Source organism: Papio anubis, chromosome 6, assembly GCF_008728515.1.
Source record: "Papio anubis isolate 15944 chromosome 6, Panubis1.0, whole genome shotgun sequence".
Classification (NCBI taxonomy): Eukaryota; Metazoa; Chordata; class Mammalia; order Primates; family Cercopithecidae; genus Papio; species Papio anubis.
In genome coordinates, this window is record NC_044981.1 from 102,342,685 (window position 1) to 102,399,117 (window position 56,433).

General features: G+C 46.1%; 1 protein-coding gene across 1 annotated transcript; it reads left to right on the forward strand.

Annotated features, from left to right (window-relative positions):
* The first annotated feature begins 27,731 nt into the window (after nucleotides 1-27,731).
* Nucleotides 27,732-48,635, forward strand: MTRES1 (mitochondrial transcription rescue factor 1). The gene is made up of 4 exons (XM_017958174.3): nucleotides 27,732-27,830; nucleotides 39,195-39,676; nucleotides 43,707-43,779; nucleotides 48,109-48,635. Exons 2-4 carry the CDS (start codon nucleotides 39,207-39,209, stop codon nucleotides 48,286-48,288), a joined length of 723 nt encoding a protein of 240 aa, XP_017813663.3. The 5' UTR covers nucleotides 27,732-27,830; nucleotides 39,195-39,206; the 3' UTR covers nucleotides 48,289-48,635.
* The last annotated feature ends 7,798 nt before the right edge of the window (nucleotides 48,636-56,433 follow it).

The window sequence follows — 56,433 nt, forward strand, 5'->3', positions numbered from 1 at the left end:
TCATCCTCAGCTCAACATTCTCTAACAGCAAGTGTCCCCTTTCCTTTCATAAACATGCTGCTTCTCCTATTTTAGTTGTTCAAGCATTGAATGTTGCAGTGTCTTCATCCTCATGCATCTTTGCTTCCATTTGCGGTCTTTTTTTTTTTTTTTTTTTTTTTGAGGCAAAATCTCGCTCTGTCACCCAGGCTGGAGTGCGGTGGCGCAATCTTGGCTCACTGCAACCTCCACCTCCTGGGTTCAACCGATTCTCCTATCTCAGCCTCCCAAGTAGCTGGGATTACAGGTGAGCACCACCAGGTCCGGCTAATTTTTGTATTTTTAGTAGAGACATGGTTTCACCATGTTGGCCAGGCTGATCTCAAACTCTTGACCTCAGGTGATCTGCCCACCTTGGCCTCCCAAAGTGCTAGGATTACAGGTGTGAGCCACCACACCCAGCCCTGCAATCATTTTTTTTTTTTTTAGATGGAGTCTCGCTCTGTCGCCCAGGTTGGAGTGCAGTGGCGCAATCTCTGCTCATTGCAAACTCCACCTCCCAGGTTCACGCCATTCTCCTGCCTCAGCCTCCCAAGTAGCTGGGACTACAGGCGCCCGCCACCACGCCCAGCTAATTTTTTTGTATTTTTAGTAGAGACGGGGTTTCACCGTGTTAGTCAGGATGGTCTCGATCTCCTGACTTCATGATCCACCCACCTCAGCCTCCCAAAGTGTTGGGATTACAGACGTGAGCTACCGCACCTCGCTGCAATCATTTTTTAAATAGTTCTTTTCTGTTGTCTTAGGCTTCAATTATTATTCTATCATATTTTAATTTTTTTTTTTTTTTTTGAGACAGGGTCTTGCGCTGTCACAAAGGCTAGAGTGCAGTGGCGTGATCACAGCTCATTGCAGCCTCAACTCCCCAGGCACAAGCAATCCTCCCATCTGAGCCTCCCAAGTAGCTGGGACCACAGGCATGTGCCACTATGCCTGGTTAATTTTTTTTTTTTTTTTTTCTGCAGAGATAGGGTCTCCTATGTTGCCCAGGCTGGTCTTAAACTCCTGGACTCAAGTATTCCTCCCATCTCAGCTTCCCGAAATGCTGAGATTATAGGCATGAGCCAGCTCAGCCAGGCTTATTTGAATACTTTTGCAGTTGCTTCCTAACATGTCTCTCAACCTCTCATTCCTCCTCTTAAAAACATATGTTCTGGCCAGGCATGGTGGCTCCCGCCTGTAATTCTACCACTTTGGGAGGTCAAGGCAGGAAGATCGCTTGAATCCATTAGTTCGAGACCAGCCTGGGCAACATAACGAGACCTCGACCAGACATGGTGGCTCATGCCTGTAGTCCCAGCTACTTTGGAGGCTGAAATGCGAGGACTGCTTGAGCTCAGGAGATCAAGGCTGCAGCGAGCTCTGATTGTGCCACTGCACTTCAGCCCAGGGGGCAGAACACCCTGTCTCAATAACAATAAAACAAAGCAAAACAAACAAACGTAAAAACCATATATTCCGAATGAACAAGACTACCTTGTCTCTTTTTTTTTTTTTTTTTTTTTTTTGAGACGGAGTCTTGTTCTGTCGCCCAGGCTGGAGTGCAATGGCGCTATCTCAGCTTACTGCAAGCTCTGCCTCCCGGGTTCATGCCATTCTCCTGCCTCAGCCTCCCGAGTAGCTGGGACTACAGGCGCCTGCCACCTCGCCCAGCTAGTTTTTTGTATTTTTTAGTGGAGACGGGGTTTCACCATGTTAGCTGGATGGTCTCGATCTCCTGACCTCGTGATCCGCCCGTCTCAGCCTCCCAAAATGCTGCGATTACAGGCTTGAGCCACCGCGCCTGGCCAATTTTGTATTTTTATTTATTTTTTATTTTTTATTTTTTATTTTTTCTTTGAGACGGAGTCTCGCTGTGTCTCCCAGGCTGGAGTGCAGTGGCCTGATCTCGGCTCACTGCAAGCTCCGCCTCCCGGGTTCACGCCATTCTCCCGCCTCAGCCTCCCAAGTAGCTGAGACTACAGGCGCCCGCCACCACGCCCGGCTAGTTTTTTGTATTTTTAGTAGAGACGGGGTTTCACCATGTTAGCCAGGATAGTCTCGATCTCCTGACCTCGTGATCCACCCGCCTCGGCCTCCCAAAGTGCTGGGATTACAGGCTTGAGCCACCGCGCCCGGCCATCAATTTTGTATTTTTAATAGAGACGGGGTTGATGGGGTTTCTCCATGTTGATCAGGCTGGTCTCAAACTCCCGATCTCAGGTGATCTTCCCCTCTCAGCATCCCAAAGTGCTGGGATTACAGGCGTGAGCCACCGCATCCGGCCTAAACTCTATGTCTTATGCACTGTCTCCAGGTCTTTTCTTCAGTCTCTTGGTGACTGTGCCTTCCCAGTTTGCCCATTTGGGGGCCCAGCACAACACAAGGAAGAACATAAGCCAAGATCTTTCTTTGCTTGGATGACTCCTATGTATTTCTCAGGACCCAGATTAGTGTCATACCCCTGGAAAGTCATCCCTTACCCTTCAGCCTTGGTTAGGGCCATTCTGAAGTGTCCACCCCTGCATCCCCCAAGTCCCCAAGCTTTCCTCTGTCATTGTACATGTAACAGGGATTGCAGCTTTTTCCTCACTAGCTGAGCTCCTTAAAGAAGGGAACCACATCATGTTCATCTTCCTTTCCCCAGTGCCTAGTAAAGTGCCTAGTTGATAATAAGTACTCAGCAAATGAATTTCTACACAGGAACCACCAGAATTCAAGCACAATGAGAGGAAGGCCTCCTTTTACTTTAACTCTGCCTATTCACTTTACCTTGAATTTAACATCCTAGGCTAAGAGCCATTTTACATCTCAACAGAAACAGCAATCTTAGAAAATATCTTCAAGTAACTCTTAAATTAGGATACTATTAAGCCTCCTGGCTAATCTTAGAGCCCTTGGATGGTGGTTTTTTTTATTTATATAACCAGTTTCTAAAACACATCTTCACTCACTAATAAACTGAAATGTATGTGGGTCATTTTTCTGAAATTTGTGTTTGATTCTAACTGTATATGAAGACTTTGATTTGGTTGTACATGGGAATTTAATCTTTCCACTACGGTGGTAATTTTTTATTTGTCTTAGAGCCTCAGATGTGGGCACCCTGGGTACAACGGGGCATATCATTTCTGTCTCTCCTATAACCCACAGGACCAAGCAAACCTGAGCTCAGATTTCAGCTCAACCACTTCCACCACAGACTTGCCTTTCTGAGCCTCCTGTAAAATGAAAATGATCATATTTATGCTGGAGTCTGTAATAGGATGTGAACATGGACGTCCTTTCTGTCTCCATTCAATCGAAGCTCAAAGACCTTCAACAAAACAAGTTCTCCGGTTCCAAAGTGAGGTGCCAAGCGCCCCCTGCAGGAACTGCAGAGCGAAGGCGCTATCTCCTCACCCCAGTCCAGTGAGAGGTGCTTTTAGGGGAACACCGGGAGAGACAAACACTTATCTCTTAGAGCTTAGTGGAAGAAGAAAAGAGAATGAGAAATTTAAAGGTCAAGGCTGTGGCAGAGCAGGAAAGGGACTGCATCATGGGCAGCCTGCCCATCCTCCAGCGTCAGCCAGAGACGCTCAGCTCTACGTTCCAGACATGGGCTCCCAGGAGAGCTGTCTGGGGTTGCATTTTGAAAGGCCCCCAACCTGAGGTGACATTCTGCCATGGGCAAGTCAGCATTAGCAGGGGCTGGAGGCGTTCCACAGAGCAGAAAGGGGGAGTCGGGGGGGTGGGGGGGGGGCGTCAAAAGCAAGGCAGCAGCATTGTGCCAGTCAGGGCTGTTGCCACACTGAGGGCAGAGGGAAATCTTCCTCTCTGAAGGTTTGCAGAACATAAACTGACGAAACGCAGAAAAACAGGAGAAAAAGGCCATACGAAATTTACTTAACGTGCATAGAAGAAAATCACAGGACTGTGATTACCCAGTAACCCAATGAGGCCCACCTGCTTATAGTCTTCTCCGTGGGAAAAGAGACAAGGGTTGCAGGAGTAAATGATTTCCAGAGGAAATGAATGAGCCAAAGAACAATGGCTGGGAACAAAGTTCCTTTGAGGACTGGGGAAGGCGGCAGGAAGGTGAGGGGTGGACTATCACTGTGAACAAGCGTTGTCTTTTTTTTTTTTTTTTTTTTTTTGAGACATTCTCACTGCGTCATCCAGGTTGGAGTGCAGTGGCATGATCTCGGCTCACTGCAACCTCCACCTCCCGGGTTCACGCCATTCTCCTGCCTCAGCCTCCCCAGTAGCACCTCCCCAGGTGCGCGCCACAATGCCTGGCTAATGTTTGTATTTCTAGTAGAGACAGGGTTTCACCATGTTGGCCAGGCTGGTCTCGAACTCCTGACCTCAGGTGATCCACCTGCCTCAGCCTCCCAAAGTGCTGGGATTACGCACGCACGTGAACCACCACATGGGCTGTCAATGTTGTCTTATTAGGCAGATAAAGTCTCCCAGGTAATCTCTCAGGGCTGCTGTCAGAAGAATAGTTAAAAGCTCCACCTTGTTCGGTGGCTCACCCCTGCAATCCCAGCACTTTCGGAGGCCGAGGCCGGTGGATCACAAGGTCAGGAGTTTGAGACCAGCCTGGCCAAGATGGTGAAACCCCGTCTCTACTAAAAATACAAAAATGAGCCAGGCACGTGTAATCCCAGCTACTCGGGAGGCTGAGGCAGGAGAATCGCTTCAACCCAGGAGGCAGAGGTTGCAGTGAGCTGAGATTGCGCCACTGCACACTCTAACCTGGGCAACAGAGCAAGTCTCCATCTCAAAAAAAAAAAAGTAATAATTTAAAATTTACATAATAAAAATAGATGAAAAGTCTATCTGGGTGACTCCCAGTCTCTTCTCTTCTCTGGTGGTTGATCGTTCCTGGTTATCTGATGAGATTCCTAGGGAGAGGGGTCTTAGGACAACTACATTTATTTTGGAAAGAAGCTTTGTTAGTCAGATAAGGAAATTCCAGAGAGAGTTCCTGGGAAAGAAAGAGGATCAAAGAGACAGAAAGACTGGGAAAAGTCAGAGAGGGACCTTGATTCTGAGGCTTATCTCTGAGGCCTTTCAATTTCAAGAAGTAAACCCCACGAGTTTGAAAGAGTTGGCTTAATCTTCTCAGTGTACATAATCAAATATGTACATAATTATATATGTACATAATCATATAAATTCAGTGTACATAAGCATATACATTTATGAAAGTTGTTGTCCCCTACTGTTTCCCAGAAAATCCCTGACTCGGATATGGGAAGAACTTGCATTCATTGTGCCTCAGTGCAGCCCTTAGACAACTGTCTGTCCCATCACACACCAAGGCCTGCATGGACATTTCTGGCCCTGCTGAAATGGAATAAAGAAACTCCTGGCCAGGCGCAGTGCCTCACGCCTGTAATCCCAGCACTTTGGACGCCTGTAATCCCAGCACTTTGGGAGGCTGAGGCAGGCAGATTATAAAGTCAAGAAATCGAGACCATTCTAGCCAACATGGTGAAATCCCGTCTCTACTAAAAATACAAAAATTAGCTGGGTGTGGTGGTGCACACCTGTAGTCCCATCTACCCAGGAGGCTGAGGCAGGGGAATCACTTGAACCGGGAGGTGGAGGTTGCAATGAGCCGAGATCTTGCCACTGCACTCCAGCCTGGTGACAGAGCGAGACTCCATCTCAAAAATAGAAACCCATTGCCTAAATCTTAATCAGTGAACAATGGTCAGATGAAATATAAGATTGACAAAATATTCTTTGAAACTTGGCTGAGTGTGGTGGCTCACAATCTTAATCCCAACAGTTTGGGAGGCCAAGGCAGGAGGATTGTTGGGGCCTAGAAGTTGGAGACCAGCCTGGGCAACATGGCAAGACTGTCTCTAAAATAAACAAACAAACAAACAATAAATAAATAAATAAGCAAAATAATGTTATTTGAACCAGGGTGAAGAAATGATAGTGCCTAATTTGATTCTATATGATAACAAGGTAATGGGAAGGATGGTGTAGTTACAAAAATGTCTTTGCTCATAATAAAAATATCATTAAATGGCCGGGTGTGGTGGCTCACACCTGTAATCCCAGCACTTTGGGAGGCCAAAGCAGGCAGATCACCTGAGGTCAGGAGTTCAAGACCAGTCTGCCCAGCATGGTGAAATCACATCTCTACAAAAATACAAAAAATAGCCAGATGTGGTGGCACGCACCTGTAATCCCAGCTACTCAGGAGGCTGTGGCAGGAGAATCGCTTCAACCCGGGAGCGGAGGTTGCAGTGAACCAAGACTATGCCATTGCACTTCAGCCTGGGTGACAGAGCGAGGCTCCATTTCAAAAAATAAAAATAAAAATAAATTTAAAAAAATTAAAATGTCATTAAATTCTTGCAGCAGAAAGAGGCACATGATCTTTAAAATTGTGTAATACAAAGAGTATCATGATGGCATGACACCATCACTCTGCCCCCACTGAGTACTCACCTTTTACCAAACAATTCTAAGAAACTAATATTTTATTTATCACCTGGAACTTGGGCAATACGTTTATGATAAACCAAATTCCAGACCCATAGTATAGGCAAATCCACGCTGCTTTAGACCCACCCAAGTAGGGCGTTTCTCTGAGCTTTCACACCTGTGCCACTAGAGAGCCAATGCACCTGTCAGAGGCATTTAAACCAGAGCAACTCCATTTTGAAATAGAGCTGGGTAAAATAAGGCTACGACCTACTTGGCTGCATTCACAAAGGGTTAGGCATTCTAACTTACAGGATGAGAGAGGAGGTCAGCACAAAATACAGGTCAGCACAAAACACTGGCCAGGCGCAGTGGCTCATGCCTGTAATCCCAGCACTTTTGGAGGCCAAGGCGGGCGGATCATTCGAGGTCAGGGGTTCAAGACCAGTCTGGCCAACATGGTGAAACCACATCTCTACTAAAAATACAAAAAAATGAGCTGGGCGTTGGTGGCACATTCCTGTAATCCCAGCTACTCGGAAGGCTGAGGCAGGAGACTTGCTTGAACCTGGGAGGTGGGGGTTGCAGTGAGCCGAGATCGCGCCACTGCACTCCAGCCTGGGCAACAGGGCGAGACTCTGTCTCAAAATAATAATAATAATAATAATAATAATAATAAGCAAGGACGCTTGACCAACCTTGGGTTAGAGGCCCGATTTAGGAAAGTCAGAATCCCTTCTAAGATTTAGGGAGTTAAAAGTCCCTCTCAGCAAAGCACCTCTCGGTAAAGTCCCTTTCGGCTAAGAACGGGTTTGGCACTATGGGATGTTAACTGCCCTTCTCTTTGAATTAATTTGTCTTGCCCTTTTTGGTGATGGCTGTGGGTGACAGGATTAGGCATATACAGGATCGTGGGACATGGGGAGCTTTTTCCTTCCTAAAAGGAGAAACTTGAGAGCCGATGGGACTGCTGGAAAAGATCCCTTCACAGCCAACAAGTGGCCGCCTGAACTTTTCATTGTCGCTGCAAGGGGTAGGTCTTTCTCTGGCCTCACTGAGCGTCTGGCCTTCCCCATTCGACCTCAGGCAATGCTTTCCTCTTTCTGTCTCTGTGCAAACTGATTGAATAATGATACAAAAATCACTGTTTATCTCCTGTAAAGTTGGTTTTTTAGGGTTTTTTTTGGGGGGGGGGTGGTTTAGACGAAGTTTCACTCTTGTTGCCCAGACTGGAGTGCAATGGCGCGATCTTGGCTCACCACAACCTCCTCCTCCCAGGTCCAAGCAACTCTCCTGCCTCAGCCTCCAGAGTATCTGGGATTACAGGCACCCACCACCACGCCTGAATAATTTTTTGTATTTTTAATAGAGATGGGGTTTTGCCATGTTGGCCAGGCTGGTCTCGAACACCTGACCTCAGATGATCCACCTGCCTTGGCCTCCCAAAGTGCTGGGATTACAGGTGTGAGCCACCGCACCCAGTCTGTAAAGTTTTTTGTTTGTAGGTCGGATGTGGTGGCTCACACCTGTAATCCCAGCACTTTGGGAGGCCGAGGTGGGCCGATCACCTGAGGTCAGGAGTTTGAGACCAGCCTGGCCAACATGGCAAAACTCCATCTGTACTAAAAACACAAAAATTAGCCGGGCCCAGTGGTGCGCACTGTAATCCAGCTACCTGGGAGGCTGAGGCAGGAGAATCGCTTGAAACCAGGAGGCAAAGATTGCGGTGAGCGGAGATCGTACTGCTGCACTCCAGCCTGGGCGACAGAGGGAGACTCTGTCAAAAAAAAAAAAAAAAAAAAAAGTTTTTTGTTTGCTTTTTTATTTTGAGACAGAGTCTCGCTCTGTCGCCCAGGCTGGAGTGCAGTGGTGCAATCTTGGTAAGCAACCTCCGCTTCCTGGGTTCAAGCCGTTCTCCTGTCTCAGCCTCCAGAGTAGGTGTGATTACAGGCACGTGCCTCCACTCCAGGCTAATTTTTTGTATTTTTAGTAGAAACAGGCTTTCACCATGTTGGCCAGGCTGGTCTTGAAGCCCTGACCTCAGGTGATCTGCCCACCTTGGCCTCCCAAAGTGCTGGGATTATAGGCGTGAGCCACCGCACCCGGCCTGTCTCCTGTAAAGTTTTAATTAATCAGAAAAAAAATTTGTGAAGCTAGTCGTAAGCTGTAGTGAATCTAGTGTGCTTCGTGTGTCTTTCTGTATTGTTCTGTCATAACGAGGGGTACCTTAGGATAGAACACAGGCTTTTAGGATACCTGTAAGCCTACTTTTCAAGATGGCCTAGCAAACTGGCCAGTTACAAAGGTTGCTGCAGGTCCCCCCAAAATATGGATGAGGTTTCCTTCTTGTCTTGTATGTCCTTGGGAGCTTGACCCTCTAGCCATGTGGCTACACTTTCTCTTTTCACAATGGCGGCCTGGGTTCAGGGTTCAATTCCCAGCTTAGGGGATGAGTCATTTATCGTCTGTCTGTGTATTTATATGTATTATGTGTGTGATGTTTATATATGAAAGAACTTAACTAATTGATTTTAAAATAATAAGAGCTTAAATCAAATATTTTGTAAGTAAAAAGTGTAATGTCTTTTAGTTCATGTGACTTAAATAATCTTTGGGAAATAAAGAGAGTTTTAAAGTTTATTGATAAAATAAAAATATCAGCTGGGCACAGTAGGTCACACCTATAATTTTGGCACTTTGGGAGGGCGAGGCGGGTGAATCAGCTGAGGTCAGGAGTTCAAGACCAGCCTGGCCAACATGGTGATACCCCGTCTCTACTAAAAATACAAAAATTAGCTGGGCATGGTGGCAGGCACCTATAATCCAACCTATTCAGGAGGCTGAGGCAGGAGACTTGCTTGAACCTGGAAGGCAGAGGTTGCAGTGAGCCGAGATCGCGCCACTGTACTCCAGCCTGGGCGACAAAGCAAGACTCCATCTCAAAAAAAAAAAAAAAAAAGTAAGCATTTGGTCTAAATTACGCAAGTCAGATATTAAGTTTACTAAATGCTTTAAGGTCATAAAGTGCTTCTTTGTCTTTTGAAAATTGTTCAATTTACCTACTTTGGAGTATTAGATTCTAGATAAAGACTGGGATATGTGGAATTAGCCATGTCCCCTAGCTATGCAAAGAAGGTTATAAAGAAAAGAGATTTTAAGGCCAGGTGTGGTGGCTCACACTCATAATCCCAGCACTTGAGGAAGCCAAGGAGGGTGGATTACTTGAGGTCAGGAGTTTTAGATTAGCTGGCCAACATGACAAAACCCCATCTCTACTAAAAATGCAAAAATGAGCCAGGAGTGGTGTTGGGCACCTGTAATCTCAGCTTCTCAGGAGGCTGAGGCAGGAGAATCGCTTGAACCTGGGAGGTGGAGGTTGTAGTGAGCCAAGATCGGGCCACTGCACTCCAGCCTGGGCGATAGAGTGAGACTCTGTCTCAAAAAAAAAAAAAGAAAAAGAAAAAGAAAAAAAAGAAGAGATTTTATATAAGAAAGGAGGTTGTATGGTAAATACTTGTCCTAAAGTAAAATGACCGGTTGCTTTAAAAAAAAAAAAAAGGGAATTTATGCAAGAAATGTATAATTTAAATGTTCCTGGGTCTCCTAAATGCTTCATAAAATGCTATTAGGACTCTTAACTGTACAACTTTCCTGCTTTATAGCCAGATAAAGCCTGGGACACATGAAGTTAGACAATGAAAAAAGTCAGACCTTATCTGCACTTCTGTCTGCTGTCATAGGTTCCATACCTAGCACATAATTAAAATTCTGAATTCGACTGGCTCAGTGGCTCACTCCTGTAATCCCAACACTTTGGGAGTCTGAGGCAGGTGGATCACGAGGTCAAGAGATCGAGACCATCCTGGCCAACATGGTGAAACCCTGTCTCTACTAAAAACACAAAAATTAGCTGGGCATGATGGCGCGCACCTGCAGTCCTAGCTACTCGGGAGACTGAGGCAGGAGAATTGCTTGAACCCAGGAGGCTGAGGTTGCAGTGAGCCGAGATTGAGCCACTGCACTCCAGCCTGGCGACAAAGCGAGACTCTGTCTAAAAAAAAAAAATTCTGAACTTACCAAGGTTTTCACCAAAAGTAAAAGTTACTAAGAGTTAACAGTGTAACATATATTTGGGACTACTAAAAAAACAGTTATACGTGCAAGATGTGTAAAAAAAGTGAAATGTGGCCAGCACGGTGGCTCATGCCTGTAATCCCAGTACTTTGGGAGGCCGAGGCGGGTGGATCCCCTGAGGTCAGGAGTTCAAGACCAGCCTCAACATGGAGAATCCCAATCTCTAACAAAAATACAAAATTAGCCAGGCGTGGTGGTGCATGCCTGTAATCCCAGCTACTCAGGAGGCTTGAACCTGGAGAATTGCTTGAACCTGGGAGGCGGAGGTTGCCGTGAGCTGAGATCTGGCCACTGCACTCCAGCCTGGGCAACAAGAGTGAAACTCCGTCTCAAAAAAAAAAAAAAAAGTGAAATGTGTTTTTGGTAAAAGATAAGAAGTCATGGGAATGTTGAATTTTTTTTTTCTTTTTTTGCCTAGATTAAAGGGTTAAAGAATTGTTTTGAGCGAGATAGGAAAAATCTAAAGGTTTAAACAAGTTATGGAAGATTCGTGAAAAAAAATTAATTGTAAAAAAGTTCTGTGTGTGAACATATTGGCTAAAATTAAAGGGTATTCAATTTTGCTGTAAATTAAACATTGGAATAAAAGCACAACAGATTTTTCTTAGGCAAAACCTGCCTATGATCTGCTCTTTAAGTTGTAAAGGGTTATAAAAGGCTATGAAAATCTTACCTTGTGGTCAAACTAAATAAAAATGGCTACATTTATCTATAAGGTTTTATCAAGAATTGCGTTTTACATCAATAATGCATTAATGCAACAGTGACATTTGGCTTATTTGGTATAAATATCATACAGGAAGCATTATCAAATATGAAATGGTGTTTTGCTTACTTGGGGCTGTATTTGTCTAAATGTGTTATTAGTATGTGTTGCAAAATTATTTAAAAAACTCCTATAATTCCAATATGACTTAGTGTATGTTATTAATAATTATAATTGTTATGTGAAATTGTTGTATACCACAGAAGTGACCACAATTTCTCAGTAACTTGTGACTGTAATAGTGGCTGTCCTAGGACTTTTTGTCATCCACAGTCAATTGTTGTCTTGTTTTAATCCCCTTTAGAAGGTGGTTTATAATAAACTACAGGTCTTTGACAGATATTCTTTTTTTTTTTTTTTTTTCTAATTTGAGATGGAGTTTCACTCTTGTTGCCCAGGCTGGAGTGCAGTGGCACGATCTCAGCTCACCACAACCTCCGCTCCCTGGGTTCAAGCAATTCTCCTGCCTCAGCCTCCCGAGTGGCTGGGATTACAGGCATACACCACCATGCCTGGCTAATTTTGTATTCAGTAGACACGGGGTTTCTCCATGTTGGTCAGGCTGGTCTCAAACTCCCGACCTCAGATGATCTGCCCACCTGGGCCTCCCAAAGTGCTGGGATTACAAGCGTGAGGCACTGAGCCCAGCTGACAGACATTATTAAATGCAAGTTTCTGATAACTTTGGAAATTGTAACATTAGAATAGAGGAAAAAACTTCCAAGACTCATGGAGAGCTGAAATGTTCATGAATATCAATCAGAATTTAACTGCATGAACTAAACTGAAGAAGTCGAAAGTAATTTTTTTAACTTTGCTTAAAACGTTGCTGATCCTTTGTTTTTTCAGAGTCAAGGAAACTTTTCAGCTATTTACAGCTTTTAACAATTGAGTAAAGTATATTCCTGTGGGCCAGTCGCAGTGGTTTATGCATATAATCCCAGCATTTTGGGAGGCTGCAGTGGGCAGATCACGAGGTCAGGAGTTCAAGACCAGCCTGACCAATATGGTAAAACCCCGTCTCTACTAAAAATACAAAAATTAGCCGGGCGTGGTGGCACATTCCTGTAATCCCAGCTACTTGGGAGGCTGAAGCAGGAGAATCGCTTGAACCCAGGAGGCAGAGGTTGCGGTGAGCTGAGATCACGCCATTGCACTCCAGCCTGGGCAACAAGAGAGAAACTCTGTCTCAAAAAAAAAAAAAAAATTTAACTGGGGGCCGGGCATGGTGGCTTAGGCCTGTAATCACAGTACTTTGGGAGACTGAGGTTGGCAGATCAGTTGAGCTCAGGAGTTCTAGACCAGCCTGGCCAACAAGGTGAAATCCCATCTGTACTAAAACTACAAAAATTAGCTAGTCATGATGGCACACACCTGGAATCCCAGCTACTCAAGAGGCTGAGGCACAGGAATCACTTGAACCCAGGAGGCGGAGGTTGCAGTGAGCCAAGATTGCTCCACTTCACTCCAGCCTAGGCAACACAGCGAGACTCTGTCTCAAAAAAAAAAAAAAAAAATTAACCGGGCTTGGTAGTGGCACTTGTAGTCCCAGCTACTTAGGAGTCTGAGATGGGAGAATTGCTTGAGCCTAGGAGTTCAAGGCTGCAGTGAGCCATAGTTTTACTACTGCACTCCAGGCTGGGTGACAGAGTAAGACCCTGTCTCAAAAACCTAAATAAATAAAAATAAATTTACTTTTTGTATTGTTTATTTTAATATATATTTTAAATGAAAACCTATTTAGCCTGAGCCCAAGAAGCGGAGGTTGAGTTGATATTGTGCTGCTGCACTTCAGCCTGGGCAATGAAGCAAGACCCTGTCTCAAAAAAAAAAAAGAAAAAGAAAAAGAAAACCTACCCAACTAATATTTGGATACAAGTGTATGTTCTTTGTTTCTTTTTTTTTTTTTTTCTTGAGACAGAGTTTTCCTCTGTCGCCCAGACTGGAGTGTAGTGGCACAACTTCAGCTAACTGCAACCTCCACCTCCTGGGTTCAAGCGATTCTCCTGCCTCAGCCTCCTGAGTAGCTGGGATTACAGGTGCGCCACCACGCCTGGCTAATTTTTGTGTTTTTAGTAGAGATGGGGTTTCACCATATTGGTCAGGCTGGTCTTGAACTCCTGACCTCGTGATCTGCCTGCCTTGGCCTCCTGTAGTGCTGGGATTACAGGCGTGAGCCACCTCGCCCAGCATGTTCCTTGTTTCTTTGTTTCTTTAGGTCATTGCCAAAAATATTGATTATAACAACATAATGATTCTGCAGAAGTGAAGGTAAGAAAAATAAATTTATGAAAACAGGCTGGGCACAGTGACTCAGGCCTATAATCCCAGCACTTTGGGAGGCCGAGGCAGGTGGATCACCTGAGGTCAGGAGTTCGAGACCAGCCTGGCCAACATGGTGAAGCCCTGTCTCTACTAAAAATACAAAAAATTAGCCAGGCGTGGTGGCTGGTGCCTGTAATCCCAGCTACTCAGGAGGCTGAGGGAGGAGAATCGCTTGAACCTGGGAGGCAGAGGTTGCAGTGAGCTGAGATGGCGCCATTGCATTCCAGCCTGGGCACCAAGAGTGAAATTCTGTCTCAAAAAAAAAAAAATTACAAAAACATATATGAGCTATGTATGTCTTTTTGTTTCATCCAGACATCAGTAGCCCATTAACAGAATGCTCAGACATATAGGCAATAATAATTAGATTTAATAATATCAGATAGTTCAGCAAATTTCTGTCAATAAAAAAAAGCCATCATTTTATTTATTTATTTATTTATTTAGAGACAGAGTCTTGCTCTGTTGCCCAGGCTGGAGTGCAGTGGCGCCATCTCAGCTCAGTGCAACTTCTGCTCCCCTAAGTTTAAGCGATTCTCCTGCCTTAGCCTCCCAAGTAGCCGAGATTACAGGCGCACACCACCTCACCCAGCTAATTTTTGTATTTTTAATAGAAACGGCATTTTGCCATGTTGGCCAGGGTGGTCTCAAACTCCTGACCTCAAGTGTTCCACCCACCTGGGTCTCCCCAATGTGCTGGGACTACAGGCATGAGCTACCGCGCCCAGCCAATGCCATCGTTTTAAACACATTTTAGGCCTGGTGCTGTGGCTCACACCTGCAATCCCAACACTTTAGGAGGCTCAAAAGAGAGAATCACTTGAAGCCAGGAGGTCAAGACCAGCCTGGACAACATAGCAAAATCCTGTCTCTACAAAAAATTTTACAATAAACCAGGCATGGTGGAGTGTGTCTGTAATTCCAGCTACTCAGGAGGCTGAGGCAGGAGAATCACTTGAGCCCAGGAGTTAGAGGCTGCAGTAAGCTGTGATCATGCACTGCACCCCAACCTGGGTGACAGAGCCAGACCCTCTCTCTTAAAAAAAAAAAAGTTAACACATTCTATTTTGTTATTATAAAGTGGCTTTTAAAAGTTTTTTTGTTTGGTTTGGTTTGGGAGGGAGTGTTTTTTTAAATTTTGAGACAGTCTCACTCTGTCAGCCAGGCTGGAGTGCAGTGGCTCCACTACACTCTGCTCACTGCAACTTCCGTCTCTCTGGTTTAAGCGATTCTTGTGCCTCAGCCACCCAAGTAGCTGGGATTACAGGTGCACACTAGCATGCCCAGCTAATTTTTGTATTTTTAGTAGAAACAGCGTTTCACGTTGTTGGCCAGGCTGGTCTCAAACTCCTGACCTCAAGTGATCCACCCATCTCAGCCTCCCAAAGTGCTGGGATTACAGGCATGAGCCACCATGCCTGGCCCATTATAAAGTTATATTTATCAATTTACAAAGACAAATTATATTTTAACAGCTGTTAACTTGATTTATAGCATTTACATACTTGGAATGTGCCTCCATTTTTATGCTTGCCCTAAATATTAGTGACCTAGAATGAATTAGATGCCTGTTATTAATCCATCAGAATTAAAAGCAATATCTGTCTGACACAGTTACTCACAACTGAAACCTCTCCAATCATTCAGAAATAAGAGATGCCCTTTTCAAAAAGAAGGCCAGGCGTCGTGGCTCATGCCCAAAATCCCAGCACTTTGGGAAGTCAAGGCAGAAGGAGCTGAGATCGTGTCACTGCACTCTAGCCCGGGCGACACAGAGAGACTCCGTCTCAAAATACATATATGTATGTGTGTGTGTGTGTGTGCGCGCAATTACTTTTGCACCTACATGCTATATGCTTACATATATATACACACACACACATCTATATGCATACATATACATACACAGTTATATGTTATATCAGCAGTCCCCAACCTTTTTGGCACCAGGGACCAGTTTCCTGAAAGACAATTTTTCCACAGGGTTGGGGATCATTTTGGGATGAAACTGTTCGACCTCAGATCATCAGGCATTATTGAGATTCTCATAAGGAGTGCTAACCTAGATCCCTCGCATGCGCAGTTCACGACAGTTTGCACTCCCATGAGAATCTCATGCCTCCGCTGATCTGACAGGAAGCAGAGCTCAGGCAGTAATGCTCACTTACCCACTGCTCACCTCCTGCTGTGCAGCTCGGTTCCCAACAGGCCACAGAGCAGTACATGTCTATGGCCCAGGGATTGGGGACTCCTGTGTTATATAGACGTGTTGATGTGTTTTCTCATTGCCACCCCACTTCACCCCGCACAGAAGTGCAGCAAGGGCAGCGTGGTGAGCAGTGGCTGCTGCCAGCAACATGATCCAGGGCAAATATCTAAAGTCTTTCAACTGATTCCAGTTACCTGGCCAGGGACCCTGGTGGAGAGTGTACCAGCCAAGAGCATGCCTGTGCACAGAGGGACAGCTTTTTCCTCAGAGCCTCACAGCCCCCTGGCAGGACACTCACTTTGCTACCAAAACTTCTCAAAGGCTATTCTGCTAAATAGCATCATCATTTCCTGTCAAGAAAGAAGAAAATCTGGCCAGGTACGGTTGCTCACACCTGTAATCCCAACACTTTGGGAGGCCAAGGTGGGTGGATCATGAGGTCAGGAGTTCGAGACCAGACTGGCCAATAGGGAGAAACTCCATCTCTACCAAAAATACAAAAATTAGCCGGGCATGGTGGTGCACACCCGTAATCCCAGCTACTCAGGAGGCTGAGGAAGGAGAATTGCTTGAACCTGGGAGGTAGAGGTTGCCGTGAGCTGAGATCACGCCGCTGTACTCCAACCTGCACAACTGGAGCAAGACTCCATTTCAAAAAAAAAAAAAAAGGCTTATTTCCTGCTAAGACTTAACCTGCTTATCAAAAGTTCAACATTCTTTTTGTTTGCTTGTTTTGTTTTTGCGTGTGCCACCATGCTCGGCTAATTTTTTTTTTTTTTTTTAATTTTTATTTTTATTTATTTATTTATTTTTTTTTAGACGGAGTCTCGCTCCGTCGCCCAGGCTGGAGTACAGTGGCAGGATCTCGGCTCACTGCAAGCTCTGCCTCCCGGGTTCACGTCATTCTCCTGCCTCAGCCTCCCTAGTAGCTGGGACTACAGGCATCCACGAAGACGCCCGCCTAATTTTTTTTTCTGTTTTTTTTTTTTTTTTTTGTATTTTTAGTAAAGACGGGGTTTCACCGTGTTAGCCAGGATGGTCTCGATCTCCTGACCTCGTGATCCGCCCGCCTTGGCCTCCCAATGTGCTGGGATTACAGGCGTGAGCCACTGTGCCCAGCCAAAAGTTGAACATTCTGACTGCCCTCAGAGGCTTTAAAAAAAAAAAAGAAAGGAAGAAGGAAGGAAGGGAAAGGGAAAGGGAAAGGGAAGACTGGAAAAAAGTTAGTAGCCTTGAATTTTAAGTTATCAACATAAGACACAACTACTTTAATTTTCTCCATTTTTTTCTTTCTCTTATCAGAAATTTTCATGACCATGACCTAGGATTTGCTTCTAATTATACAAGGTTGAGTCATGGAGGTTAAAGTGGCAGGTGTGCTTTGCTTGTAATCCCAGCTACTCGAGAGACTGAGGCAGGAGGATCAATTGTGCCCAGAAGGTAGAGGCTACAGTGAGCCATGATTGCACCACTGCACTCTAGCCTGGGCAACAGAGGGAGACCATGTCTCAAAATAAAGAAATAAAAACCTGGTTGAAGGCTGGTGCAGTGCCTCATGCCTGTAATCCCAGCACCTTGGGAGGCAGAGGTGGGCAGATGACTTGAGCCCAGGAGTTCAAAACTAGCCTGGGCAAAATGATGAAACCTCATCTCTACAAAAAGACTTTTTAAAATTAACCAGGCATGGTGGGGTCACACCTATAGTTCCATCTACTTGGGAGGCTGAGGTGGGAGGATCACTTGAGTCCAGAATGTCAATGCTGCGGAGAGCCGTGGTCTTGCTACTGCACTCCAGCCTGGGTGACAGAGCCAGACCCTGTCACAAAAAAATAAAATAAGCCAGGTGTGGTGGCTCACGCCTGTAATCCCAGCACTTTGGGAGGCTGAGGTAGGTGGATCATTTGAGGTCAGGAGTTCGAGACCAGCCTGACCAACATAGTGAAACCCCATATCTACTAAAAATACAAAAATTAGCCAGGCATGGTGGTACACACCTGTAATCCCAGCTACTCAGGAGGCTGAGGCAGGAGAATTGTTTGAACCCAGGAGGCGGAGGTTGCAGTGAGCTGAGATCGCACCATTGCACTCCAGCCTGGGCAACAAAGTGAAACTGTCTCAAAAATAAATAAATAAATAAATAATAAAATAATACAGTGAAATAAAAATGGTCAAAGATCAGCAATTTCATATGGTTCAACCTAGTATAAATACACATGATATATAAATGAATGCAATCCTTCCTCATTCTTCCGGATCTTCATAACACTAACAGGCAAAAAAAAAAAAAAATCTCCCAAGTTGCCTAGTTACCTGTACTATATACACCCAAATATGGATCTTAGAAATTGTGGAATAGCAGAGAGTGAATGGTGGCAAGGGCAATACTCATGGAAAATTAGAACAAATTATAGATTCCAGCCTTGACTATAATTGCACAAAACATGAAAAGCTGCCCTTGACAACATTCCAAATCACATGGCTCAAAGAGCCAAAAATACTTCTGGCCAAAGAGTTCTTCCTTTTCATTTTACTAGTAAGCTATAATTTTTAGTTCATCCTTCAAGGGAGGGTAGAGAACAAGTTAAAAGTACGTTTATGAAGAAAACTGCTGTTTTCCTTGATACACTCCTTGCTACTTAAGTAAATATCTTGGAGCTGGGACTGTTTATCTTTATTGTTCGTGTTTTGGGTCACTTGCTTCACTACTTATTATTGGCATTGTCTTATCCTTATTGATTCTAAGATCCTTATAACAGGGAACATTATTAGGTTTATACAACTTTGAGGAAATGAGCCACAACTAAAATATGCAATAGGTTTACTTTACCTAATGGGTAGGAGGAAGGATGTGAGCAGCATCTCTTGCAGGTTCTTCACTTCCTAAAGTGATTATCATAGTCACATATAGTTAGTAAGTGCTAACAAATTTAGTTTACTTGCCATAAACCAATATACACCAGCAATCTCAACTGTGGTCTAAACAATAGTATTGGAAACACTTGTGGGGTACAGTTTAAGCGGTCCTTAGAGGGAAATATTTAGTCTTCAGTGTTTGTATTGAAAAATTAAAAATAAGGCCAGGTGCTGTGGCTCATGCCTATAATACCAGCTACTAGGAAGGCTGAGGCAGGAGGATCACTTGAGGCCAGGAGTTTGAGACAAGCCTGGGCAATATGGCAAAACCCCGTCTTTAGAAAAACAACAAAATGTTTTAATAAAAAATATAATCAAGGCCGGGCACAGTGGCTCATGCCTGTAATCCTAGCAATTTGGGAGGTCGAGGCAGGAGGATTGCTTGATCCCAGGAGTTTGAGACCAGCCTGGGCAACATGGCAATAACCTGTCTCTACAAAAAATACAAAAAAAATTTAGCTGGGTATGGTGGCACTCACCTGTAGTTCCTGCTACTTGGGGAGCTGAGGTGGGAGGATGGTTTGAGCCCAGGAGCTTGAAGCTGCAGTGAGTCAAGATTGTGCTACTGTACTCCAGCCTGGGTGACAAAGTGAAACCTTGTCTATATATATATATATATATTTAATCAAGCCACTGCACTCCAGCCTGGGTGACAGAGCATGACTCTGTTTATAAAAATATATATTTTAAAAATTACAAATAAGAAAATTGATCAACTCAGCATCCAGCTAAAGAAATTAGAAAAGCACAACAAAATAAACTGAATGACAGTAAAATGAGAGGCTGGGTGTAGTGGCTCATGACTACAATCTGCGTGCGGCCTCATATTGACTATATATATATAAAAATCTGCACCTGGCCACAGATTTCTTTAATATAAGTTTTACATCCCATAGGAGACTTCATTAAAAAATTAAGACCTTGGCCCAGCGCAGTAGCTCACACCTGCAATCCCAGCACTTTGGGAGGCCAAGGCAGGCAGATCACTTGAAGTCAGGACTTTGAGACCATCCTAGCCAACAGAGTGAAACCCTGTCTCTACTAAAATACAAAATTAGCCAGGCATGGTGGCAGGCACCTGTAATTCCAGCTACTCAGCAGGCTGAGGCAGGAGAATCCCTTGAACCTGGGAGGCAGAGGTTGCAGTGAGTTGAGATCCGTGTCATTGCACTCCAGCCTGGGCGACAGAGTGCTCCATCTCAAAACAAACAAACAAAAAAAATTAAGACCTGAAGAAAAGAAAAGGGTAATCGCAGGGCACGGTGGATCACGCCTGTAATCCCAGCACTTTGGGAGGCCAAGGTGGGCGGATCACGAGGTCACAAGATCGAGACCACCCTGGCTAACATGGCGAAACCCGGTCTCTACTAAAAATACAAAAAATTAGCTAGGCGTGGTGGCAGGCACCTGTAGTCCCAGCTACTCAGGAGGCTGAAGCAGGAGAATGGCGTGAACCCGGGAGGCAGAGCTTGCAGTGAGCCGAGATCCTGCCACTGCACTCCAGCCTGGGCGACAGAGCGAGACTCCGTCTCAAAAAAAAAATAAGAAAAGAAAAGGGTAAACCCGTGTACTTTTTATTTTTTTGGTTTTGTTGTTCTTGTTGTTATTATTGTTTTTTGAGACAGGGTCTCACTCTGCCACACAGGCTGGAGTGCAGTGGCGCAATCTCAACTCACCACAGCTTTGACCTCCAGGGCTCAAACAATCCTCCTGCCTTAGCCTCCCTAATAGCTGGGACTACAGGCACGTGCCACCAGACCTGGCTAATTTTTTAACTTTTTATAGAGATAGGGTCTTGCTAGGTTGCCCGGGCTGATCTCAAACTCCTGGGCTCAAGTGACCCTCCCACCTTGGTCTCCCAAAGGGCTGAGATTACAGGCATGAGCCACCATGCCCAGCCAACCTGTGTAGGTTATATGCTAGATTTGATAAAGAAATCAACCATAATGAATAGACTAAGGGGGTGTGATATAATGATAATACGCTGGGGGAAAATTTAGCAAGGCCTCTTGTGTGGTTGTTGTTGGTGGTGGTTTTTTGGTTTTTTTTTTTAAGATGGAGTCTTCTGTCACCCAGGCTAGAGTGCAGTGGCATGCTCTCAGCTCACTGCAACTTCTCCCTCCCAAGTCTGAGCAGTTCTCCTGCCTCAGCCTCCAGAGTAGCTGGGATTACAGACACATGCCACCATGCCCAGCTAATTTTTTATATATATATTTTTTAGTAGAGATAGGGTTTCACCGTGTTGGCCAGGCTGGTCTTGAACTCCTGACCTCAAGTGATCCATCCACCTTGGCCTTCCAAAGGACTGGAATTACAGGCAAGAGCCACTGAGCCCAGCCACAAGGCCTCTTTGTTCAGCATCTTCTCTGTGTCCCTGTGTCTTCAGAAATAAGGATGTTCCTTTCCTCTGGATATACAGAGGGTTTATTTTTTTTTATTTATTTATTTATTTATTTATTTATTTATTGTCAGATAGAGTCTCAGCTTCTGTCTGTGCTGAAGTGCATCATGGCACAACCGCCTCACTGCAACCTCTTGCCTCCCAGTGGTTCAAGCTGCATTCTCCTGCCCCAGCCTCCAGAGTAGCTACAAGGCTGGGACTACAGGGTGTGCAAACCACCATGCCTGGCCAATTTTTGTATTTTTAGTAGAGATGGGGTTTTGCCATGTTGGCTGTGGCTGGTCTCTCGAACTCCTGACCTCAGGTGATCCACCCACCTCAGCCTCCCAAACAGCTTGAATTTCATGGTGCATGAGCCACTGCACTGTAAATACCTTATTTCTAAATTAATATATATATATTCCCATGAACATACTGTGAACATGTATAAAAACTTATGAAAAGTTTGTCCCCTGGAAATTTTTTCTTTTTCTTTTTTTTTTTTTTTTTTTTTTACAGAGTCTCGGCTTGTTGCCTGCTGGAGTGCAGGGCGCCATCTCGCTCACTGCAACCTCCACCTTCTTCCGGTTCATGCCATTCTCCTGCCTCAGCCTCCTGAGGCTGGGACTACAGGTGCATCCATCACCAAGTCCGCTAATTTTTGTATTTTAGTAGAGACGGGTTTCACTGCAGTTAGCCAGGATGGTCTCGCATCTCCTGACATCGCGGATCCTCCCCACCTCAGCCTCCCCAAAGTGCTGGGATTACACGCTGAGCCACCACATTTAGCTTTTTTTTTTAAAGACGATTTTCCTTCTTTTGTTGCCCAGGCTGGAGTGCAATGGCTTCATCTTGACTCACTGGAAACCTTGCCTCCCGGGGTCCGGGCAAGCTGCATTCTCCTGCCTCGCCCAAGTAGCTGGGATTATAGGCACCACCACCACACCCAGCCATTTGTATTTTTAGTAGAGACGGGTTTCACTATGTTGGCTAGGCTGGTCTTGAACTCCTGACCTCAGCGACCCACCACTACCGGGCCTCCCAAAGTGCTGGGATTACAGGTGTGAGCCAATCAGCAAGACCTGCCACTTGGAATTTTTAGTAGAGACAGGGTTTTCACTCCATGCTGGTCAGGGCTGTTCCCTCGAACTCCTGACCCTTTCATGATCTGCCCACCTCGGCCTCCCAAAGTGCTGCTGGGATTACAGGCTGGGAGCCACTGCCTGGTTGGAAATTATTATTTTTAGTGTCTGTCTATTCTTTATTATTTATCAAAAGGGCTATTTCCACAGATCTACTGTAAGGGCTTACTTTCACAGGCTTTTTTGTTTTGCCTTTTTCCCATCTAATCAAATTCCTATTAAAATGGTAGGCTGGACAACATGGCTCAACTCAATCCTTTTTTAAATAGTTTTCTTTGTTTCTTTGTAATGGAGGATCTTGCATACAGCTCACTGAAGCCTTTGACGCCCTGGCTCAAGCATCCCTCCTGCCTCAGCCTCCCAAGTAGCTGCTGGGACTACAGATGCTCGCCACCACAGGAAGGGGTGGCCTGCCCTCCACAACACCTGTGGGTGTTTCTCAAGCTAGGTGGAACAAGAGACTTGAGAAAAGAAAATAAGACACAGAGACAAAGTATAGAGAAAGAAAAGCTGGGGCCCCAGGAACCGGCCAGCCATAGAGGACCCACTCCAGTACCGGCCCTGAGTTCCCTTAGTATTTATAGATAATTATCTTTACCATCTTAAAGATAAGGGAGTGGCAGGACAATAGGATCATTGTAGGAGGAAATCAGCAGTAAGACATAAGAACAAGGATCTCAGGTCAAGGTGGCTCAAGCCTGTAATCCCAGACTTTGGGAGGCCGAGGCGGTGGACCAAGGTCAGGGAGATCAGACTATCCTGGCTAACATGGTGAAACCCCTGCCCCTACAAAAAAATACAAACTAGCCGGCGCTGTAGCGGCTTCGTAGTCCCGGGCCACTTGGGAGGCTGAGGTGAGAATGGCGCGGAACCCGGGGCGGAGGCTTGCAGTGAGCCGCAGATCGCCACTGCACTCCAGCCTGGGAGGACACAGTGAGACCTCGGCCTCAAAAAAAAAAAAAAAGAACAAGGATCTCTGTGACATGAATAAGTTTAAAGGAAAATCCTGTGCCTAGAGATAAACCTTTTAGCAGCATTGTTTCATCCTATCACATGGGGATAAACCTTGGACAATACCTAGCTTTTCTAGGAACAAAGACACACCGTGCACGTCCAAAATCCATTAAACCTTGAGTTACCACAGCACATGTCTCTTGCAAGGACAAGGTTGGGGGTAGAGTCACAGATTAACAGCATCTCAAATACAGAACAAAATGGAGTCTCTTATGTCTACTTCTTTCTATATAGACACAGTAACAGGCTGATCTCTTTCTTTTCCCCACAACCATGCCTGGCTAACTTTATTATTTTTTTTTAGAGACAGGGTCTCACTATGTTCAGGCTGGTCTCAAACTCCTGGGCTCGAGTGATCCTCCTACCTACGTCAGCCTCCTAAAGTACTGGCACTACAGATATGAGCCACCATACCCAGCTCTTCTGTTCTAAGAAATGTTAAACATCGTTATTACTTTGTAGATTTTTAAAACATTGATAGGTGCCAGGCATGGTGGCTCATGCCTGTAATCCCAGCACTTTGGGAAGCTGAGGCAGGCGGATCACCTGAAGTCAGGAACTGGAGAATAGCCTGGCCAATGTGGTGAAACCCTGTCTCTACTAAAAACACAAAAATTAGCTGGACATGGTGGCGGGCACCCGTAATCCCAGCTACTTAGGAGGCTGAGGCAGAAGAATTGCTTGAACCTAGGAGGCAGAGGTTGCAGTGAGCTGAGATTGGGCCACTACACTCCAGCCGTGGCAACAGGGCGAGACTCCATTTCAAAAAGTAAAATAAAATGAAACAAATATAAATAAGAACATTGATGGGGCCAGGTCTGGTGGCTAATGCCTGTAATTCCAGCACTGGGAGGTCAAGGTGGGCGGATCGCCTGAGGGTGGGAGTTCGAGATCATCCTGGCTAACATGGTGAAACCCCGTCTCTACAAAAAATACAACAATTAGAGGGCTGAGGTGGGAGGATTGCTTAAGCCAGGGATTTCGAGGCTACAGTAAGCCAAGATGGTGCAACTGTATTCCAGCCTGGGTGACAGAGCGAGACCCTGTCTCAAAAAAATAATTAAATAAATAATTACACTGATGGAAAATCAGGTTGTTTTCATTTTTTAGTATCATACAAATAAACCTGCAGTGAATATCTCTGTACATGTAGATTTATTCTCAACTCTTATTTATTCAGAACTTCCTATGTGCTAGTCACAGTTCTAGGCACTGGATACAGCAGTACATTAAACATGATTTTTACCCTGATAGGGCTCACATTCTAGTGGGAGTAGACAGAAGAGTTAAATATGTGGAAAATATATTAGATGGTGATTAGTGTTGTGAAGAAAAATTGAAACATTTTAGGACATTTAATTTAATAATTTTTTTAGGCTGGATCTAAAATATTCTCTTGCCCAGTCTGGTCTCAAACTCCTGGGTTCAAGCAATCCTCCTGCCTCAGAGTCCTGAGTAGCGGGGACTAGAGGCACATGCCATCACGTAGGGGGTTAATTTAAAATACTATAATTGGGAGAATGCCTCACTGAGAAAGTGACATTTGTGTGAAAACCTGAAGGAAGTATGGAAACAAATCATGTGGTCAGCTGAGGGAAGAGGATTCCAGATGGAGGGAAGAAGGTGTGCAAAAGCCCTAAGGCAAGACATCATCTGAGGTTTCCAGGGACCTCATCCAGGAATGGCAAGGAGGCGAGTATGGCTGGACCCAGAGAGGGAGGAGGAAGGTGGTGGGAGATGAGGTCAGCAGTGTAGCTGAGGTCAGCAATGTAGATGAGGTCAGATGCAGAAGGCCTCACAGGTCATTGAAAGGATTTTGGCTTTAACTGTAACATAAGGTGGGTAGCCTGGGAGGGTTTTGGGTTTTGTTTTTTGTTTTTGTTTTTTCTGAGACGGAGTCTCGCTCTGTCAGTCAGGCTGGAGTGCAGAGGCGCTCTCTCAGCTCACTGCAACCTCTGCCTCCAAGGTTCAAGTTATTCTTCTGCCTCAGCCTCCTGAGTAGCTGGGATTACAGGCACACACCACTATGCCTGGCTAATTTTTGTATTTTTAGTAGAGATAGGGTTTCACTATGTTGGTCAGGCTGGTCTCAAATTCATGACCTCATGATCCGCCCACCTCAACCTCCCAAGTTGCTGGGGTTACAGGTGTGAGCCACCACGCCCAGCCCAGGAGGGTTTTAAGTAGAGTAATGACAGGATTTGATTTGTGATTTAATAGGATCACTCTGGTTATTGTCCTGAGGATAGCCTGAAGAAAGGTAAGCCGCTGGGTGTGGTGGCTCACACCTGTAATCCCAGAACTTTGGGAGGCTGAGGCGGGTGGATGACCTGAGGTCAGGAGTTCAAGACCAGCCTGACCAACATGGTAAAACCCCATCTCTACTAAAAATACAAAAATTAGCCAGGTGTGGTAGTGCGCACCTCTAATCCCAGGTGAGACAGAAAGGGAGAAATTGAGGGTATCTCTAAGATATCTGACCTAAGTAATAGGAAGGGTGGGAATTTCCTTAACAGTTATTTCCTTAACTGAAATAAGGAATGCTGTGGGAGGAACGCATTTGGGTGTGGTGATGAGACTGGGATCTGGGTTTTGGTCCTATCAAGTTTGAGATTTCCATTAGATATGCAAGTGAAGATGTTAAGTAGGCAGTTGGAGTGTTGAATGCAAGAGAATGATCTCGGCTGGCAATACATATCTGAGGATTGTCCACATATAGATAATATGTAAAGCCACGAAATTGTTGGAGATCAACTGGGGAGCTAGGATAGATAAAAAGGAAAAAGATTAGAGGTCTAAGCCTGGGGCACTTACTTTTTGGCATTCTAAGGATGTAATGAAAAAACAGCAGGCTGGGAGCGGTGGCTCACACCTGTAATCCCAGCACTTTGAGGCAGGTGGATCACTTGAGGTCTGGAGTTTGAGACAAGCCTGGCCAATATGGTGAAACCCCATCTTTACTAATATACAAAAAAAAAAATTAGCCAGGCGTGGTGGCAGGCGCCTGTAGACCCAGTTACTCGGGAGGCTGAGGCTTGCAGTGAGCCAAGATCGCCCCACTGCACTCCAGCCTGGGCCACAGAGTGAGACTCCGTCTCAAAAAAAAAAAAAAAATTAGCCGGGCATGGTGGTGCGTACCTGTAGTCCCAACTACTAAGGAGGCAGAGGCAGGAGAAACACTTGAACCCGGGAGTGGAGGTTGCAGTGAGCAGAGACCATGCCATTGCACTCCAGCCTGGGGGCCAGAGCGAGACTCATTCTCAAAAACAAAAACAAAACAAAACCAAAAAAAGTAAAAACAGGGAAGAAGATTAAGTGGCAAGTGAGGTAGGTGAAAATCAATGTGGTATCCTATAACTCAAGTAAGTTAAGGAATGAGACCAGACCTTTGGATTTACATTGTGGAGGTCATCTGTGACTTTGACTAGAAGTTTTGTTAGAATGTTGCAGGGTGACGTCTTGTTTGGTGTATGAGTCAGAGTTCTCCAGAGACAGACCCAATAAGAGAGGGATGGATAGATGGATGGATGGATGGATGGATGGTTGGGAGGGAAAAGGGAATTGGCTCACGTGTAAATTGCATTATTCTTGAAAAGATGTTCCCTGAAACTGCAAGTTCTGACGTATTTGCACATTTTTCTGGAAACAACGCCTATATCTCTGGGAGATGTTAAAAGGGGGCAGGCTCAGTGGCTCACACCTGTAATACCAACACTTCAGGAGGCTGAGGTCGGAAGATCGCTTCACTTGAGTCCCAGCCTGGGCAACATGGCGAAACAACATCTCTACAAACAAAACAAAACAAAAATTAGCAGGCCGTGGTGGCGCACAACTGGAGTCCCATCTACCGGGGAGACTCAGGTGGGGAGAATAGCTTGAGCCTGGGTAGCAGAGGTTGCAGTGAGCCGAGATCGCACCATTGCACTCCAGGCAACCTAGTGAGACCCTGTCTAAAAAAAATTTTTTTTTTCAAAGGGGTTAGTGGCCCCAGAGAAAGGATCACTTCATTAATAATTAAGATGGTTAGCCGGTCATGGTGGCTCACGCCTGTAGTCCCAACTACTCGTGAGACAGAGGAACGAGAATCGCTTGAACCCAGGAGGCGGAGGTTGCAGTGAGCTGAGATTACGCCACTGCACTCCAGCCTGGGCAACAGAGTGAGACTCGGTTTCAACAAAAAAAAAAAGAAAAGAAAAAAGAAAAAAAGAAAAATAAAAAAGAATTAAGATGAGCTCTCTTCGGTCAGGTGGAATCAGGCGGCGCTGGCTTCTTCGCTGGGCTCGCCTGCGGTTGTGCCCCAAGCCTACTTCCCGCTTAGTCCTCCGAGACGTGGCTTCCAGCAGGGGTCGCTGCTTCGCTGCCGCCCTGGCCTCGCGCCCAGCTCGACCCGCTCTCACCGCGCCGGCGCCGGCGGAAGGGGCGGGGCGCAGGTAGGGGTGGCCTGGAGGCCTGCAGTCCGCGCGGCCACGGGGAGGGACGAGAGGGCCTGACGAACAGGTGAGTGCGCCCCCTGTCACTTCGCCCTGCTGCCCCGCCCACGCTCCAGCCGTGTCTCCCCATGAGTGTCCCGTATTCTGCCAGCCTTGGGACGCCCCGCGAGCCCAGGGCTGCGCAGGGGTTGCGGTAATTGAGCGCGTCGAGGACTTCCGTTCCTGCGTCCGATCGCTCCTGCTGGCTCCGAATGCAGATTGCGAACCCGGGAACGCAGTTGTCCATTTCCTTTGACCTTGGGGACCCAGGAGGGTGCACTGCCCGCGGGGGCGGGGAGGGAGCTAGAGGAACCCGACCCTGTCTTAGCCCGCAGCCTTCGAGGTCTCCAAGTAAAGGGAAGGATCTTTAGCTGTATTAGACTTCAAAGCGTTTAGACCGGTTTCTCCATCTTACGGAGCGGTGAACGGGCTCAGGAATGTGAAGCGTTTCCTGGCGTCAAGCAGGTCAAAGTCAGCGCTGCTTTTCTTACAGACACTGCTTTTCTTACAGTCTTCGGTTAGTTCAGATTGTATACCTCTCCTGAAGATGTCACCCAGAACCTCCTATGAGCTTCTGCCGTGATCATTCCTCCACTCACCCTACACCAACGCCAAAGAGATCTTTTAAAATGAACTTCTATGAGGTCAATTCCCAGGGCCCATCATTGCGTGTTCTTTTTCTGATTCATTCGAATGCACCCGTTCTGATCAATTTTTATTCCACAGGGGGGTGTTGTTTTGTCGTTTTTTAAGACACTAGCTCTGTAGTCAAGCCTAGAATACAGTGCTGTGAACTCTGCTCATTGCAGCCTCCCCCTCCCAGGTTCAAGCGATTCTTCCGCCTCAGCCTCCCGAGTAGCTGTGACTACAGGTGTGCGCCACCACGCCTGGCTAATTTTTGTGTTTTTAGTAGAGACGAGGTTTCACCATGTTGGCCAAGCTGGTCTCGAACTCCTGGCCTCAAGTAATCCGCCCCCCTCAGCCTCCCAAAGTGCTGGAATTACAGGCGTGAGCCACTGCGTCTGGCCTATTTTTATTTTAGATCTCACTGTGTTGCCCAGGCTGATCTCAAGCTCTTGGACACAAGCGATTCTCCTGCCTTGGCCTCCCAAAGTGCTGGGATTATAGGCGTGAGCCACCTGCCTGACCTCATTTGCCCTCTCAATCCCCCTTACCCTGCTCCACTTTCTTCCCCTAGAGCATTAACCACCAGCTATCATGTAATTTACACGGTGTTTTTTTGTGTGTGTGTACCTGTTTCCCCTACTAGAGTATAAACTCTACAAGAATAGGAATCTTCATCCATATGTTTTTCCTCTGCTGAATTTCTAGTGCCGAAATTAGTGCGTGGCACATGGTGAGTGCTTAATTAAGGGGAGGAGGCCAGTGTTGCTGAAGCTGAATTTGCAAGAGTCAGATTGCAGATGAGGTTGGAGAGGAAATGGGGGCTGAGGGAGCACCAGATCCTGTAGAGCCTTTAGACCATGGTAGAGACTTTGCTTTTCTCTGAGTGCTTTTGTAGGGATTTGAGGAAAGGAGTGACATCGTATGAATGACTTTATTATGTACCCACATGGAGGTGTCAAATAGGCGTTAGATATTGTGTTGCAGGTCCCCAGGTTCATTGATTCACTAAGAGGACTCAAAAGACTCAGCACATAGTCATACTCACAGCTGTGATTTATTATAGCAAAAGGATACAAAGCAAAATAAGCAAAGGGAAAAGATGCATGGGACAAAGTCTGGAGGAAACCAGGTGCAGTCTTCTGAGTCCTCTCCTAGTGGAGTCACATGGGGTATACTTAATTCTTGCAGCATCAAATTATGACAAGACGTGAGAGATCTCTATCAGGAAAGTTCATAGAGCTCATTTTTCCAATAAAAAGTTACATAGGCACTGTCTGCCTACAGTGTGCCAAAATTTCAGCTACCCCAGAAAAACGCAGGTGTTCAGAATCACATTGTACAGTTTCAGCACAGTTAGCCGCTCTTATCCAGTTGGGAATTGTGGGAACCCTCATGAAGTTCAAGTTCCCAGACACTAGCCATGGGCCAACTATGCAAGCAGGCATTCTAAGGATAGCAATCTCAGGCCTGTTATATTAATTCTTTTCTGCACAGATGTACGAGTCTGGAATTTGGGAGAAAGTCCTGGAATGGGAATATAGATTAGGGTGTGATTGGCATATAGGTGGTATTTAAAGCCATAGAAATGATTGGTGTCTTGATAATGCATTTGTAAGAATTAATTGGGTACACTTAAGAGGTGAGCTGGATAAAGTGAATGTATAAGAGAAGAGGACCAAAGATAGAGCCCTGGGCCCCTCCAACTTTAAGATATCAGGGAAGGCCAGGCACAGTGGCTCAGGCCTGTAATCCTAGCACTTTGGGAGGCTGAGGTGGGCGGGTCACTTGAGGTCAGGATTTCCAAACCAGCCTGGCCCACATGGTGAAACCCTGTCTCTACTAAAAATATAAAAATTAGCCAGGTGTGGTGGTAAGCGCCCGTAATCCCAGCTACTTTGGAGGCTGAGGTGGGAGAATATGGCCTGAACCCAGGAGGCAGAGGTTGCAGTGAGCCAAAATCGCGCCACTGCACTCCAGCCTGGACAACAGAGGAAGACCCTGTCTCGAAAAGAGAAGAAAGGCCGGGCGCGGTGGCTCACGCCTGTAATCCCAGCACTTTGGGAGGCCGAGACAGGCGGATCACGAGGTCAGGAGATCGAGACCATCCTGGCTAAAATCGTGAAACCCCGTCTCTACTAAAAATACAAAAAATTAGCCGGGCGTGGTGGCAGGCGCCTGTAGTCCCAGCTACTCGGAGGCTGAGGCAGGGGAATGGCGTAAACCCGGGAGGCGGAGCTTGCAGTGAGCTGAGATCGCTCCGCTGCACTCCAGCCTGGGCGGCAGAGCGAGACTCCGTCTCAAAAAAAAAAAAAGAAAAAAGAAAGGAAAAGAAAAGAAAGATGATGTCAGGGAGAAGAGAAGGACGCAGCAAAGGAGTCTCCTTTTTTGGAGGTGGGGGAGATAAGAGTTTCGCACTTGTTGCCCAGTCTGGAGTGCAGTGGCCTCGGCTCACTGCAGCCTCCGCCTCCCAGATTCAAGTGATTCTCTTGCCTCAACCTCCTGAGTAGCTGGAATTACAGGTGCCCGCCATTGTGCCTGGCTAATTTTTTTTTTTTTTTTTTTTTTTTTTTGAGACGTTGTCTCACTCTTGTTGCCCAGGCTGGAGTGCAATGGCGCAATCTTGGCTCACTGCAACCTCCCCCTCCTGGGTTCAAGCGATTCTCGTGCCTCATCCTCCTGAGTAGCTGGGATTACAGGCACGTGCCACCACGCTCAGCTAATTTTTGTATTAGTAGTAGAGACAGGGTTTCTCCATGTTGGTCAGGCTGATCTCGAACTCCCAACCTAAGGTGATCCACTCGCCTTGGCCTCCCAAAGTGCTGGGATTACAGGCGTGAGCCACCGTGCCCGGCCAGCAAAGGAGTCTTGAAAAGCAGCAGCCACAGGAGAGATAGGAAGAAAACCAAGAGTGAGGTGTCTTGGAGACCAAGGGAAGAAGAGAGGCGTTATCAGTTTTTTCAAGTGCTGCTGAGAAGTCAATGAAGATGAGGACTAACATGACCTTTTGGATTTAGAAAATGAAAGGAGTGGAGTTGAGGAGAGTTAGACAACCATTTTGAGGAGTTTTATGGTAAAGAGGGGTAAGAAAAGAGTTGGTAGCTGGGGAGTGTGGAGGCAAGAGGTTTGTGTAATTGATTGCTTTTGAATGAGAGAAAAATAACAGCATCCTGTCCTTTACTATAGCCACCCCCACATTGACTCATTTCCTCACATATGCCAAGTGCCTGGCTAGGCCCTGGTATAAAACACGCAGTCCTTGTCGTCAGGGAACTGCCATTTAAGTGGAATGTGGGCAAGTAAACTGTCTGCCAGGGCACACATGTGAAAGCAGGTCCAGGGGAGGCTGAACCCTGCACCAGCTGGAGCGCAGAGCTAGAATGCCTGAGCTGGGCGTGGTGGATCACGCCTGTAATTCCAGCACTTTGGGAGACTGATGCAGGCAGATCACAAGGTTAGGAGTTCGAGACCAGGCTGGCCAACGTTGTGAAACCCATCTCTACTAAAAATACAAAAATTAGCTGGGCATGGTGGCCCGTGCCTGTAGTCCCAGCTACTGGGGAGGCTGAGGCAGGAGAATCGCTTGAACCCAGGAGGCGGAGGTTGCAGTGAGCTGAGATCACGCCACTGAACTCCAGCCCGGACGACAGTGCAAGACTCCATCTCAAAAAAAAAAAAAAAAAAAAAAAGCCTGAGTATCCTTGAATGCTCATCCTCATTCATCCTTGAATGAGAGAAAAATAACAGCATGCCAATGGAATAGTCCATTATCAAGCAAAAAAATTACTGTTGTAACGTGATGTTTCCCCATGGCTCAGTTTCAGGCCCCCTTTGCCCTTTGCTCACAGAACTCTGTAGGCATCCTTGCTCTGCGCTCCAGCTGATGCAGGATTCAGCCTCCCCTGGGCCTGCTTTCACATGTGTGCCATGGTAGGCAGTTTACTTGCCCACATTCCACTTAAACAGCAGTTCCCTGATGACAAGGACTCTGTGTTTTATACCAGGGCCTACCCAGGCACTTGGCATATGTGAGCAAATGAGTGATTGTGGGGGTGGCTGTAGTAATGGGCAGGATGCTCATTTCATTTCTAGAAATTGAATCTGCCACCATTCACTGGGTTTGGTATGTCCTGAGCAGAGGAGTGAAGAACAGGGCACTGTGTAGGCCCTATCACTAGCCTTAGAGTTTGGGAGATAATTTGTGACTTAATTTGAAAGTAACAAAAAAATGGATAGTGTTGGTGCAACCAGAGTATGGAAAAGGGCATGTGGAGCATGGCTTGGTAGAGGAGGATGTGGCTTGTGTGGAGTGTGGAGGAAGAGAAGACCGTGACAAAAGGACAGGAACTTTTCAGTAGTAGATATTTTTTTTTTCCAAATGAGCTGTAAGGAACCCAGTATTCTCCAGTGCTGCTTCGGTTGGAGAGGAGCTGGGTGCCTGGTTAGTTCTCTGGCACCCCCACTTCCAACTCAGGGCTTCCTTGAACAGTTTCAAAGTCCTGAGGCAGGGCCGGGTGCGGTGGCTCATGCCTGTAATCCCAGCACTTTGAGCAACCGAGGTGGGTGGATCACGAGGTCAGGAGATCAAGACCATCTTGACTAACACGATGAAACCCCGTCTCTACTAAAGATACAAAAAATTAGCCGGGTGTGGTAGCGGGTGCCTGTAGTCCCAGCTACTTGGGTAGCTGAGGCAGGAGAATGGCATGAACCTGGGAGGCGGAGCTTGCAGTGAGCCGAGATTGCACCACTGCACTCCAGCCTGGGCGACAGAATGAGACTCCGTCTCAAAAAAATAGTAACAAAGTTCTGAGGCAGAATCTGGGTCCTCCCTTGTGACCCTGAGTGCCCACTGCTGACAACTACAAATAGTCGTCATCTCCAGCAAGAATTAGGTTAATATGTTTCCTCAATTTTATGTTTTTAATGAATTTTATCTAAGCTTCCAACATCTGCCAATGTTTGCCTGCTAGAAAGTTAAGCTGATCACAGTGAGAGGTAGTGAGTAGCTAATAAACACAAGGGAATTCGTGGCTTGACATTTTGGTATGTTTTTTGAGTTTACAAGTGTATCTGATTCTAAATGGTTATTTTCTGCTAGGAAAGGTTTCCTAATGCAGGTAGATGTAACTCTACTTGTGACGTCGGCAGAGAGCCACATCATATCTAGGCATTCCTCAAAGTAAACAACGGTATGGTAAAAACTAGGACTTTTTTCAAAGGCAGGAAGAGTGTAAAAAAGATACTAAAAATAAATAAAAATAGGACGTACAGATGGGGAATGTGGGCACCCAGGGTCTGACACAGAAACAGGACTTCTACCCCTAGCCATGGGTACTTCCTTGCCCTAGGTGTCTCCTCTTAGGATTTCTTCTAAGTTGGGGCAACAGTTCCTCCCACTCTTCTGTCCCTGAAAACTATCTGTTCTTTCAGGTATTGCACTAGTTGGTGAGTTTTTATTCCAGAAAAAAAAAATAAGAAAATAGATGTCAGGGTGTGAAAGAAAGAGCACTTAACTTGGAGTTGGAAGACTGATGGACAGTTCAGCTTGGTAGTAATGAGTCTAGGCTTTGGAGCTTGGATGCCTAGATTTGAATAGTGTCTGTGTGACCCTATAGCTGAGATGGGCTTGTTGCAAGGAATAAATGAGTTAATGTGTAGAGCAATGCCTGGCCCACAGTAAAAACAATGAGCCTTAAGAAGACTTGACCAGCCAGGCGTGGTGGCTCACGCCTGTAATCCTAGCACTTCGGGAGGCCGAGGCAGGTGATCACCTGAGGTCAGGAGTTCAAGACCACCCTGGGCCACGTGGTGAAACCCTGTCACTACAAAAATACAAAAATGAGCCGGGCACAGCGGCACATGCCTGTAATTGCAGCTACTTGGGAGGCTGAGACACGAGAATCACTTGAACCCAGGAGGCGGAGGCTGCAGTGAGCCAGGATTGAACCTCTGCACTCCAGCCTGGGCAACAGAGTAAGACGCCATCTCATTTACTAGCTGTGCCACTTAGCTTATTCTTAAATTGCTTCAGCTTTTGTTTGTACTCATCTGCAAAATGAGGAGCAGCACAAAGTCATCCCTCCAGAAATGCTTTTTTTTTTTTTGAGGCGAGGTCTCGGCTCTGTCGCCCAGGCTGGAGTGCAGTGGATCTCAGCTCACTGCAAGCTCCGCCTCCCGAGGTTCCATGTTCTCCTGCCTCAGCGCCAGTAGCTGGGACTACAGGCGCCCGCCATCTCGCCCGGCTAGTTTTGTATTTTTTTTATTAGAGGCGAGGTTTCACCCGGGTTAGCCAGGATGGTCTCGATCTCCTGACCTGCATTGATCAGCCGTCGGCCTCCCAAAGATGCTGGGATTACGGAAGAAGCGAGCCACCGGCAGCCCGGCCCGTAGCTTTTTTTTTTTCTTGTTTTGAGACGGAGTTTCACTCTTGTTGCCCAAGCTGGAGTGCAATGGCACAGTCTCGGCTCACCACAACCTCCGCCTCCCGGGTTCAAGCAGTTCTCCTGCCGCAGCCTCCCAAATTGCTGGGATTACAGGCACGCACCACCACACCTGGCTAATCTTGTATTTTTAGTAGAGACCGGGTTTCTCCATGTTAGCCAGGCTGGTCTCAAACTCCCAACCGCAGGTGATCCGCCCACCTCGGCCTCCCAGAGTGCTGGGATTACAGGCATGAGCCGCCAAAGTAAAACTTTTAATAATGACTCTAGGACTTAGGACCAACACCGACTTCCTGGGGATGATGTTGGAGAGCTCTGGCCACCTATGGCTAAACCTTACTGTGTGTTTTGGGTGGTTGGGAGAGTGTGAGAGGCTGTGCTTATGAGTTAATTATTTTTCTTCAGATTTTCCATTGTGAAGGATCTATGCTAAAATCTTGTTAACAGTGGTTAACATGGATTGGACTAGGGCTGGTTTTAATTTTCTTTTTTTGAGATGGAGTTTCACTCTTGTCGCCCAGGCTGGAGTGCAATGGCACAGTCTTGGCTCACTGCAACCTCCACCTCCTGGGTTCAAGCGATTCTCCTGCCTCAGCCTCCCAAGTAGCTGAGACAACAGGCACCCACCACCCTGGCTGGCTAATTTTTGTATTCTTAGTAGAGACAGGGTTTCACCATGTTGGCCAGGCTGGTCTCAAACTCCTGACCTCAGGTGGTCTGCCAGCCTTGGCCTCCCAAAGTGCTGGGATTACAGGTAGTGAACCACCACATCCGGCCAATTTTCCTCATATTTTTTCAAATTTTCTACATGAAAATTTATTTTATATACATATAATCAGAAATTTTATGAAAATTATTGCATATAGGGGGTATACTCAGCCTTTTCTAGTTATGACTGTTGGGGGGGCATCTAATTTAAGTTAATGCCCCTGATATTCAAATATACTGCTGTTGCCAACACTGGGCCACTGGCCATACAAACCTGTGCCAAAGTTTTCCTAGACCCACAGTGAGAAAAATAAATGACAACAGTTGATTTCTTATAATGCTGAATGTATTCATCTTAAAGAAGTTTAATTCTGGCCGGGTGCTGTGGCTCACGTCTATAATCCCAGCACTTTGGGAGGCTGAGACGGGCCGATCACCTGAGGTCAGGAGTTCGAGACCAGCCTGACCAACATGGAGAAACCCCGTCTGTAATAAAAATACAAAATTAGCTGGGCGTGGTAGTGCATGCCTGTAATTGCAGCTGCCCAGGAGGCTGAGGCAGGAGAAGTGCTTGAACCCAGGAGGCAGAGGTTGCCGTGAACTGAGATCGAGCCATTTAACTCCAACCTGGGCAACAAGAGCAAAACGCCATCTCAAAAAAAGTTGTTTAATTCTGAGATGATGTCCTTCCTACTCTTTTGGCATGAAATCTTTCTTGGAGTCCACCATGAGGTATCTTTCTCAATTTTGTTTTTTCTGTAGAGATAGAGTCTCACTGTTGCCCAGGCTGGTCTCAAACTCCTGGGCTCAAGCAGTCTTCCTGCCTCAGCCTCCCAAAGTGCTGGGATACAGGTGTGAGCCACTGCTCCTAGCCTAGTTACCTGTAAAAAAATTTTTAATTGTACTAATCAATGAAATAGACAGTCTGGGAAATGCTGAAATCTGGTGTTTTCTTCCTTTATTTCTGATTATGTAAAATTTTATTTGTTTTCTTTTTTTGAGATGGAGGCGGCTCGCTCTCTTGCCCAGACTGGAGTACTGTGACACGATCTCGGCTCACTGCAACCTCTGCCTCCCAGGTTCAAGCACCCACCACCACACCCGGCTAATTTTTTTGTATTTTTAGTAGAGGTGGGATTTCACCGTGTTGGCCAGGATGGTGTCAAGGTCCTGACCTCAAGTGATCTGCCCGCCTCAGCCTCCCAAAGTGTTGAGATTACCGGCCTGAGCCACCATGCCCGGCCCCAGCTAATTTTTGTACTAAAAGTAGAGATGGGGTTTCGCCATGTTGGCCAGGTTGGTCTTGAACTCCTCACCTCAAGTGATCCTCCCTCCTTAGACTCCAAAGTGGTTGGATTGCAGACGTGAGCCACCGTACCCAGCCTGATTATGTAAAATTTAAAATTAGCGAGACCTCATCTCTACTAAATAAATTAAATCTAAAAAATTTAAAGGCATTCCTATTAATGGGTATTATTCATTCTCTATTACATTAGAATATGTGTAAAAGTAATTATTGGCAACGTTTCTTTTGAAGGTATTTCAGGTAGTTTCTAGTCATTATTTTAGAGTACTCTGGATTATATAGCATTTTATTTATTTATTTTATTTTATTTTTGAGACAGAGTCTCACTCTATCGCCCAGGCTGGAGTGCAGTGGTGCAATCTCAGCTCACTGCAACCTTTACCTCCCAGGGTCTAGCGATTCTCCTGCCTTAGCCTCCCAAGTAGCTGGGATTATAGGTGCATGCCACCACGCCCGGCTAATTTTTGTAATTTTATTAGAGATGGGGTTTCACCATGTTGGCCAGGCTGGTCTTGAACTCCTGACCTCAGGAGATCCACCCGCCTCAGCCTCCCAAAGTGCTGCGATTATAGGTGTGAGCCACCATGCCCACCCTAGCATTTTAAAATTGTTCCAAATTATAGTTATGTTGAAATAGAGGCTTTACATTCAGTCTGCTTTATTTCTCTTTCAAGACTTAGATTGGAGTCCCAAGAGTGGTGGATTAATAGAGTTGAGATTTTGTTGTATGCTCATCCCTACCAGGAAAATAAGACCCAAAATGTTAAATACAATTTAGAAGTAGCTAGCTCCATGTTTTTGAGTGGGCCATAATCAGAGGTATCAATCTTAAGGTACAGTCTAGGCACAAAGGAAAGTCATTTGCAGACTCCCAGTACAAGGATGTTGATCATATGGAAACCCTTCCCTCATTCCCAAATCATGGTCTCTAAAACCTTCTTGATATACTTGCAGGGGAGGGGGTGGGTGTGAGTCTGCCACCATCATAAGATGGTTTCTCCTTCATTTGAAGTAACTGTAGGAATTGATTGCTTTCTGACGTGTCACAAGCACTTGTCACAATTCCCTAGTTTGTGGGTCTCTAGACCCCTTCCTTGTCTGCTAGCTAATGCCTCTGTTAAACATGGGGAAGGAGATGTAAAAGGAGTTAAAATGCAGGTCTGTCCAGTTTGCTCACCCTTACCTCTCATTTGCTAGGGCTGGAGGTTGAAATAAAGTTTAGAGATTTACTCTCGATTTCATGAAGTCATGATCTGGTGTCCTTCCTTGGCAAAGTCAGTGTTGTAAGGATGTAATGTGTGTCAGTCAACAGTCTTTCTCTCCAAATTTTCCCTTAAAAAAAAAAAAAAAAAACCGGCCAGGCACAGTGGCTCACTCCTGTAATCGCAGCATTTTGGGAGGCCAAGGCAGGCAGATCACCTGAGGTCGGGAGTTTGAGACCACCTTGACCACCATGGAGAAACCCTGTTTCTACTAAAAATACAAAATTAGCCGGGCATGGTGATGCATGCCTGTAATTCCAGCTACTGGGGAGGCTGAGGCAGGAGAATAGCTTGAACCCGGGAGGCAGAGGTTGCGGTGAGCCGAGATGGTGCCATTGCACTCCAGCCTGGGCAACAAGAGCGAAACTCCATCTCAAAAAAAAAAAAAATTGAAAATTAAAAAAACCAAAAATCATCGAGAACTATTGTTAGTATTTTTTTAGAAGCAGTCAATACCCAAAGCTAATTTGGGGGAGGGAGAAGAGTAGAACCAGTGCTTTCACACATACTAGTATCACATTGGACCTTCCTGACAATCCTATGAGCTAATCACATTAGTTGCAGCTAGAAGATTCACTATGCTGTGATATATGGCCCCTGGTACATGCAGATTGATACAACTTTTTTTTTTTTTTTAAATTTTGAGATGTGGTTTCTTGTTGCCTGGGCTGGAGTGTAATGGCGTGATCTCGGCTCACTGCAACCTCTGTCTCCCAGGTTCAAGCGATTCTCCTGCCTCAGCCTCCTGAGTAGCTGGGATTACAGGTGCCTGCCACCACGCCTGGCTAATTTTTGTATTTTTAGTAGAGATGGGATTTGGCCATGTTGGCCAGGCTGGTCTTGTACTCCTGACCTCAGGTGATCTGCCCACCTCAGCCTCCCAAAGTGCTGAGATTACAGGCGTGAGCCACCGCGCCAGGCCCGATAGGACTTTTTAGGGGCGCATACATATAGTACTGGACAAAGTGTTCATAGTGCATATGGTTTATGTTGTAAGAACGTCATGACACTGCACTTGTGAGATAAAACTGATTTATTATCTGTTTCAGATTATAAGCGCCATGGCTATGGCTAGTGTTAAATTGCTTGCTGGTGTTTTAAGAAAGCCAGATGCCTGGATTGGACTCTGGGGTGTTCTCCGAGGGACACCTGCGTCATACAAACTCTGTACTTCCTGGAATCGATACTTGTATTTTTCTAGTACCAAGTTACGTGCACCAAATTATAAAACACTTTTCCATAATATTTTCTCACTGAGACTCCCAGGACTTTTACTATCTCCAGAATATATTTTTCCTTTTTCCATAAGACTCAAAAGTAATATAAGCTCTACAAAATCTACTAAAAAGTCTCTGCATAAAGTAGATGAAGAGGACTCTGATGAAGAAAACGATCATGACGAGATGAGTGAGCAGGAAGAGGAGCTTGAGGATGACCCTACTGTAGTCAAAGACTATAAAGACCTGGAAAAAGCAGTGCAGTCTTTTCGGTATGATGTTATCTTGAAGACGGGGCTAGATATTGGGAGAAAGTGAGTATGATACACCTTTCATTATAAACTCACTCGTAGTCGTGTTATTTTAATGTAGCATTCCAAATCACTTGGCCCATATTATGGTGAAGAATAACCACAATAAAAGGACCTTTATAGGTAACCTGTTTCAATTATTTCATTTTATAGATGAGCAAACTGATTTCCAAAGAAGTCAAGTGACTGCCTGCAAATCCCATGTGCCATATTAGAAAATTTGAATCTAAGACACAGTTGACTGTAAGATGAACCATTGATTTAATAACAGCTTCTTGAGGAGAACATGAATCACCATATTAGATGTATGTAGCAAGCATAAAATGCACCGGGATATTTCACAAATGCTATAATGTGAAACGGTACCTCGGCTGGGCACGGTGGCTCCTGCCTGTAATCCCAGCACTTTGGGAGGCCGAGCTGCGTGGATCACAAGGTCAGGAGTTCAAGACAGCCTGGCCAATATGGTGAAACTCTGTCTCTACTGAAAATACAAAAATTAGCCAGGCGAGGTGGCAGGCGCCTGTAGTCCCAGCTACTTGGGAGGCTGAGGCAGGAGAATTGCTTGAACCTGGGAGTCAGAGGTTGCAGTGAGCCGAGGTGGCGCCACTGCACTCCAGCCTGGGCAACAGAGCAAGACTCCATCTGGAAAAAAAAAAAAGGTACCTCTTAGAATTAACAGCATGATGTATAATAAGATGATGGTTAAGAATGCAGGCTTTGGCCAGGCGCGGTGGTTCATGCCTGTAATCCCAGCACTTTGGGAGGCTGAGGCAGGCAGATCACAAGGTCAGGAGATCGAGACCATTCTGGCTAGTACAGTGAAACCCATTCTCTACTAAAAATACAAAAAATTAGCTAGGCGTGGTGACAGGCACCTGTACTCCCAGCTGCTCAGGAGGCTGAGACAGGAGAATGGCATGAACCTGGAGGTAGAGCTTGCAGTGAGCTGAGATGGCGCCACTGCACTCCAGCCTGGGCGACAGAGCGAGACTCCGTCTCAAAAAAAAAAAAAAAAACCAGAATGTGGGCTTTGGAGCCAGATTACTGGGTTTCAGTCCTGGTTCTGTGTGACCTTGGGTTAGTTACTTAAACTTTCTGAGCCTCAGTTTTCTCATCTGTAAAATGAAGATGATAGAACCTAGTTTAGAAAGTGGTTGCTAGGATTGAGTGCGTATATATCTATCTCAAGTACTTATAACAGTGTCTGGCACATAGTAGGTACTCAATATATGCGGGCTGTTTTGAAGAAAATACTACATATGTTAATGTATAATAGAGGTATTGAGTCTAACCTTTCAGATTTCTTTTTTTTTTTTTTTTGAGACGGAGTCTCGCTCTGTGGCCCCAGCTGGAGTGCAGTGGCGTGATCTCGGCTCACTGCAAGCTCCACCTCCTGGGTTCGCGCCATTCTCCTGCCTCAGCCTCCCAAGTAGTTGGGACTACAGGCGCCTGCCACCACGCCCAGCTAATTTTTTTGTATTTTTTTAGTAGAGACAGGGTTTCACTGTGCTAGCCAGGATGGTCTCGATCTTGTGACCTCATGATCTGCCCACCTCGGCCTCCCAAAGTGCTGGGATTACAGGCGTGAGCCACTACGCCCAGCAAAGATTTCTTTAGTATTCTGATTCCCTCTCTGCTAGATTAATTATATAAGAATAGTGGCCTTCATTGTTCATTTATTCCCTTAGGAATGATTGCATGCATATTGTATACAATGTAAGAATTGTGATATGAATAAATGCAGAAAAAGTCTTGTATAGTTTTTACCTTTATGACCTAATGTAATGTCATAGTTTAATTTTTTAATCCTTGAAGCTTAAGAGATTCATAAAAAGGGCTGGGCGTGGTGGCTCACGCCTGTAATCCCAGCATTTTCAGAGGCCGAGGCAGGTGGATCACAAGGTCAGGTGATCAATACCATCCTGGCTAACACAGTGAAACCCCGTCTCTACTAAAAATAGAAAAAATTGGCTGGGCGTGGTGGTGGGCGCCTGTAGTTCCAGCTAATCAGGAGGCTGAGGCAGGAGAATGACGTGAATCTGGGAGGCGGAGCTTGCAGGGAGCCAAGATCGCGCCACCGCACTCCAGCCTGGGCGACAGAGCGAGACTTCATCTCAGAAGAAAAAAAGAGAGATTAATAAAAATGAGCCAGCCCACAGGCCCCGCCCTTGGCATTCTGATTAGGGTGCCATTAGAGAATGTTCTGTAAACTCTGTAAACTCTGGCAAACTAATAAGGAGGCCTCTCCTCTCCCAGAGTAGAAACTGCTGCTGTTATTATTAAGCCAAGCTCCACATGTCAGTCACCTGGAATCAGATCATCAAAAAGAAAGGGTGTACTGATTTTTAGCTGCTTCCTCCCCTGGTCTTGTTGCCCCAGTGACTTAAGTTCAGAGAGAACAGCAGCTGTCAGATTGGAATTTCCCCAGCCTCAGTACAAACTGGCAGAGGGTTTCTTAATAGCCTTGCCATACACGTGGTGCCTGGTTTTTCTCTCAGTGTACAGAGCAGGTATCTGAGGGGAAGGCAGTGCCCACTCACTTTGGCTGTCGTGAATCACCAGAGCTGCAGCCTGGTCATGTGATCTCTGCACTGGGAGTCAGGTGGAGTACCCCACCTGTCCAGAATGGAGCTTGACATGTATGCTAAAACCTCTCTTAAGGCTCCATCCAATTAACTGCCTAAATCTTTGCAGCAGTTCAACATCTATTTAGAAATGCCCTTTGGTCTCCCTGTTTTAGATACACAACAGAGCAGGTGACTTTCAGTTTCCCAGGACTCAAAATGGAGACTGTGGAGAATCACCGTCAGAGTAAACATTAATGGAAGGCTGGGCGCGGTGGCTCACGCCTGTAATCCCAGCACTTTGGGAGGCCGAGGCGGGCAGATCACGAGGTCAGAGATCGAGACCATCCTGACTAACACGGTGAAACCCCGTCTCTACTAAAAATACAAAAAAAAAAAAGCCTGGCGTGGTGGCAGGCGCCTGTATTACCAGCTACTTGGGAGGCTGAGTCAGGAGAATGGCGTGAACTTGTTAGGCAGAGCTTGCAGTGAGCCAAGACCGCACCTGCACTCCAGCCTAGGCAATGGAGCGAGAATCTGTCTCAAAAAATAATACTAATAATAAAAATGGCAAGTGTTTCTCTCAAACTTGTATATAGTTGATGCTTGAACAGTGTGGGGGTTCGGGGTGCCAACCCCCACGCGGTTGAAATGCCACATACAACTTTTGACACTTGTAATATTTTGACACTCTGAAAACTTAACTACTGATACAGCCTACTGTTGACCAAAGGCCTTACTGATACACAGTTACAATAAAGTAAGCTCGAGAAAAGAAAATGTTACTAAGAAAAGCGTAAGAAAGTGAAAATATATATACTATTTATTAAGTGGAAGTGGATCATCATGAAGGTCTGCATCCTGGCTGAGGAGGAGGAGGAAGAGGAGTTGTGGACTTGCCCTCAGGGGTGGCAGAGGCTAAAGGAAATCCACATATAAGTGGATCTGCACAGTTTGGGCCCGTGCTGGCCAAGGGTCAACTGCGATTGTTTTGAGTGTATTTCTATATTTTAAAGCACTTTACCTTTAAAAAAATAGATACAAGGCAGGGCGCAGTGTTTCACGCCTATAATCATAGCACTTTGGGAGGCCAAGGTGGGCGGATCACAAGGTCAGGAGTTCAAGACCAGCCTGGCCAACAGTGAAACCCCATCTCTCCTAAAAATACAAAAGTTAGTCAGGCATGTTGGCGTGTGCCTGTAGTCCCAGCTACTGGGAGGCTGAGGCAGGAGAATCACTTGAAACCGGGAGGTGGAGGTTGCAGTGAGCCAACATCACACCACCGCATTCCAGCTTGGGCAACAAAGTGAGACTTTGTCTCAAAAAACAACAAAAAAATAGATTTGAGGGTACAAGTGCCATTTCGTTACATGGATATATTGCGTGGTGATGAAGTCTGGGCTTTAGTGTACCCATCACCCAAATTGTGTACATCGTTGCTTTTTTTTTTTTTTTTTTTTTTGTAGCAAAGTGGAAGATGCATTCTACAAAGGTCAACTCAGACTGAATGAGGAAAAATTATGGAAGAAAAGCAGAACGGTGAGATACTAACCTAAAATGACAGCCAGATGTTTTCATCACTTACTCTGCTAGTAACTGAATTAATGCTGCCCCAAATTTTCCCTCTGGCTCCTCTTCCTTCTCTGAGGTCCTCTGTGGTCCTCCAGCTCAAGCTGGTGGGAATTAGCTACAGGCTTCAGACACAGGCACTTTCACTTTTGCAGCCTTAATGACCTTCTGATGAAGCTTCTCCCTTTTAAAATTTTAGAATACGCCACTGTTCGAACTGGCAGAAATCCATTAATTAAACTTCCAGGTCATTAATGTTAGCCCTCATGGAATCCACATAATCAGATTTCAAAGAAACATGTGATCCATGTAGAGTTGTTCTTTGGCCAGTGGTATCTGAGCAGATGTGTAGTTCTCTACAGCTCAGCAGTACCCAGCGAGTGCTTGCTGGATGCACAGCTTTGTGTGCAGAGCAGCTATAAAAAATGATGTGTTCTGTATTTTCTGACAAGTCCATATCAATACTGTTGTTAAGTGAAAGTTACAAGAAAATGTGTTTCCAGTCTCCGCTTTTCTAACAATAAATCATATATAAAAATTCACAGTGGCTTATGCTTGTAATCCCAGTACTCTGGGAGCTGAGGCCTGCGGATCACTTGAGCCCAGGAGTTCAAGACAAGCCTGGGCAGCATGGCAAAGCTCTATTTCTACAAAAAATACAAAAACTTAGCCAAGCGTGGTGGCGGGCGCTTGACCCAGCTACTTGGGAGGCTGAGATGGGAGGATTACCTAAGCCTGGGAGGTCAAGGCTGCAGTGAGCCATAATCATGCCAGTGCGCTCCAGTTTGGGTGACAGAGTGAGACCCTGTCTCAAAAAAGAAAAAAAAAAAATTCTGTCCAGGCACAGTGGCTCACGCCTGTAATCCCAGCACTTTGGGAGGTCAAGGCAGGCGGATCACAAGGTCAGGAGATCAAGACCATCCTGGCGGCCGGGCGCGGTGGCTCAAGCCTGTAATCCCAGCACTTTGGGAGGCCGAGATGGGCGGATCACGAGGTCAGGAGATCGAGACCATCCTGGCGAACACCGTGAAACCCCGTCTCTACTAAAAAATACAAAAAACTAGCCGGGCGAGGTGGCGGGCGCCTGTAGTCCCAGCTACTCGGGAGGCTGAGGCAGGAGAATGGCGTAAACCTGGGAGGCGGAGCTTGCAGTGAGCTGAGATCCGGCCTCTGCACTCCAGCCCGGGCTACAGAGCGAGACTCCATCTCAAAAAAAAAAAAAAGACCATCCTGGCTAGCATGGTGAAACCCATCTCCACTAAAAATTAGCTGGGCGTGGTGGCAGGCGCCTATAGTGCCGGCTACTCGGGAGGCTGAGGCAGGAGAATGGCATGAACCCAGGAGACAGAGCTTGCAGTGAGCTGAGATGGTGCCACTGCACTCCAGGCTGGGCAACAGAGTGAGACTCCCATCTCAAAAAAAAATTCTGTTAGAAAATATGTTTTTGTAAAAGTAAATTACATATATATACACATCTGGAATTACAATGCTGCTATTACTAGTATTTATCTTTAAGTGAAACATTATGGATTATGTTAATTTTCTTCATGCTTTTTATTTTCTGAATTTTTTTGCCATGCGTATGTATCACTTTCATAATTGGAAAAAACAATACTGGTAATAAAAGTTAACAAAACACAATAAAAAGGTATGACAGAGACCCTTAAAAAGTGTGGAAGACACAAGACATGTGAGGTGTTGGAAGACATAATCTAACTCCGTGTTCAGGGAACAAAGGTTCCAGAGAAGTTAGATGTACTTTGGAGATTGTTTTGATTTCATCTTTCATATTTCAAAATATCCCTGGGGTTGGAGGATCCAAGCTACATCCGGTTGCCCTAGGACATGGGACATTGAGGCTGTCAGCTGTGCATCTGGGTGAGCACTGAGGCTTCCTGCAGTCCTTGCTAGCTGGGATCATGCAGGTTCTTGCAGGTCTGTGGGCAGAAGGAGGGAAAAGTCCCCCATGCTGTCTCAGCCTCCAAGTCCCAAGGCACTGGTGATGCTCCTGACTTGAACCGGCAGGCTGGGACTGTGGCTGTTAGCTGTTGCTCAGTGAGCTGCATGCAGTCATAAACCCTTCTCATCTCTGAATTGCTTTTTCCTCCTTTAGCCTGCCCTCCTTCTAAGCTGCAGTATTCCAAAAACAAGATGTGTTCTTGGAGTAAAGAATGATTACTCCCTGAAAACCCTGTCTCTGTGCTGGGGTCTCATTTACAAACCCCACTAGACTATTTTTCTCCCCCCACCGTTTTGTGATGTTGTTAACTACAGCCTAATTGCTGCTGCCTCATTCTGCCTTGGGTGTTCTGTTGTCTCAGCTGCCTTCCAGGTTTCTTGTGAGGGTCAGCAAAGGAAGGGGGCATTATTAACACTCAGCTGTCTTGTTACTAGGAGGCCTGGTAGCCATGGAAACTGCAGCTAACTGGAGATTTGAAATGTAGATATTTGGAACAGCCCCTAATCCCAGCCAGTTTTGCTTTGTGTCTGCTGAGGGACAGGGCTGTGGAGGGGAATAAAGAATGCCTCGCCTTCCCTGGTCGGCTCTGTGGAGCCAGTGCCTGGCTGCTGACCCCAAAGGGTCAGGTGCTTGTCTGATGCAGCAGCTCTAACCCTCGCTGCCTGCAATTCAGCAAAGCTTTTCTTTGAGCTGAAAACCAGGTGAAACCCAGGGTGTGGTAGGTGTTGGGTAATTGTTGATTAAACAGTGGCTGTGTGGTGCCCAAGTATGGGGAGTGAATCCTTCCTAAACTCATCTCTTCCTGGGATCAGTCGGGTAAAGGAGGAACACCCCTTCTCTACGCTACAAGGAAGCCCCAAAGGGATTCGTTCCTTAGCCACACACTAGCCTGCTCTTTAGAGAGGCAGACATCATGCACAATATCTCTATGAAAGGATATACATAGAGTATCCTTTTCTTTGTATATCTTCTTTGCTTTTCTTTTTCCTTTTCCTTTTTATTTTTATTTTCTTTTAGAGACAGGGTCTTGCTCGGTTTCCCAGGCTGGAGTACAGTGGTGCAGCCATAGCTTGTTGCAGTCTTGACTTCTGGGCTCAAGTGATCTTCCCACCTCAGCCTCCCGAGTAGCTGCTATGACAGGCACACCACCATATCTGGCTATTTTTTCATTTTTTATAGAGACAGGGTCTCACTGTGTGGTCCAGGCTGGTCTTGAACTCCTGACCTCAAGTGATCCGCCCACCTTGGCCTCCCAAAGTGCTGAGATTACAGACATGAGACACCACACCTGGCCTATATACCTTTTCTTCATATACCCTTTTGTATCTTCTAAATTTTTTATCGCATGCATATATTACTTATTGAAAATGAATTGTAGGCCAGGTGCAGTGACTCACACCTGTAATCCCAGCACTTTAGGAGGCCAAGGCAGGCGGAACACTTGAGACCAGGAGTTTGAGACCAGTCTGGCCAACATGGTGAAACCCCGTCTCTACTAAAAAAACAGAAAGTTGGCCGGGCGCGGTGGCTCAAGCCTGTAATCCCAGCACTTTGGGAGGCCGAGATGGGCGGATCACGAGGTCAGGAGATCGAGACCATCCTGGCTAACATGGTGAAACCCCGTCTCTACTAAAAAATACAAAAAACTAGCCGGGCGAGGTGGTGGCAGCCTGTAGTCCCAGCTGCACAGGAGGCTGAGGCAGGAGAATGGCGTGAACCCGGGAGGCGGAGCTTGCAGTGAGCTGAGATCCGGCCACTGCACTCCAGCCTGGGCGACAGAGTGAGACTCTGTCTGAAAAAAAAAATAATAATAATAATAATAATTTGAATGAAATAAGGCACCCTCCCTTTCTTTCTTTCTTTCTTTTTTTTTTTGAGACGGAGTCTCCTGCTGTCGCCCAGGCTGGCATGCAGTGACACGATCTCAGCTCACTGTAACCTCCGCTTCCCGGGTTCAAGTGATTCTCCTGCCACAGCCTCCCGAGTATCTGGGGTCACAGGCACCCACCACCACACCCAGCTAATTTTTGTATTTTTAGTAGAGATGAGGTTTCACCATGTTGGCCAGGCTGGTCTCGAACTCCTGACCTCAGGTGATCCACCCAGCTTGGCCTCCCAAAGTGCTGGGATTACAGGCGTGAGGCACCGCATCTGGCCAAGGCACCCTCCCTTTCATGCTGAGGCACTGGGGATAGGTGACAGTGACCGAGGTCAGGGCCTTTTCTCACCTGCCCCTCCTCTGGATCGTGATCATGTGGTGAAAACTCAAAGCAGTAGTGTTTGCATTGGTCTGGATTTCCTGAAGTGTAACCAAGCCTCCGTTTTCTTTTAATTTTCAGGTGAAAGTGGGAGATACATTGGATCTTCTCATTGGAGAGGATAAAGAAGCAGGAACAGAGACAGTTATGCGGATTCTCTTGAAAAAAGTGTTTGAAGAGAAGACTGAAAGTGAAAAATACAGAGTGGTGTTACGGCGGTGGAAAAGTTTAAAGTTGCCTAAGAAGAGAACATCTAAATAAATGGATTGCTTTTTAGCAATAAAGCTGCTCTCTAGTGGTAGAGGAAGGGGTCACCTGAAAAAGAGGACATTTTTATTAAAATAAAGTTCTCTTAGCGTGTGTGGAATCTGCTGAGCCATTTTGTAGAAACTAGGATCCATATCTGGAGACACTTCCCAAGGCCTGCCTTACCCCCACCCCCTGCCCACCTTGATCCAGGCCCCTTTGACCTCCTCGTGTGAGAACCCCTTTGCCAGAGTGAGACGTGTGCAGAATGAACTAAGCCCCAGAGGGTTTTAATGGCTTGCCTGCTGTTTCCCACATAAACTACCTCAGGAGTCATTGTAAAATAAACTGGCCTTGTTGTCTCTTAGTGTTTTTATTTAAAATGTTCCCTGTCCAGCGGGGCCAGCTTCCCAGGTTCAGGTTTCTTTAGACAAAACCAAGCAAAGTCAAGGGTACTTTCAGATGTTAGGGGATAACCTCTGGGAGAGCCCTTTCTCCCCTGCCCTTCCGAACTACCAGTGGCAGGGGACCTTAGTTCCCTTCAATTTGTCTTCACAAGTCTGGATGAATAAAGTTTTTCCAGCTAATTTCAAACCAGCTAGTTAGAGCCCATTTGAAATTATTAGTTTAGGGCAGGCAGGGGTCCATAAACGAAGGCAGCCAAAGACTTGTGTTCTATGGCCCTTGAGCCAAGAATGGTTTTTACATCACACATGCATGCACACACACACACAGCCAGAGACCTTCTGTGGCCCACAAAGCCTAAAATATTTACTTTAAAAAAAAAAAACCTTTTGGCTTGGCACAGTGGCTTACACCTGCTAACTCGGCATTTTGGGAGGCCAAGGCAGGTGAATCACTTAATCCCAGGAGTTTGAGATCAGCCTGGGGGCAACATAGATTTCATCTCTCTCAAAAAAAAAAAAAAAGACATATTTTTGTAGAAGGGGGTTCTCACTCTGTTGCCCAGGCTGTCTCCAACTCCTGGGCTCAGGTGACTGTCTCATTTTGGCTTCCTAAAGTGCTGGGATTACAGGCATGAGCCACTGTACCTGGCCAAAGTCTAAAATATTTACTATCTACCTCTTTACAGAAAAAGTTTTTTGACCCCTAGTTTAGGGTAATCAGTAAGGGTTTAATTTTCGGGTGAAAGTAAACATACCTGTTTTATCAATGAAGAGAATAAAACCAATTCTAATTCTCAAAGTGTCATAAAATGGATGAAGGCTTACCAGAGTAGTGTGGTGGGGTAGACACACACATAATGTACATCATCTAAGAAAGGACCTATGGATGAATAGGCCAGGCTATAGATTCCCAGGAGCTGTTTGCTGGCACTTGGAGAGGTTACTTCCAATAAGAGACTTGTTAGATTATGTCACATCAGAAAGACTGGCCCAGGCACAGTGGCTCACACCTGTAATCCCAACACTTTGGGAAGCTGAGGCTTGAGGTCAGGAATTTGAGACCAGCCTGGCCAACACGGTGAAACCCCATCTCTACTAAAAATACAAAAATTAGCTGGGCATGGTGGCAGGCACGTGTAATCCCAACTACTCAGGAGGCTAAGGCAGGAGAGAATCGCTCGAACCTGGGAGGCAGAGGTTGCAGTGAGCAGACATCGCGCCCCTGCACTCCAGCCTGGGCGACAAGAGCAAGACTCCATCTCAAAAAAAAAAAAAAGACCCTGTATCTGGGCTCTTATTTGTCCCCCAGGAATTCCTGAGAATCCTTAACTGGCAGTGAAGAGAAACTTCTGTAGCCCAAAGCAGTGGGATGTTTGGGCTCGTGTGTCTGGAACTGTTAACCAGCTTATTTATTTATTTATTTTTTTGAGACGGACTCTTGCTCTGTCACCAGGCTGGAGTGCAGTGGTGTGATCTCGGCTCACTGCAACCTCCGCCTCCCAGGTTCAAAGGATTCTCCTGCCTCAGCCTCCCGAGTAGCTGGGATTACAGGTGCCCACCACCATGCCCAGCTATTTTTTTTGTATTTTAAGTAGAGATGGGGGTTTAACCATGTTGGTCAGGCTGATCTCGAACTCCTGACCTCATGATCCGCCCACCTCAGCCTCCCAAAGTGCTGGGATTGCAGGCGTGAGCCACCAAGCCCAGCATAACATCTTTCTTCTACACACAAGCCTCACAGCCCGCTGCTTCTGCCTTTTGGTAGCTGCTACCTCCCAATCTATAGCTTGGAATTTCTGGAAGGGCACTGAAAATGAATGTGGCTTTCCAAATTTACTATCCTCTCAAAGACACGCTGTGCTGGCCGTTTTTTTGTTTGTTTGTTTGTTTTTTGTAAAGTTTTTTGTTCAACATTATTGCTAACAGATTGGGTAAATATAATATCAAAAGTAGGATGGTCCTGAAGGCATGGATCCCGATAAACTTTTCTTTTTTTTTTTTTTTTTGAGGTTGAGTCTTGCTCTGTTGCCCCGGCTGGAATGCAATGGTACAATCTCGGCTTGCTGCACCCTCTGCCTCCTGGGTTCAAGCGATTCTCCTGCCTCAGCCCCCCGAGTAGCTGCAATTACAGATGTCTGCCACCACGCCTGGCTAATTTTTTGTATTTTTAGTAGAGACGGGGTTTTGCCATGTTGGCCAGCCTGGTTTGGAACTCCTGACCTCAGGTGATCTACCCACCTCGGCCTCCCAAAGTGCTAGGATTATAGTCAGGAGCCACCACGCCTGGCCAATGGGACTTTAAAGTTGGTGAGACCTTCCCTAAGGCAGACAAGTGAAGTCCTAAAGACCACAGTCAAGGCCAGACCACAGGTGTCTAAAATGGAGAATTTCTGTTTAGAGGTCAAGTACGGACTCGCTTCTGGAGTCTCACTCAGAGGAGTCACTATTAGACGCTTCTTCATAGAATGCATGGAGAATTTTTGTTAGGATTGTAGGAGAAATCCCTTAATTTTTTTTGTTTTGTTTTTTTGCTTTTTTGTTTTTGTAACCGTTATTTTGCTTAAATCCTTTAATTCTTGATTCTAAGACAGACAAATGAAAGGTGAGGCTGAAATGATAGTGGCTAACTCTTTGGATGTAAGCAATGCAATCAGTATTAACTACCTGACGAGAAGGTACCCATCACCATGGCCTTCCTTACCTATGCTGAAGTATATGCCTCTTTATGCATGGAACTGTGCCTCGGTTAAGATTTTAGCTTGTCAAAACCAAGGAGGAGAGGCATGTCGAATACCCTGTGTCAGAAAGAGCACAAGCTACACCAGAAACACCAGGCTCTTGAATTCCACTGTCACTACTCACAGCACACTTAGCAACTATAGATCAGTCTCTGGAGAAACAGGAGTCCGGAAACACTGCAGTCCTTGCAGGTGTGCCTCAGGCCAGAGCCCAGCCCGATTCCATCTGCATGGCCTCAGCTGTCTGCACTGTGAGGAGGAGCCAAGCTTCCCAGTCTGGTTCTATCTTTGCACATCTTGAAAATTGGCTTCAGGTAACAGATGTCAGGTTTTGTGCTGTTTACTACCAGAACCTTCTCTTCAAGCGCAAATGGGCTTTATTTATTTATTTATTTATTTATTTATTTATTGAGAGAAGTCTCGCTCTTGTCCCCCAGGCTTGAGTGCAATGGCTTGGTCTCGGCTCACTCTTACCTCCGCCTCCCAGGTTCAAACGATTCTCCTGCCTCTGCCTCCCAAGTAGCCAGGCTGGTCTCGAACTCCTGACCTCAGGTGATCCACCCGCCTCGGCCTCCCAAAGTGCTGGGATTACAGGCATGAGCTACCAGGCCCGGCCAACTTCTTAACTATCAACTCACGAGGCTGGGACTTGTTAGAATTATGGATCACTGCCCAGCAGATAGCTGGTCCTCCAAATGTATTTGATGAATGAATCAACTGCCTTAGAGGCAGAGATGTTCTTACTGCATTCCTTAGTCTATTTTCTGTGGCATTGAAAGATTTTCTGGTTTTGGGGGATTGTTTTTTACTTTTTGTTTTTTAACACAGAGTTTCGATCTTGTTGCCCGGCTGTAGTGCAATGGCACAGTCTCGGCTCACTGCAACCTCCACCTCCCAGGTTCAAGCGATTCTCCTGCCTCAGCCTCCCAAGTAGCTGGGATTACAAGCACCTGCCACCATGCCCAGCTAGTGTTTTGTATTTTTAGTAGAGATGAGGTTTCACTATGTTGGCCAGGCTGGTCTAGAACTCCTGACCTCAGGTAATCCACCTGCCTCAGCCTCCCAAAGTGCTGGGATTACAGGCGTGAGCCCCTGCACCCGGCCAGTTTCCTGGGTTACGCTCTCTCACTAGGGCGATCCAGAAGCCCAGAAATAATGGACAGTCAGCAAAACCCCAAGTTAAATCACAGGAACCACTAGGCAGAGACACAGAGAAATGGATTTACTTGGCACAGCTACATAAGTGGCAGCACAGGAATGAAGAGCACAGACTTTGGAGTCAGCCTGGCCTCCGTTAGAAGCCCCAGCTCTGCCAGCTATTTGACCTTGGCCAAGATACTTAACTCTGGAAGCATCCATTTCCCCATCTGTAAAATGGATTTCTGTAAGGATTAAATGAAATGACATATATCAAGTTCCCAGCACATCCCTGACCCAATACAGATGCTCAAAAATGGGAGCTATTATTAGAAACAGAACTCTGATTTCAGGACCTATGGTCACTTCTGAATCCACAGGAGTCACACTGTAGGAGCTCCTGGAAGGACAGGCTGTAGCATTACATGCTCTCAACCTCTATTACGGACACGGTTCACCATCAGGAATACGACTGTTTAGAAGAACAAATGAATTCTTAATCCTTAAAATCAATAGACAGTCTTCCCTGTGAAGAAACGTTCTGCCAAGTGCTGTATGTGGCCAGTGCCCATAAGCCCTGATGCTGAAGCATTAGTAAATCAGCCTCTTCCCACCGGCCTGAAAGCTAAGATTTAGTTTCTTAAACTAAAGATTTAGTTAAAGCAGCAGTCAGCTTTATTTGAATACAACAGGAAACCACATATTTCAGCTCAGATCTATCTAATACCTAGGAAAACGCTAACCTTTCAGTTTCTCTACCACACACAGCACATTTTGGGAAGATACATATACTGTCTTGGTCCTCCCCTGTGGTTCCAAGACCAGCATCACCAGCATCACCTGAGAACTTGTTAGAAATGCAAATTCTTGGGCCCCACCCCAGACCTACTGTATCAGAATCTCTGCGGGTGGTTCATGGCAATCTGTTTTAACTTGTTCCTTGGTGATTCTGATGCAGGTAAAGTCTGAGACCCACTGCAGTAGTGGATGCAGACAGAATCCCACCTAAACCCCTTTACCAGAGCACCTACACCCTGGCTGCTGAGGGCTGGCTGCTAACCACCACCACGGTGCCTCTGGAGCCTTGTCCCAGCCAAAGGGACAGGGACACTACCCTTTTCCCAGGGAAGACCTTGAACAATGACCCACCAGCCCCTTTGCCTCAACCAGAACTAATTCTGCCATACAATTCACGTTGCAGGGCTTCCTTGCGGAGGAGAATGTGGCTAGACTGCATCAGAGACCACAATCTTGGTTCTCGCCTTCCCCGGTTCTCTTCCTTTCCTGAGTCTCCTGAGAGCACGTCCTCAATTAATGGCCTGCCTAAGAATCTCAGTCTCAGCCTCTGCTCCTAGGGAACCAGATCCACAGCAGTTACTTTCACATTCTTTAAAATAAAAATAAAAAAAAGTTTACAATTGCTGTAATTATTTAGAATTAGCTTAATTCTATTATTTTATTTTATTTAGAGACAGAGTCTCACTCTGTCACCCAGGCTGGAGTGCAGTGGCATGATCTCAGCTCACTGCAACCTCCGTCTCCTGGGTTCAAGCAATTCTCCTGACTCAGCCTCTTCAGTAGCTGGGATTACAGGTGCACGCCACCATACCCAGATAATTTTTTTGTGTTATTTTGTTTCAGTTTTTGAGACAAGGTCTTACTCGGTCGCCCAGGCTGGAGTGCAGTGGCGCCATTTCGGCTCACTGCAACCTCTGCCTCCCGGGTTCACGTGATTCTCCTGCCTCAGCCTCCTGAGTAGCTGGGACTACAGGCACGCGCCACCACGCCCAGCTAATTTTTGTATTTTTAGTAGAGGTGGGGTTTCACCATGTTGGCCAAGCTGGTCTCCACTCTGACTCCTGACCTCAGGTGATCCACCCACCTAGGCCTCCTAAAGTGCTGGGATGACAGGCGTGAACTGCCGCGCCCACCCTATTTCTATTATTTACATTCATTAGCTCCCAAGGCTCTGTCATTGGAGCTTAATTCTAAAACCAGCCCTCCTGTATCTAAGATCAGACAAACTGGGGCTTAGAGGATGGGAGTGATAGACACCACGGCTGACTTGCAATTGTTTTAGGATCTGAGTCTTGGGTATGCATTGTGACTTGGGTATGACGGAAATCAGAGGCCAACTTGGGCTCAACTCCCACCACCGCCATTTTCCAGTTGTGTGAACTTGAGCAAGAAATCAACTTCCCTCCTTACCACAAAACTGGGTTAATAACAGTGACCACAGCAATGAGTTTTTATGAGAAGCAAATGAGATAATGTAGACACCATTTGTGTCCCTAGCTTTCTCACCCGTTAACAAGGCCTAATTACGGTACTTACCTCACAAGGCTTTTGAAAGGGTAACACGTTGCCCACGTTCCGTTCTCAGCAGTGTCTGGCACATAAAATATACTCAGTGAATGTTGGTGCCATTCCAGTCAGAAGCAATGCCTGTTCTTTCCTTTCTCCACCACTGGCCAGATATTCCAATTTTTTTTTTTCTTTGAGATGGAGTCTCACTGTCGCCCAGGCTGGAGTGCAGTGGTGTGATCTTGGCTCACTGCAACCTCCACCTCCCGGGTGCAAGCAGTTCTCCTGTCTCAGCCTCCTGAGTAGCTGGGACCACAGGCGCCCGCCACCACACTCAGCCAATTTTGGTATTTTTAGTAGAGATGGAGTTTCACCATGCTGGCTAGGATGGTCTCAAACCCCTGACCTCAAGTGATCCGCCCGCCTCAGCCTCCCAAAGTGCTGGGATTGCAGGCATGAGCCACCGCGCCCGCCCAGATATTCCAGATTTATCTGAAGGCTCCTTAGAATCCACTGCATTTCACCATTCCAGTGGTCATGATAATCTGGTGTCGAGTTCTTATTTCTGAGAACTAGATCTTACAAGTGCGCTCTCACTGACTGAAACACCGTGAACGTTCTTTTTGGAAGAAAACAAAGATACAGTCAGAGGAGTCTCAAATAATTTAGCTTTTCCTCACTTCTTGTTTAAACTAGCTAGTGGATTTAGCATTTGGAGGTTCAGGCCCACCCCCCAACCAAGGCACACCTGCTGAGAAGGCTTACAGCACAGATGTGCTGCTTGTATAGATTTCAGGGTTATCAAATAAGCAAACACTCACTGTAGTGTTTCAATCATGAGCCACAAACTACTTTATATCTTGTGATCCCTGGGCCAAAGAGGTTTCTCTGACATCTTGAGACAGTGTATATATATGTGTGTGTGTGTGTGTGTATATATATATGTGTGTGTGTGTGTGTATATATATATATATATTTTTTCTTGAGACAAGTTTCTGTTGCCCAGGCTGGAGTGCAGTGGCATGATCTCAGCTCACTGCAACTTCACCTCCCGCATCCAAGCGATTCTCCCACCTCAGCCTCCCGAGTAGCTGAGATCACAGGCATGCGCCACCACACGTGGCTAATTTTTATAGTTTTAGTAGAGACAGCGTTTCACCATGTTGGCCTGGCTGGTCTCAAACTCCGGACCTCAGGTGATCCACCCGCCTTGGCCTCCCAAAGTGTTAGGATTACAGGTATTAGCCAACGCGCCTGGTCTAATTATTACTATAAAATATTAATGATTTATAATTAGCCAAAGAGAAGAGAAGGTGAGGGAAAACATACATCCTTTTTTACAAATAATCCATGAGGCCAGGCACAGTGGCTCACACCTGTAATCTCAATACTTTTGGGGGCTGAGGTAGGAGGATTACTTGAGGCCAGTGGTTTGAAACCAGTCTGGGTAACATGGTGACGTCACATCTCTACCATAATAAAACTAGCCAGGCATGGTAGTGTGGGCCTGTAGTCTCAGCTACTTAGGAGGCTACGGCAGGAAAATCACTTGAGCCCAGGAAGTCAAGGCTGCA

Bases quoted from the DNA above. Each gene is read 5' to 3' on its own strand.
- MTRES1 (XM_017958174.3), top strand. From the start codon at position 39,207: ATGGCTATGGCTAGTGTTAAATTGCTTGCTGGTGTTTTAAGAAAGCCA. The intron at 39,677-43,706 runs GTGAGTATGATA...TTTTTTTTGTAG, and splicing joins GGGCTAGATATTGGGAGAAA to CAAAGTGGAAGATGCATTCT. The intron at 43,780-48,108 runs GTGAGATACTAA...TTTAATTTTCAG, and splicing joins TATGGAAGAAAAGCAGAACG to GTGAAAGTGGGAGATACATT.